Below are 72,089 nucleotides of genomic sequence, written 5' to 3'. Positions count from 1 at the left end.
GGCCACTTCCGCTCCCAGCAGCTCAACAGCTCCCCAGAGCGCGGGCAAGAACGAAAGAGAATACTGGAGATTTCTCCTCCCTGGTTCACTCATCACAGTGTCACGTGCATGGCTTCCCTTTGTACCTCCTCTCCCTGAACATTTAGCTTTTTGAAGTTTTCTGGGTGTTTTGATTACTAGTTAATAAGGAAATACTGTGGGGTTACACAATCACTCCCTTCTAGGCAACAACCCCATGCTTCCCTCCCTCTTTCTCTCTCTCCCTCCTTCTCTCTCTCCTTCCTTCTCTCTCTCCCTCCTTCTCTCTCTCCCTCCCTCTTCTTTTCACTTCTGTGCTTTCCAACCCCCCACCCCACAACGCCCATCCTTAGACAAGACAGGTGACAAAGCTCTTTCTTTTTTTTCATAGAGAAACCAAAGCTCTGCTATTTAGGGGGAAATGGTGACCAGATTCCTGGTCTCTCTATTTCCAGTCATTCTTTTACCCCATTTCACCACCCTGCTTTCTTAAAAGCTAGGATTCTACAGCAAAATATTAACAGTGGTTATCATCAGGTTTAGAATTGCAGGTGCTTATTTTTTCTCTCATTTTTTGCTTACAGATTTTTCCAAATTTTCCTCTAAAGGCTCCATATTAGTTTTGCCTTAGCTCAGGTAAACCAGCTGCTATAACAAACAATGTGAAAACTTTCCATGGCTTAATCAAAAAAGTTTGTTTCTTGACCACATGTAGTCTAAAATGAGTGTTCCTGAACAATGTACAGGCCTCCTAAAAGGTGTAATCCAGGAAATCTTTCCTTTTCATCTTGCAGCTCCTCCATCCTCAGCAACATATGGCTTTCAAGTAAGCTGTGATATTCTGTATAAATCCAGAGGAAAGGAAAATAGCATGGAAGAGTGTGCGAGACAGGATTTTATGGATGTGACCGGAAAGTAATATATGTCGCTTCCATTCACAATCCATTGGCCAGAACCCAGTTGCCAGGCTGCATCCACCTGCAAGGTAGGTGGAAAATGTAGTTTATCAGCATACAGAGGAAAAGGAAATGAATATGGTGAATTGCTGGCCAATCTATGCCACACTTGCACAAGAAAAAGAAAAGAAAGTTGAAGTTAACATGGAATAAGGAAGGTAAGCCCTTCCGTAAAGCAATCTTAAGCTCTCTCTCCCACAGCATTTTCACACTGAAATCCCCACTGTCCCACAGTCAAGAAAATGACCTTCATCCTCAAGGGCATGGACAGATTGGACTTTCTGATATTAAAGAGTTATAGGAAACGGAGAAGCTGAGGGCTGAGACTGAGGGTTCACAGGCAGTGCTGTGACCTGGGTGCAAACTCTCCTCCTCTCCACTAGGGGCGCTGTCAGCACATGAGTGCTGCCTCTCTGCCCCACAGCCTTGCTTACACGGTAAGGACAGATGATTATGCAGAAGACTGTGAGGTCAGCATCATTCATGTTGAATAATGGCCTTCCTCTCCTCTAAGCACTCCTATCCCTCCCTCCCAGAGAAACTTTGGTTCCATGTACCTCTTACAATAAATCCAGAACCACTGGTGTTCCCAGGGCATGTCTCACATTCCCTGTACCTTGTTCTTCACCATCCCCTTTACATGTAGACTCTTGCCTTGAATACAGTCCTGCAAATGCAACTGAAAGTCACCTAGTGCCTAGAACTCTTTCTACCTGTGTATGTTTTATTTTATTTTTTTGCACTCTAATCCTAGGTTTATTCAACACAATTCTTTTCTCTACACAACAAAGTACAAACACAATATTATCTAAAATGCTACAAAGTTACAAAACTGAAAACAGAGAAAATGTATAGTACTGACTGTACAATAAAAGCCAAAAAAGCAATGAACACATTGCCAAGGTAACCGACACGACCACCATGAATACCGACACAACGGGGGGGGGGGGGGGCCGGGGGGGCGGGGGGGGTGAGGGGGCAGTTCTGTGATGACCCGACAGAGCTGGCTCTCAACTTACCAGTTTCAGAGAGAAAGGGAGATGTGCGTGTGTGTGTGTGTGTGTGTGTGTGTGGGTGTACGCACATGAGTACACATGAAAAGAACCATTTCGGGTATTTGGCCCTTGAGGTCAGAAGAGGACTCAAACAGGGGCGCAGGGCCAGGCTAACAGGAACGGCAGTTGCGTGAAAGCACACCCTTTCCTGTGGGACCCTGCAGGCCAGCAGGTTAGGGCACGAGCAGGCCACCAGATCGGCCCCAGGTCATCTGTGGAAGGGGAAAACATGCTCCCAGGCTGGGGCTGTACCACCTCCTGGAGCCCCCTGCTCATCCCTGCTGACTTTGCCACTAAACTGCCTCTCAGGAACTAGAAATGTGGAAGCTTTCTAGCCAGAAAACTGGAGGGCATCTTTATAAGCGTGACCCCCAAACCAACAACGCCCCTGCAGCCGGAAATCTGCCGCCAGGGGAAACGTAGCAATTACTGCCTTCACCTCCGAAGCCTGGCCCTGAATGAGGGATTTCTTTCCTACCGATCCTCCTTCGGCTAGAAAAGTGACAGAAGTGAGTTGGATGGGATACAAGTCACAGGGCAGAGCTTCCGTGGCCCTGCTTATACGGAGGAGTTGAAGCTGGAGCGGCTCCTGTGGCGCCGGCGCCCCGGGGACCTGTGCTGAGGGGAACGCGACCTCCTCCTCATCCGTGGGGGGGACCTGCGCCACATGCGAGGCGGTGGCGGCATTCTCCAGGGACGGCTGAATCGCCGGGGGGCGGGGCGGCCGAGGCCAGGGAGCCACCACAGCGGTGGCAGTGATCTCCTGGCCATCGATGTGTCCTCCCTCCACGTGCTTCAGCGCCTTCTCGGCCTCATCTGGATTCTCAGACTCCACGGGGGTGCATCCTTTCTACAGGCACGTCAATCATTTAAATTTTCCCATAGGTGGAGAATATCTCCAGGATATGATCCTTGGTCACATTCCTGGTGAGCCTTCCAATGTGCCCTGTGGTGGGTTTAGGGGAAGGGCTCCGCCTTTTCCTTTCCTTTTTATATCTTCTGGGTGGTTTGGATTTGGAGCGGGAATGCCGCCGTTGTCCTGCCTGCGCCGAGAAGGACTCGGAGAGCCAGGGGAGCTGCCGGAGCTGGAGCTGCGGGATGTGCTGGAACTTCCTGAGCGGCTCGATGCTGAAGATGAGCTGGAGCCCGTGCTGGTGCTCGAGCCCGAGCTGCAGGTCGAGCTGGACCGAGAGCTGGTGCTGCTGCTATCACTGGAAGCGCTGCGCCTCTTTGGAGTTTCATCCCTGCCACGATTCTTCTCGCTGGACTCCTTGGCGGCCCCCTTATCTTTAGAGCGATCCTTGGACTTCCCATCAGAGAGGTCTTTGCGTTTGGTAGGAGAACCCCAGTGCTGGACTTTGTATTATTTTCTTTGACTCCTAGCAAGCTCTTCTTTTTCACTCCTGATAAATCCATTCTCCCCTTCTGAGGTGTTCAAAGCAGCAATGGCGGCCTCACTTATCTGAACTCTCCCTTCTAACTTGAGTCCGAGAAACGATCCCTAATCGATTGCAATTTACGCCAAAGTGCAGCATCTTCCCGCCGCCGCGACCTCCTCCCCCTTTCCTCAGCCACTGAGGCCCGCGCTGCTCGGGCGTCACGATTAGGGAGCGGGGAGCCCCTATTGTGTGTTAGACACACAGCAGATAATTAGAGAATAAAGTTGATGAGCTAATTCATACTCAATACATATGCAGATATGTTGAATATGTAATATTCAACAACATATCTTGATATTAATAAGAAATGATACCCTGACATCCCAAAATTAATCTCAAAAGCTAGTTTTTCAGGTTCATCTACTGTCCAGTGGAGAGAGATTTAGGGGCAGGTGAGGGGCTTTCTAGGTGCTCCCCCAAATGTGTCTGTTACAGAAAAATGAAGAGGCTGGATAGATGCTCAGTATGTATAATGTGAGCACACTCCCCAATGTTTATACGGTTTCATGCTTTCAATATATGACCAAACATATGAGTAAGGGATCTTAAACGATGTGCAAATGTTTGTGAGGAACCCAGGCCTTTTCTGGATAGTCTCCGTGTTTGTGGACCTGTCCGCCTCTCCTCTAAGCACTGGACAGGAGCAGAAGAAAGCAGGCCATGGGAGAGAGGGACAAGTGTAACCAGAAGCATCTCAAAGGCCCAAACAGACGTCAGGAGTGCACACATTCTCGCAGGTGCACACTGGGAAATGTTTACCTTCCTCCTTTGGCAGAAGGCAGTTAGTTCCCAGTGTGCTAGAATGGAAGGGAACAGTGAGAACCAGTTCACCAGACGTGTAGGCTCGTGTCCACAACTTTCCATTCTGCCCGGGAGCAGTGGCCAGAGGGAGATGATAAAAGTAGGTAGAAGTTAGCTCTGTATATACGGCCCCAAACTTGAGGAGCCCTCAGGGAGAAGGCGGGTGGAGACCTCCTGAGTTTTGCTCTTCTCTCCTTTGTTAGACAGATGGATTCTGCCTTGTCCTGTTTCTCACATTGTTTTTTGGGGGGAGGTTTTGCCTCAGCAACTAAAAGGGAGGCTGCTTAAGAGCAGGGACTTTGTGGGACTTCCCTGGCGGTCCAGTGGTTAAGACTCTGCACTTCCACTGCAGGGGCCATGGGTTCGATCCCTGGTCAGGGAACTCCTGCATGCCACAGGACATGGCCAGAAAAAAAAAAAAAGGGAGCAGAGACTTTGTCATATCCTAGCTACCTAATTTGCTCTGCAAGTTCCAGAAGAATATAATGTCCTCTACACAGTTGATACTTAATAAAGTCTCCTTTGCTTCTAGCGCCTCCCTTTCCTGTCTCTCCTCAATGTAATGTCTGATTGCCCTGTGAACTCTCAGGGAGGCATCAATGGTCTAAAGTCTGAATTATCTAAGCAGCGGGTCCACTCTCTTTCTGTTCTGTGTGTAAAAACACGCCACTGACTTTGAGAGAGTTTCTCTGTATATCGTTGCTTAATATCTCTACGTAAGGTACACCCTCTTGGTTTTCCAGAAATCTCCATAACTGAGACTCCAACAGGTTAATTTGCCCAAAGACTCATGGCTGGTCAGGGATAGGACAGGGATTAAGCTGGTAGGCTTGGCCTCAAGCCCCTGCTTCTGTCATCTGGCTTCCACTGACTTCTCTGCAGAGAACGGGGTGATTAATCAGACAACAAAATGGGTAAAAAGTGGGCAGCAAGGAGACCCAGTGTGCATGAGTAGAACAGTGAGAATATCCCTTATCCTCCTAAACAGTATGTATACATCATACTTTCTGTCTCTATCCCCAGGTTCCCCAGGGTGTGGAGAGGCTGAGAAGCCTCCACGTTCCCGGCTGGAGCTTACCTTTCTCGGTACAGGTCAGAGTGTTTCAAATCCTTCTTGTTTCTCCTGTTACACTTAGTTACTTGGCTCTTTCCTATTATTTTTCTTCTGGGATACCACTTTTTTATCGCCATTTTTTAATACAGCCATGGAAAATGATGAAATAACTCAGAAAACACTTCCTCCTTGCTCTTAGCAAGTTATTTGTGCTCCAGTTCTAAACTGCTAGGCAAATCTCTGATAATTAATGAATTTCTACCAACATAATACCTCATAAAACATATCTTTTGGGTAACATACCTGAATTTATAGAAACATATTTAAATTAAATGCACTCCCAATCCAAAAAAAAAAATTGTCCACATAATTTTAATGGAATTCAGCAAACCCATTCTAAAATATATCTGGGAAAGACATTTAGAGAAGAACCCAGGTCTTTTTCTCTTTTTTTTTCCCAGAAGAAAAAATGAGGAATAAATTGCTTTACCAATTTTCATAATACATTATACATATTCAATAATTAAAACTGTGGTGTAGGAGCAAGCAAGTATCATATGCCCATAAATTAACATAGTATGATGTAATAGAGACTCCAGAAACAGAAACATGCAGTGTGAGAACTAAACACATGTTAAGTAAGACATGACACCATAAAACTCCCAGAAGAGAGCATAGGCAAAACATTCTCTGGCATAAATCATACCAATGTTTTCTTAGGTCAGTCCCCCAAGGCAATAGAAATAAAAATAAACAAATGGGACCTTATCAAACTTATAAGCTTTTGCACAGCAAAGGAAACCATAAAAAAAGAAAAAATGAGAAGACAACTTACAGAATGGGAGAAAATATTTGCAAATGATGTAACATCATTTGAATGATGGGAGAGAGAGAAGGAAGGAGAGAGAGAAGCAGGGAGAGAGAGAAGGAGGGAGAGAGAGAAGGAGGGAGAGAGAGAAGGAGAGAGAGAAGCAGGGAGAGAGAGAAGCAGGGAGAGAGATAAGGAGGGAGAGAGAGAAGCAGGGAGAGAGAAGGAGGGAGAGAGAGAAGGAGGGAGAGAGAGAAGGAGGGAGAGAGAGAAGCAGGGAGGGAGAGAAGGAGGGAGAGAGAGAAGGAGGGAGAGAATGAAGGAGGGAGAGAGAGAAGGAGGGAGGGAAGCATGGGGTTGTTGCCTAGAAGGGAGTGATTGTGTAACCCCACAGTATTTCCTTATTAACTAGTGATCAAAACACCCAGAAAACTTCAAAAAGCTAAATGTTCAGGGAGAGGAGGTACAAAGGGAAGCCATGCACGTGACACTGTGATGAGTGAACCAGGGAGGAGAAATCTCCAGTATTCTCTTTCGTTCTTGCCCGCGCTCTGGGGAGCTGTTGAGCTGCTGGGAGCGGAAGTGGCCCTCTGTGCAGCAAAGGCCATTGCTCCGCTGAGTATTCACCATCAGCACAGAGCCAGTGCACGTTTCTGGGTAGCCCAGTTCTACCTAGATTGGACTGCAGGTGTCAAAAGGCTGTTTTAGGTCGCTCCTAATGATATGTCCAGCACCTCAGAGCTGTAGATCTAAAGGACAGAGTGGACACTGAGGGGCAAGCAGACACTGGTCATCTCCTGACCACCACATTTCTCTCCACCTCTTGGCCATTTCCGGCAGCTGATTGCCAGTGGCCGGAGGAGGAGACAGAACAGCAGCACTGAGCCCACAGCAGTGTGAGGTTGCAAGTGGCATGCATGAGGACAGGGGGCCCCACTTCAGGTCCCGTCCGGGTTGCTCTGGCCCCCACCTTGGCCAGGCACCAAGGCTGCATGGTGTTCATTAAAATAGGAACCTCCTGACCAAGACTTTGAAGATAGGAATCACCCATCCCAAACCAGACACGGCCCACCAGTCACCAGAAGGAAGCCAAAGATGGTGAATGACTAGCAGAGCTGGCAGACAGCTCCAGAGTCTGTGGACACCGAGTGCCTCAAAAGAGTTTCCTGAGGAAAACTCAGCTTGACCACAGGAGCCCACGGACGTCCTTCATGGCCTGGCTGCTCCACGGCGAGACTCCCCCTCAGACCTGTCTCCCTGACCACCACCCCACGTTCTTGAGGGGCCCCAGGCACAGCCACTGCCGCTTGTCTGGCATGAAATGCCAGGATGAGCCAGAATGCCTTCAGGAATTCAGTACATATGAATTCACTAAATGTTGTGAGATAATCTTGCCCTCACAAAGCTGACGATATAGTTAAAGGTGTAGTAGACTCAGACACGCACAGGAAATATTCAAATTACACACTAATGAGAGAATGTCATGCTGAATGATGAGTCGAGTGCAGATTAGAATAGTTCATTGACAGGAGGTGTTCCTGGGGAGGTTCAAGGTTGGTCAGAATCATCCCTGGGTATGTCTTAGAAAACTGCCAGAAACTCAGGGAAGCTTCTAGTGTCAAGTACTTTCAAAAGCCTTTATACTAACTTTAAAGGAATCCGTCCGTTCTTACCGTTGCAGGGCCAACATGGCTAAGGACCCAGTGCTGTACTGGGTGTGTTGTAGAGTGGCAGGGCCAATTAAAGGCCTGCTCCCCCAGTCTCTAACGCTAAGACAAGGGCTCCTGTGGAGGAAGGCATGGGACCTTGAGATCTGGAATGGGGAAACAGGGGAGGCTGAGGTTTGAACTCCCCAATTCCATAGGACCTCTCTTTCTGATGGAGGAAACCTGTCTTCCCACTTGAGAGAAAATGTCTTCCTCTGCATAAACACCTTTCAGTGACTGCACCCGGGATGGTCCCATCACCAGGGGATGCCAGTCTTTGTAGGCCCTACTCCCACCACTCTTAATACCTGCATGTCCCTACCAAGAGTAGATCCCAGCACAGCCCAGACAAGGGGTACAAGACCTGCTCTGAGGTGAGAGAGGGAATCGACCCACCAAAAGTGTAACAAGACCTCACCCATCGGCATTGGCAAGAGTATGGGGAACGTGGGTGTGAATGAATTCTAAAGGTGTTTGACTATGTAGATGCAACTGAAGAGTTGATTGGGCCTCATTTATCCATATGAGTTGACTCTCCTGAGATTCTAGGGTTAATACGTGGCTTGAGCATCTGGGAATGGTATAAATATCGATACTTGGCTAGTTTGGCCAATTGAAACCCGGGCTCAATGGCGGCCTACAGTCGGCAAAGTTGACATACTGGAACTTCCCTGGCAAACTCTGGAGAAGCACGGCCAAGCAGAACATTCTGCAAGGATGAGCAGTTCCTAAAATCTGTGCTGTCCACTATGGTAACTTCTAGCCACTTGTGGCTACTGAGAACTTGAAATGTGGTCAGTGCAACTAGGGAAGCGACTTTTTCATTGTAATAGATTGACATTTAACTAGCCACATGTGGACAGTGGCCACTGCAGCAAATGGTGCAGTGCTGGTGTAAAGAGCCTGAAGGCTCAGGAAATGGCAAGGTGACTTCTTTTGAGCTGAGTCCACTCTCGCTGCATCCCATGGGTTTTGGTACATAGAGCGCTTTCACTGTCATTCACTTCTGAATAATTTTTCCATTTATATTGTCATTATTACTTTATTTATTTTTTATTTAACCCAAAAGTTATCTGGAAAACATTTCTCTTTTTATTTCTATCAGTTTTTATTTTATGCATATAGAGGCCGCAGTGTTAACGCATTACAATTGATAATTGTTCTATCTTCTTTGTGACTTGAACGTAACAGAAAGGACAAAATATATTTGTCCCTTTTAATGTTAGTGATTCTCATCTTTAGTGTTCTTTTGTCTGATGTTAGTATTATAACATCTATTTTCTTTTATTATTTTTCTAGTCTTCTTTAATGCCTATGTTTTCAGCCTTTCTGTGCCCAGTTGTTTAAGCATATGTCTTATAATCAGCATATAGCTTGACTTGGTATTTTGACCTGTTCTGAAAATCTATTACTTTGATGGGAATTTAAGAGACTTACATTTACCGTGATCATTGATATATTTGGATGTAGTTGTAGAAATTTATTTTATGCTTCCATCGTTTCTTATTTTAGTCCTGACCCCAGTTCCACTTTTAAAAATATTTCCATAGGACTGAGTAACTTACATTCACTAGAATTAAAATTTCTTCTAAAGCAAATATATGTCTGTTAGAATCAAAGGCGATGGGCACTTGAGACTGGCGATACTTTACAGTGCTTCTGTGTTCGTCCACTGTCCTCACCCCTCTGGCTCCAGCTTTGTAAACTTTACAGACCATCCCGTTGAATCCTGAAACCTTGACATGCCTTATAGGCATGTCACATAGGCAAAGTCGTCCTTGGGTTCTCACAGCACCAACTGTTTATGCGACAACCTCTGTTCTTTCATTCCTCAAATAAATCAATTTTATAAGTGAAATTTAACAAAAGCCAAGGCCTTGCCCCACTCTTCAGAGCGGCACCTTCTAAGGCAGCAGTTATTGGTTCGTATCTTTTCTACCTGCTAAAAAATACACTTTGAGACATCCTAAGGAACAATAGGATGTGGTGGTTAGTAGTCCAGACCCTGGGCCTATTCTGCCATGGCTGGAATCTCAGCTCTGTCACCTTCCCTGTCGTCCGATAGCTGTAAGATCTCAGTCCAGTAACTGAACTTCTCTAGGCCATGCTTTCCTCATAAGAAATACAAGGTGAATTATAATACCACCTGAAGGATTGCTGGGAGGATTGGAAGAGGTAATCGATGTGAAAACACTCAGCACGATCCTCGCCACACCGGAAGAACTCGGAAGATGGTAACTGATATTCCTTTGCTTCTTTTCCCTTTGGCTGCGCCATGCAGCATGGGGGACCTTAGTTCCCCAACCAGAGATCAAACCTGTGCCCCCTTGCAAGGGAAGTGTGGAGGCTTAACCACTGGACTGCCAGGGAAGCCCAATAACTGATATTCTTAACAATGATCTTCGTCCATACCCAGGACTCAACATAAGGCCATTTTCACACGAATCGACATTTTCTTAATCCCTCCCAGAAGGAGAGCTGTGGAACTTCTTGAAGACTCTTGACATCTCTATGAAGAGACGTAATCTACTTCTGCTATTCTTAGCATCCCAAAGCTGACTGAAGATCTATATCCATGAACAGAGGGTCCAGGGTGTAAACAGGTGCTCCATGCACTGGCCTCGTACTGAAAACCTCTGCCATCTTTGTACGTTTTGTCTGCAGTTGCTGTATTAAGGAGACCTGGCCTGAACGAAGTATTCAGTCCTGGATCTTTTCATGTCCCAAATTAACTTTAATGAGCAAACAGGGAAAGATCAAGAGGGTTGCGACTGGGACTCAGGGGAAACTTTGAAGCAGAAGCCAGGAAGGTGTAGATGCCCTCTGGAATTGGGCCAGCATTTGCTTTTGATGACAGCGAACCCTCAGATCTTCTTCATCTGAGCTGAAAACAAGGGGCTCTGGGACCAGAATACCTGAGATTTCACCTTTTACAATGCCTCTGTGTTCCTCATTCAACAAACACGTGTTGAATACCTACTATGAGCAAGAAACTTGCTCTAATGCTTTTATTATATGCTTTGGGTAATACCAAGGTGAATAAGACACTGTCGCACCCCACAGGCTTTTTTCTTCTAGTAGAGGAACTAAGGTGTACACAAATGGCCACGTTGGGGGCAGGAGTGGGGGACTGTGACATGTAAAACGTACAAAGTTCCATCTGATGGACGAAGAAGCCGTTGCTTCCACCTTGGGAGGAACCAAGACTGCTGTATGCAGGTAATTAGATGGGAGCTGCCCCTTTAAGAAGAGTGGGATCTGGACCAGTAGAGATGAGCAGTGGTCTTTCAGGTGGAGTACACAGGGTGAGCGCCAGCAGGGCAGTCCAGGGAACGTTCTGGGAACAGCAAATTGTACCTCCCCTGTTTCTTCTAGCTGTGTTTTCATGGGACAGTATTCAGCAACTGAGCCTCAGTTTCCCCATGGGGCTACTTCTGTATACTCCTCAGGATAATTGTAAAGATTAAATGGCTTAAAACAGGCAAGTGTGTAGATCGTTATATGTGCCTGAATAATGATAGTAGTGTCCCTCATGCCTGTTTCTGTTTCTCCCCTTCATTGCAGTCCCTAAGCTGGTGAGGAGCAGATTCCCAGGAATTTCTACTGGGACATGGAATTTGGGGGCAAAAAAGGGAGGGATCGGCAGGTCAATACTGAGGGTTAACTGAGGAGGTTTAGGATTTCCACAGGCAGTCCCCAGCAGAGGTAGTTCCTCCCTGTCATCAAAGGGCCCTCGGGTCCAGGACTGAACTGTTCCCATCCTGTTACAAACTGCAGGATGGCATGAGCATCTTTTCCAAGTGTCTTCTCACATGTGCATCACCAAAGAGATCTTCTTTCAAAGACATTTCCTTCACTGCTTTCCCAGTCTTCTGTTTGAAGACATTTCCAGAAAGGAGCTTAACAATTCATCAGCTGCTCTGTTCCTAGCAGAGTAGGTCTTCTGGACTTGTTTCAAGTGTAATACACCTCGTTTGGAGCTATATCTTATCATTTTGAATTTTTGGTATTCAATTCAACAAATGCTTGAAATAAGATCTTCACTGTAACTCACTCTTTTGTCTCTAAGTTTCGGCAGAGGCTTGAATGATTAGTAATACAACCGTTGATGGGAAATCCTGCTGTCATTCCAAGGGGAGGTGCTGGAGCCCCTATGCAAGACTTTCTAAGGGAGGCTTGGAGTCACGCTGCTGGCTTTTTCCATCACGCAGCCCATGTAAGAAGTTGAGGTTGACAAGAGATTGGAAAGTGGTGATTTCTTTACAGAGGATGTCAGTGAGAAATCATAAATTGCTTCCAGCTTGCTCCCTGACATGTTGAGCTCATTCAGCCAAGTAGAGGCTGTGCTATAACCACACGTGTTAGGAGTCGGGGAGTCACAAAGGTGAATAGGCCCAATACCTGCAACCTAGGAGCTGCTAAGGAGCAGTAACACCTTTAATAACACTCACACCCTGAGAAGCCTGACAGTACCATTCCAAAGCAGTATAGGGATGGGAAAGACATTCCATCATAGGACCTGGAGTCTCTGTAGCAGGAAATCTGGGTCAGGGCAAATGGCAAGGGTGGGGCAAAGGCATGTAAAACAGACAGAACTGCTTGAGACAATCCAGGTGTACAACAAAGCACAGGAATGCTTGCCGATCGAGATCATACAGGCTGTAACTGTGACAATGGGAATGAAAAATGTGGTATGTTTTAAAGATAAACAGCAAGAAACACATCCTACAGTCCTTTACAGTTTGCAGAGCTTTGGGGGATAACTTACTAAGTTTGACAATCACCGCAACCCATGGGATCAGCAGGGAATGTACTTGTTCGACAAATGAAATAACTGTAGGTCAGTGTTCTTATCTTACCCAGTAGTACAGAGCTAGCCACCGAAATAACTAGGATCTGACCCTAGGCTTCCTGGTTCCAGGTTTTGTTTGTCAGTTGTTTCATGGCATTTCATCCTCTCCCTCCATACAGGTTATGAGCAGTTCAGTTGTAGCAACTATTGCAAATTTTACTTTTGGAATTCTAGGGGTGTGCTGTGAAGATGGTATCGATCGATTCACCCATTCAACAGACAATTACATTTTAATGGGAGGAGATAGATCATAAAAGATAAGCAAGCAATGTATGTATATATGAGATGCTATAAAGTCTAGAGAGAAAAATAAAGCAGAGAAAGGGAATAGGATTCACCAGGCCTGCAAGGGGATGCTATTTCAAATAGGGTCATACGTGAAAACCTGTGCGATAATGGTGACATTTGAGCAGAGACCTAAAAGAAGTGACATGAGCTAGTGAGTCATGCACTGTCTGGGGAAGGGACCAGTTAAGACGATGGCAGTTATCCAGATCGCAGGTGATGGTGGTGTGGACCAGGGTGAGAGAGGTGAAGACGGTGAGAAGTGATCAGAGTCTGTGTGGTTTTTGAAGGTAGCATCAAGAGGACTAAGAGACTGACTAGATGTGTGATACAAGAGAAAGGAAAGCACCTCCCCAAACGCCAACGCCAAGATTTTCAGCCTGAGGCAAGAAAAGATGAATTTGCTTTCCGTTGAGATGATAAAGGCTTCAGGAAGGAAAGGATTCGGGGGAAAGTTAAGGAGTGTATTGGGGGGCACTTTAAGTTTGAGATGCCTGTTGGACGTTCAAGTGTTGATGGTAATTGGTTATAAGCGTCTGGAGTTCAGGAAGGGGTCAGGACTAGTATATAGAAATGGGAGTTAGTGTAGAGTTCTACTGATTTTCAGTGGAGTGATTGTCAGGAACTGTGAAGGATCTGAGTTTGACCCTATTTAAGGTCAGCTTACCCCAGCCTCACGGATGCTGGCAGAAAACACGAGTTCCTGGGGTCACAGACAAAAGACATTATTACTCTCAGCAATAGCAGTAGCCAGAGTACCCGCCCTTCCCTGCCCTGTTCCCTGGGTTTCAGTTGCCTAAGGCAATGTGGAGAGGGCCAGAGGTGCCTGCATACACACAGTGGGTTGCATGACAGGAAAGGAACCCCAGGCTGAGGGAGCCTGAAGCTTTTGTAACAGGCAGTAGGCACGCCTATCCTTTGCTCTGAGACGGACACTATCTGTATGTTCCAAGCTGTTTGCTACACAAAGATCCTTGGAAAGACAGTCCGGAATAAAGCCAGTCGGCTTCTCTGCTCATGAGCTGTTCAGGAGTGCAGGACAATTGTCTCCCCACATGGTGTCACCCCTGAAGCAGCATTGTGGAATTCTTAAGGGGCACTGTTGGCTTTTGCAATGCCTGGGGGTGCTACTGGCATTTCATAGGCAGGAGCCAGGGCTATTCGATATCCTGCAATGTGAGAGACGAGTATCACACAAAGAGAACGATCTCATGTCCCACACCACTTTGAATGTCTTGCTAGGCATTCACTGAAGTGAAAAAAATTATAATTATTGGAATTATTTGAACCTCGACTCTCTTTCCACTTTACAAAATATTCTTTTTAGTATGGCAACATACGCTTAATATTTAATCATTTAAATCAAAGGAACATTGTACTTTGCTTTGTTCAGAATATTATCGAAAGTTACCATTTGGGGGAAAAAATACATTGTTAGCAGCAAGACCCATTATTTGAGTAGTCACACCTCATACGACATTACAGTTGCAGCTGAAACAATTATAGTAATTGTAGGGGTGTGTGTGTATTTATATTCAGCCTTTATTTCTTAAGGTCAAATAGGAAGAAATAGACAATTTTGGTGGGGTATTATCTAACTTCTCTTTAGTAAAACTTACTCAACATGAGAAGGTATGATAGAGTCCGATGCTTGCATCACATCCTGTTGAAACGAGGAAGAGGATTGGAAAGTGATCATTGGATTTAGCAGTGTAGAAATCATCAGTGACCTTGAAAAGAACAATTCCAGCAGAGAGGTGGGGACAAGGGTCTGTTTGAAGATGGTTCAAAAGAGCATGAGAGGACAGGAATTGAGACACGAGTATAAACAACTTCTTTGAGGAGGTTTCCTGTAAAGGGGAGCAGAGCAAGAGGATCATATGCAAAGCACTTATCCCCGTGCCTAGCACACAGAAAGGGCTCAGAAAATGTTGGCCAAAGAAGGGCTTGATGACCCATGGGAGGTCTACTGAGTAAGGACTAATGGAAAGAAATGCAGACATAGGGGCTGGTCAGGAAGAGCTTCCTGGAGCCTTGTGAGTCTTAAAAGGAATGATGGGCTTAGAGGGGTAGGATGGAGATGAGAGGGTGTTTCAGGCGTAAGCCAAGGCGCCAAGATGGGGAGGAGCTGGGGGCAGCTGCCTGCCAAGCCGGGGAGCTTTGGGCGGAGCAGCCAGGGTTGACTAGGGAGCCCTGGAGACAGCGGACAGAAGACCTTGAATGCCAGACTGTGGCATTTATTTTGGGCCTGATGAACCAGTAGGGAGCCAGAGATCCCGAACAGTCAGGGGCGTAGTGGGAATCTAGCACTGACTGTATTTCTCAGACTGTGAGCTATGCTTCTATTCCAAGTGTTGAAGTTGGGCAGGTTACAACTCATGCTGCCTGCCGCCAATCTAATGAAAGGCACATATTTTTATGCTAATCCAACCTTCAGTTTCCTTCCTGAGTTAGGGCCATCCTGGGAATACAATTCTTGGGATAAAGATTAATGGGGAATAGAAACTCACCAGGGATCTAAGGAGGGGTGGGAAGAAGGGGTCCTCCTGAATGAGTGCATTTGATGCTGGCTTTAAAACAGCCTGTGTCTGCAGAAAGCCAGGCACTACTGTCAGCTGCCTGTTAGCAGCAGGCTCTGGGTTCTCAGGCAGGGGCCTAATATATGCTTTAACAATGCCTCTTCATTTCAGTGAATCAGGGCGAGAAAACTGCTAGCCGGCTGGGTATTTTAGAGGTAGGATTATTCATCTTATCACGTATGGTATTGAGATTCTGACCAGACATGGCTGGCACAGTCCAGTTTCCCAGGGAATGAGTGGTGACGGTCAGTCCAAGAGGCATGTGGTCCAGGGGCAAGCACCAGGCTTTGGTCCCAGCTGAACCTGGGTTTGAATCCCAGTCTTTCACCTCCTGCCTATGTGACCTCTGACAAGTCCTTAAACCTCAAATACTTTATCTGTCAAATAGGGTGACGCTTATTGTAAGGATCTGCTACCCACAGAGCGTGTTGCATAAGAAGGGTTATGCCATTAGTTTATGTTTAAATGCCATCCAGTTGTGAGGAGTCAATAAATGATGGGGTAAATGGAGAACCACGGGAGAGACGCGCCAGTACTTTTTGGCCAGAACGTGACAGTTCCACCTAGTTAAACCCCACTTAGCCCCAGATTATAGTCCCCTCTTTGGTAATCCTACTTTGTTTCCATGGTCCAAGTTGCAAGGAAAGCTCTCACAGGAGATTGCAGTCATTGCTGAATTCTTTAGATTGTTAGATTATTAGGTAATGACTCAATATCCTTTTTCATCCTGGGGCTTTTCACATAGAGAGATTAGGCGGGTGCATAGCCAGAGGGAAAGAGCAGGCAAAGAAAGTGCTTGTAAACCAGTGACTATGGGCTCCATCAGCAGCTTGGAGATATATAGAACTCTATAGAACTATAGCTTTCTCTTAGATCAGCAAGTGCTAGCTGGCATGATGGAGACACAGATGTGTTTCCATGGGTGTTAGGGCCTTGCTTGCCCCATTTCACCATGGAAAAGTTGCAATGCCAGCTACATACAGGAATCCATAGAAATTCAGCATGGCCTGTGAGGGAGGTGGTCCGACCTCTACCTGGAAGGGAGTTTGAATCATTCTTGAAGTGGGACTCTGAAAGCTGTCGTGGGAATGCGGGGCCAGGGCTGCCCTGGGCCTGAATGGAGCATGATGGAGAGACAGCCACCGGTGGGGCTGTGGTCTGAGGGGCCTTTGCTAATCTGCTCCCCTAATTCACCCCTCCTCTTTCCCTGATCCCCCCACCAGACATGATATCTGAATTCTGCCATCGTATGGGGACTCAGATTTGGGGTCTGGTGTCCTCCTGCCTGAGCTTAAACCTTAACTCTAACACTTATCACCTGCATCAACCTGGGTTAATTAGCCTTTCTAAGCATCAGTTTCCTCTTTCTCAAAATGAGGATAAAATTAGCATTATTGCAGCATAAATTAGGATTTTTTGGTGAAGATTAAATGAGAAAAATCTATGAAGCCTAATTCAGTGTCTGTCACAGAATAATTGTCAATAATTGTTAGCAAGGACATGTCAGAAGGTTACACTGTTGAATGACAATACTTTTAGGAAATGCTTTCACAGCATTACCACCTTCAGTTTTCCCATCTAAGAAGAATTATCACTCTTTTTAATGAGGTGATTGAGGTTCAGAGCAGCCATTTGACGTTCCAAATTAACATCCTAAGAAAAATTAGGAATTCGACTGAGTGGTGCAAATTCAGAGGCCAATTTTATTTCCTGACAATATGCTGCCGGCATGAATGCTTAGAGAGAAGGGAACAGGGCAATATTAGCTGGGAGAGGGAGGGAACACAGAAAGGAAAAATGAAAGAGTGCTCAAATCCACACTTTTACACATGGAGTTAGGTGTTAAAGAGTGGAATCTCTGAGAATAATGTCCATCCTTATACTTGACTCACTTGTGGAAGATTATAGATCGGAAACCTCAAGTATCCAGAATACAGAGAAGGTCCAAGAGAAAAGAGCCCCCTTAAACACTTCAGCTGGAATCAACGTTCTAAAGTTCAAGCAGTGGCAATCACGCAGAGAGGCACCTGGAAACCTCACTCAGCACCAACTCGCTCTTCTTTTATATGCAATGTTAATAAGTGTTATCTTCCTGATTCATTTATTAGGTCATAAGTTAGAAACAGTATGTTAATTGAAGAGAAAATTGACATATTGACAGCAAAGAAGAACTAGCTGGTAGCCTAAGAGAAGAAACTCTGACAAGCATAACAAAACTTAAACGATCTTGCCAGTTTGGGGTTAAGTGTAGATAATCACAGCGCTCCCTCTGTATCCCCCCCACCTCATGGTGTTCCTTCCTATATGATGGTACAACAAGATAACTAACTGAGCCATAAAAAATAAAACTTCAGTTGTTTTCACCATCCCTTATTAAAGGCAGCAGAGAAGTTTCAACATGTTTTAGCCATATTCATGTCTAAAATTATTTTAAAAACTGAAACTAAACGCCGAATTTAATTCCAGTTTCCTAGACAACTTGATGGCAAATAAACAGGTTTTATTGTCACTAAAAAGTAATTCATTTGCATAAATGAATTAGAAAATGAGCTTATCTTGAACAGCTAGTCCAAGGACTTCCTTTGTTTGGCAACATAGCAGAAGGGTTTAATCCCCACATCCCACTTCCCAGCCGGGAAGATCCCACATGCCAGGGAGCAACTAAGCTCGTGCGCCACAACTACTGAGCCTCCATTCTAGAGCCCGCAAGTCATAGCTACTGACCCCGCGTGCCACCACTACTGAGCCCACGTGCCTATAGCCCGTGCCCCACAACAAGAGAAGCTACCGCAGTGAGAAGCCCGTGCACCGCAATGAAGAGTAGCCCCCGCTCGCCACAATTAGACAAAATCCACACGCAGCAACGAAGAACCAATGCAGCCAAAAATAAATTAATTAATTAATTTAAAAAAAAAAAAGAAACTAAGCGTGGTGTTAGAGGGTGGGGATAAAAGAGAAATAAAAAGATGGATGAAATCTAGTCCCTGCCCTGGAGAAGGCTGGGAGAGCAAATAACATCTGTGCATTGTGACCTTGACGGGGCAAGAAGCCTCTGACCCCAGAGTGAGTAACTGCCTGGGGGCTGAGGTCAGGAATGCAGAGGAGGCTGCAGCGGGCAGGTGACTTTGACCTGATTTAGAATGTGTCAGGGTATGGGCTCTGTTTTGAATCCCAACTCTGCTGCTTGCAAGTTGCATGCCTTTGAACAAGTTACTTAATTCTCGAAACTTCCATTTCTTATACTATAAAATGATATTTTTTCTTTTTTTGCCTTAAAACCACTTGCCTTTCTTTTTTCCTATAGAACACCCCCTCCTTTTCTTTTCACTAGCTCCCCTCCCTCTCTGAGGAAGGTGGGCCTGCGTGCCCTCCACAGGCAAGGAGTAAAACAACAGCAAAGCAGGCTGAGCCCCGCAGTGATTCCCTCGCTGGTGGTGGGTTTAGGGGTGGGCGTGAAATGCAAGCCCAGGCAGGGAGATGCGAGGGGAAGCCTGCTCTGGTTCTTCTGGTAAAGTGCTCCCCCATCATAAAGGAATATTTTATGTATATGATAGAGCTGTCTTTTCTGCCTCTAGACATTCTATGAGAATATGGCATCTTTAAGTGTGACAGCATCTTGGAACGATTACGGTCGCTAATCTGAGGACAAGGCCAATGAGAATGGCAGAGAGAAAAACTAGAAATAACCTGGACCCTTGACGATTTCATTCAGTCACTGTATTAACCAGCTCTGGAGGTACACTACCTCTGGAGTTCTTGTTAAGTGAGAGAATAAATTCCTTAATGCTTAGGCCAGCATCATCAGGGTTTTCTATGATTTACAGGCAAAAACATATTACATGATTTATTACCTTATAGATTTGAGGGAGATAAATGAGGAAATTCCTATAAAGTGTTTAGCACTGTAAAATGTTAACAATTATCATTAACAGAACACTTTATTATGAAATTATATAGTGCTTTCTTCTTTGTTAATATGTGTCATATTTCTCCAAATATATATGACAACATTTTGGCCAGAATCAAAGGTTTTGCATTTTGGGTGCTGAACTCAATTGCCAAACACAACCCATGGTAGAGGTTTAATGTCAGTTTCATAATTTATCTATCTGCCAATCTGTCTGTGTGTCATCTATCTATCTATCTATCTATCTAGTCCTCTAAATGTAACCCAATGGACAATATAATCCAGATGCCCTTGTTAGTTGGATGGAGATCCTGTCCTCAGGATGTTTTATTTTGCCACTCAGCAGTAAATTCCACAAGAATCCAAGTAGTCTGAAAAAGGGGAACATGGCAGACCTTCCTAAAACTGGAAGGTTCCAGAATCACAGACTATCAGGGCTGGAAAGGACCTGGGAATCACCTTGTCCATCTTCTTCATTTTACAGCTGAGACCCAGAGACTTCCTTATGGTTATACAGCTAGAGGCCAGGTCAGAACTGGAACCCAGCCTCCAGACTCTGACCCATTCCCCTTCCATAACATGTCATTACTTTCTCAACTTTCTCCAGAGTCAGCTTCTCTTACAAGCTGAATAAGGGGGAAGCCCTCTCCTCGGAGGCTGTTTGGGCTGCCAGTAATCCGTGGGATCCGTGGGAATCTGTGCGTCCACTTCCTACCAAGGTCGTTCTGCAGAGTTGTTGCCAGGGACCAGGTGTCCTGGCGTGAGATCTGAGACTCGGCATCCTTTGCTGTCTGCAAACATCAGCCCCTCATCCCCAAGGGGTCACTGAGGGCCAGGAGTTGGGAAGAGGCCTCTCCCTGTCCATGCACTGGTCAGATCCTAGCATGGAGGGCTGGTAACAAGGGCAGTGCAAAGAACACAGCACCTATAGGCTGGGCAGCCATCCATGCTGGGGTGAGATTTAGGAGCCCTTGAAAGACCTTTCTTCCAGTCTGTCCCAATCTGGCTCTGCACATGGCCTACCCTCACCCTCACACCCCCCATCACCCACACAACATGCACATTCACAGCTTTGCTCATGCCCTTTTGCACAGGTGAATGCTCCTACTTAATCTCAGTTGCCCCCAGCCCCAACTTGTTGGCCAGTTCAATTTCAGTGCAAATGGCTACTTCTCCCTCAGAATTAACCAAACCCTTCTCGATGTTCCCACCATACTTAGTTTACTTCATCATCATGAAGTTTAATTCAACATGGCTTTAGTTGAATCTTTGCCACTAGATCAGCGCTTCTCAAACTTTATATGCATACAAATCACCTGGAGATCTTAGTGAAATACAGATTCAGAATCAGTAGGTCTGGCCTAGAGCCTCGGAATCTACATTTCTAACGAGCTCTGCGGCGATGCTGACACTGGTGGCCTATGGACCACACTTGCAGTGGGAAGGTCCTGCCTCTGAGTTCCCTGAAGGCAGGTGCCATGTCTTATTCACCGTTGTAATACCGGCTTTTAGTGTAGTGTCTGGCTGATCATAGCTGGTTAATACATTTGTTGAAGGGAAATGGGTTAAGGCACTGGTGTTTCTGGGGTGTTTCTCTTAAATGTAAGTGTGTGATCTGGGCAGTATTAGAGTATTGTTGTAGCTGAGATGGTGGCAAGTAGGGTGGGGCAGGGCTTGGGACTCGCAGCAAGGCAGGATAAATCCTCAGTAGGACCAAGACCTCAGCTTTACAGATGCAGAAACTCATGTTTGTCAGTCTGTTTAGGTTCCGAAGGACTGACCGATGCTTATAAACCAGAAGCCCCGTGTATTCATTAACATTAAAGGATATGTCTCTGCAGTGACTGAATTACTTGTGCCTGCTTATGAGATGCTCCCCGCCCCCACCCATCCACGCTCCGCCCCCCACCCTGCCCCTCACCTGAGATCAAAGTAGCAAGGGATAGCTTAGCTCAGAACATTGACTCAGAACATACATAACTAAATGTACTCGTGGGAAAAATAAAGCAGGTAAAGGAAAAGCTTGACAAGTTGCCCCTTCTCCAAAAGGATTTCATTTCTGTAATACTTATTTCCTCCCCAGTACAGTCTTTCTCCTTGGTTAGCACTGGATGAAGACGATAAATTCTTGCTTCTAACTATATGTGTTTCTGGCTCCATATTGACCAGCCACTCCCCTTCAGCCAACACATCCTTCTACCACGAAGCCCAGCCTCAAAATAACTGATTTTATTCTTGCTTTTTCCAGCTGCATTCCAGTCTTGAGGGTACATTCAAGTGAGCATTTTAATGGTGGACATGTGTGTGGTGCCCAGTACCTCTTAGGGTGGGGTGCTCCTGCAGGGACAATTCTGCTTGTTTGATGCTGACTCTCCTCGTCCCCCAATTCTGGGGATGCCTCCTTTGGCCTCTCCTCTTGACAAGACCGCGAGGGGGTGGGCAGGGTGGGACAGACCAAGATCCAGCTCGCGGGCTGGCTCGAGTGCTGTGCTCTCCTGTGGCCTGGGGGCCGTCAGCCGAGGGGGCTGATTGGGAAAGAGGACTCACAGCCTTCGTCCACTTACCTCCCCTTTTGCCTGAGGGTGGGCTGGAGTTCTCTCGTACTTCTTGACAGCTGGTGACTGAATATCTCAGCATATACTTTGTCACTGACGCACCGCTCACCATGTGACACCCTGTGGGTCACTTGTCTCTGGGCTTCGGTTTCTTCTTCTGTGAAAAGAGGGATTTGGAGGAAATAGACCCAGTGGTCTCATCCAGCCCTAAGATTAACAACTTAAAGTGCTTTATATTGATAACCTGCTTTAAGATGCACTATTCATGGAGTCCTCACGATTACAATTCCACACTTACCTGTGAGGAGGATGAATGTTAGGAAGGTAAGTACCTTGTCTTAGAACACCCGCCTAGCAATTGGCCAAACACACATTTTCTTAATCACCAACGGGTACTATCTCCTGGGCCTGGACATGAGGACTTTTTACTTCTCTCCCACCTTCAGAGAGAAAGCACAGGCCTCTGGCTCCCTTGTTTCCTCCTTTCCTCCCCTCTCCTTTCCAGGGTCTGGTCTGCGTTCACCCTCGTTGTCTTCTTTCTGCGGAATTCTCCACGTTCTCCCTCAGCCTTCTCCATCTCTCTTTCTCTCCTCCACCCTCCCTTTCTTCTCCCTTCCCTCTCCATCCCCCTCTTAGCCACCTCCCTCCCCCTCCCTCCGTTTCCTCCTGCATGCCAGCCTTTCTTGGGAAATCCTTTTCGGTTCTGCTTTTACAAAGATGTTGCCCCACACTCCTGTGTGAGTCTGTGGGTCAGTGGCGGCAGGAAGATAGCTTCCAGGTGAGACCTGATGACCAGGGTGGTGCTTTCCAGTCGAATGCAATGGTCTCCAAACATCAGGTGAAAGATGCCCTTGCACTGGGATCACCAGTGGTGGGAGAGGGGGGGATGATACAAACTGCAGATTCCTGGGCCCCAACCCAGAGCCTTTATTTAGTAGGGTCACACAAAACTTAGTACTCTGTATTTTAGAACAGCTCTCCTGAGATGAATCTGATGTGCAGCAAGACGCATACTTTACTGTTGAGACAAGTGCCCATCAGACCCTGTCCCTGAGGGTAAGCCAGTGCGTGGCCAAGTGTCCACCACAGTACCAGGAGTGCTGCCTCCGGAGGAGGCCTTACTTGCAGGTCACAGAGCGTCAGGTAGTGAGTTTGGCAGCTGCTCCTCCCCCGTCCTAGCTGGATGCCCCATCGGTGCCATGTGTGGCTGAATAGAAGGGAGCTCCTTGCTTCCACCACATTTGGGTAAGCTCAGTCTCCTGATTTGCATTTCATCTATTTTGGGCTACAAGTCCCTAAACCAGAGGTATGCTTATCCCTTTCATCCTTTTAGATAACACTTTCCTCTCTCCTATAGTTGTCACCCTGGTTATTGACTGGAGAAGAGTAAGAGGAAAGCAATTTTCATTCAAGTCCCTGTAATAGAACATGAATTTCCTAATTACTTTCTTTCCAAATTAAATTAGTTTTCTAATTAAATACCAGGACATTCCCCCTGAGATCTCTGGGTTCTGACAGCTCCATATGTAGAATTTGGAAGTGCCTCTGAGGCCATCTAGTCTGCCTCTCACTAAAGAACCCTCACTGCCTATTGCTAAAAATACATTTATTGAAGACCAGTGTTTTGGAAGATGAGCTCTGTGCTGCATCACCAAGCTCTTTGCTGGGATCACACTCTGCCTTTGGTTTACACCATGTGCTCTCAAAGCGGGCATTATGACCCCCAAGGAAGTACAATTTGTGATTTTAGATATTACAATGATGTGTGGCTTTCCAAAGGGCTATAGGACATAAAACAGATAGACAGTATATTTCGTTATTAAATTTTCATGCGGCGGGGGGGACGAGATAAGGGAACATATGTTGAAAAGCTTCCTTAAGGAGGACAAAAATGAAAAAAGGGTTGAAAAACACTGATTTACGCAAAAGGGGTCTAAGTCTCTGGGAAATTATAATTATGCCAAGTCATCCATACCCTTTCATTCGGCCTCTTCTGTGTTTAATTGAGGAGAAAGGAGTCAAGATAAACTTTGAACACACCTATGTCAGTCTCTCCAGCTGTTCTTTGGGAATGATCCAATTTGCCCTGCCTTCAACAGCTGGGGTGAATTCTCCCTTGTAATTGCATAGCTCTGGTCATTTGTCCCACTCATTTGGTATTTCACTCTTAGCATTAGTGACTTGCATCATTTGTATGTATCTGTTCTGTCTTTATAACTATAACATAAGCATTTTATGGTGGAGCTCATGTGTTTATGTGTTCATGTCTTCATTCATCCAACAAACATCCATTGAGCACCTCCAGGCATAGGGCTAGATTCTAAAGAGACAAGACAGGACATGGTTTCCTACTTCAAAGACTTCCCAGTAAAAAAGACTGGTGAAACAGGGTGACAATTGTACCGATAGAGATGACTAGAAGTTGCATGGAGAGATATCCTTCCCAGTTGAGAGGAGGCAGTGCTTGAGCTAAGCCTTGAAGGAAAGGCAGAGTTTCTCAGATAGAGAAAAAATGTGTAATAGGAAGCCCATTTCAGACCGAGCTGGAAGCTTCTGATATGCCTGGAGAGAATGTGGGAAGGGAGTGGAAATGAGGCCAGGGCAAAACACGAGGGGACTTGAAGCTCATTCTAAGGACATGGATTTTATCCACAAGTCAAGGGGATGCCACTAGAGAATTCAGATTAGCCAGTGGCATGATTATATCTTCATTCCCAAGATTAGGTCTTCATTCACTGTGGTTGCAATGTGCATAGGAATCAATGAAGACTGGAACCTCATTAAGAGATATTGCAACAATGCAGGGTTGGTGATGCCTGAACAAGGGCGGTGGGTAGGGATGGAGTGAAAGGAACTGACCAGAAAAGTTACTTAGGAAGGAGAATCTGAGAACTTGTTGATTAATGGGCTGTGAGGTTGAGTGAAAATTAGTACCACCACTTTGATGGGACATTTATCAGTATCTATTACAACTGAAAAAGGGAATACTTTTTCTGTTTCTGAAACTGAAAACAAGAAAAATCTCAAATAAACAATCTAACCTTACACATAAAGCAACTAGAAAGAGAACAAAGAAAAGCCAAAGTTAGTAGAAGAGAAGAAATCATAAAGGTCACAGCAGAAATAAATGAAATAGAAAAAGAAGAAAACAATAGCAAAGATGAATAAAATTAAAAGTTGGTTCTTAGAGAAGATAAACAAAATTGATAAACCTTTAGCCAGACTCATTAACAAAAAAAGGGAGAGGCCTCAAATCAATAAAATTAGAAATGAAAAAGGAGAAGTTACAACAGACACCACAGAAATACAAAGCATCCTAAGAGACTACTACAAGCAAATTCCTAGTTTAGTCTTGGTACAACTTTCCAAGACTGAACCAGGAAGAATTAGAAAATATAAACAGACCAATCACAAGAACTGAATTTGAGACTGTGATTAAAAATCTTACAACAACAAAAGTCCAGGATCAGATGGCTTCACAGGCGAATTCTATCAAACATTTAGAGAAGAGCTAACACCCATCCTTCTCAAAGTCTTCCAAAAACTTGCAGAGGGAGGAACACACTCCCAAACTCATTCTATGAGCCACCATCACCCTGATAGCAAAACCAGACAAAGATATCACAAAAAAAGAAAATTACAGACCAATACCACTGATGAACATAGACACAGCAATCCTCAACAAAATAGTAGCAAAGAGAATCCAACAACACATTAAAAGGATCACACACCATGATCAAGTGAGATTTATCCCAGGGATGCAAGCATTCCTCAATATACACAAATCAATCAATGTGATACACCATATTAACAAATTAAAGGATAAAAAGCCATGTGATCATGTCAATAGATGCAGAATAGCTTTTGACAAAATTTAACAACAATTTATGATAAAAACTCTCCAGAAAGTGGGCATAGAGGGAACCTACCTCAACGTAATAAAGGCCATAAATGACAAACTCACAGCAAATATCATTCTCAATGGTGAAAAACTGAAAGCATTTCCTCTAAGATCAGGAACAAGACAAGGATATCCACTCTTGCCACTATTATTCGACATAGTTCTTCAACTCCTAGCCATGGCAATCAGAGAAGGAAAAGAAATAGAAGGAATACAAATTGGAAAAGAAAAAGTAAAACTGTCACTGCTGGGCTTCCCTGGTGGCGCAGTGGTTGAGAGTCTGCCTGCCGATGCGGGGGACACGGGTTCGTGTCCCGGTCCGGGAAGATCCCACATGCCGCAGAGCGCCTGGGCCCGTGAGCCATGGCCGCTGGGCCTGCGCATCTGGAGCCTGTGCTCTGCAACGGGAGAGGCCACAACAGTGAGAGGCCCGCGAACCGCAAAAAAAAAAAAAAAAAAAAAACTGTCACTGCTTGCAGATGACATGACACTATATGTAAAAAATCCTAAAGATGCCACCAGAAAACTACTAGAACTAATCCATGAATCTGGAAAATTTGCAGGATACAACATTGATGCACAAAAATCTCTTGAATTCCTATTCACTAACATTGAAAGATCAGAAAGAAAAATTAAGGAACCAATCCCATTTACCATTGCAACAAAAAGAATAAAACACCTAGGAATAAATCTACCTAAGGAGGCAAAAGACCTGTATTCAGAAAACTATAAAACACTGATAAGGAAATGAAAGATGACGCAAACAGATGAAGAGGTATACCATGTTCTTGGATTGGAAGAATAAATATTGTGAATATGACTAAACCACCTAAAGCAATTTACATGTTCAATTCAATCCGTATCAAATTACCACGGGCATTTTTCAAAGAACTAGAACAAAAAATTTTACAATTTGTATGGAAACAAAAAAGACCCCAACTAGCCAAAGCAATCTTGAGAAAGAAAAATGGAGCCAAAGGAATCAGGTTCCCTGACTTCAGACTATTCTAGAAAGCTACAGTAATCAAGACAGTATGGTACTGGCACAAAAATAGAAATATAGATCAATGGTACAGGATAGAAAGCCTAGAGATAAACCCATGCACCTATGGTCACTTAATCTATGACAAAGGAGGTAAGAATATACCATGGAGAAAAGACAGCCCCTTCAATAAGTGGTGCTGTGAAAACTGGGTAGCTGCATGCAAAAGAATGAAATTAGAACACTCCCTAACACCATACACAAAAATAAACTCAAAATGGATTAAAGACCTAAATGTAAGACCAGACACTGTAAAACTTTTAGAGGAAAACATAGGAAAAACACTCTGGCATAAATGACAGCAAGATCTTTTATAACCTACCTCCTAGAGTAACGGAAATAAAAACAAAAATAAGCAAATGGGACCTAATGAAACTTACAAGCTTTTGCACAGCAAAGGAAACCATAAACAAGATGAAAAGATAACCCTCAGAATGGAAGAAAAGATTTGTAAATGAAACAATGGACAAAGGATTAATCTCCAAAATATACAAACAGCTTATGCAGCTCAATATCAAAAAACAAACAGCCCAATCCAAAAATGGGAGGAAGGCCAAAATAGACATTTCACCAAAGAGGACATACAGATGGCCAAGAGGCACATGAAAAGATGCTCAACATCACTAATCATTAGAGAAATGCAAATCAAAACCACAGTGAGGTATCACCTCACACCAGTCAGGATGGCCATCATCAAACTAAATGCCGAGAGGGTGTGGAGAAAAGGGAACCTTCTTGCACTGTTGGTGGGAATGTAAATTGATACAGCTACTGTGGAGAACAGTAGTGAGGTTACTAAAAAAACTAAAAATAGAACTACCATATGACCCAAAATCCCACTACTTGGCATATACCCTGAGAAAACCATAATGCAAAAAGTCACATGTACCCCGATGTTCATTGCAGCACTATTTACAGTACCTGGGTCATGGAAGCAACTCAAATGCCCATCGATAAACAAATGGATAAAGAAGATGTGGTCCATATATATAATGGACTATTACTCAGCCATAAAAGGAAAGGAAATTGGGTCATTTGTAGAGATGTGGGTGGACATTGTCTTACAGAGTGAAGTAAGCCAGAAAGAGAAAAACATATATCGTATATTAATGCATATATGTGGAATCTAGAAAAGTGGTACAGATGAACCTATTTGCAGTGCAGGAATAGAAATGTAGACGTAGAGAACGGACATGTAGACACAGGGTAGGGGAAGGAGAGGGTGGGATGAATTGGGACATTAGGTTTGACATAAATACAGTACCATGTGTAAAATAGATAGCTAGTGGGAAAATGCTGTATAGCACAGGGAACTCAGCTCAGTGCGCTGTGATGACCTAGATGGGTGGGATGGGAGGGGAGGGAGGTCCAAAAGGGAAGGGATATATATATATATGTGGCTGATATAGTTCATTGTACAGCAGAAACTAACACAACATTATAAAGCAATTATACTCCAATACAAAATCCAATGGCTTGTTTATTCTGCATATTTTTCTTTTTAATCCTCACTACTATTCTATGAAGTAGAGTTATAGATGATAACCTAAAACTCCAAAGTTGTAACAAAGTGGCTTAATGTAGGTAGACATTTAGCCATGTCACATAATGCTATATAGCTGCGAGTCAAAGGGAATGGAATTCTGTGCGGGTAGAGTTCAAGTATTGAGATCTTGCAAAAGAATGTCTTTATGCCACCCGTTCTGCCTTTCTCCTTGCTGTCCCCAGGATGTGGAGAATCTAAGCTTCCCTACTTGTGGTCACGGCTAAAATATTTATGCTTAGAACAGTGTGAGGCTGGCACAAGGATTCTAGAGAGCCATTATCCTTCTAGTTTCCCCCTTGCTTCTAGTTCCTAGGAAAACAAGATGTAACCCTTTTCCTTTGGTTCTGGCGTTATTCTTCCGTGTTAATTTTCTTGTTCAAAAGTTAAGGTGTAGCAGGGGTAAATTGTTGTCTGGCTGTTAAGAGCCTCTACTCTCTGGTTTTGGGGATCTGTGAGCATTCTGACGATTGCAAAGGAGGGAGGTACTACCCAGTGTTATTTACAGGGGGCTCAGCAGTGTCTCAGGATGCAGGCTGGCATGCATGTGCTGAACGTCCAGTGTGTGAGCAGCGGGCAGCTCTCCACGGGAGGCTTACACCTTGCACCAGTGGGATGATCAGGTAATGATGCTGTCCACAGGAGATGAGCCATGGTCCCCGGGGTGGAAATAAAATATTCCCTAGACAGTAGTTTAGCTTCTGTGCTTCTCCTTGCTCCTGGTGACTGTGGAGCTCTGCACTTGCCCCTGGAGGTTCTTCTCTGTTTCTGGTTGTCACCTCTGGGTCCCATCACCCTGTTTCTTACCCGCAACCTTAGGTACCTTTTCAGGCCTTGCCCAGCCTTGCAGCTCCTCCTTCCTGTGGCCTCGTTCGAACTCCTCTAGTGCCTTGAGTTTGGGGTGGCAGGGAGTCTGGTTTTCCTCTATATTCGTTCCTAGTGATTTGACAAAACTCTGTTTTCTACTTCATGCAGGCCTCCTCTTCTTCGTATTAAAAGCATATTTTCGATTTATTTTAACCTAAAAATTGACTTTATTTTTTGGTATTACAATCTGACCTCATCTTGAGGCAATTCCTTTCACTAATGGGAGAAAAGTTATATACAAGGGCAGAAACGAACAGACAGAATATTACTATTTTAAGGTATTTTCTCTCTACAAAGGTAGAAGAGATACCTAAGCCACTTTTTGACAGATCTGTCTTGCTTCTGAGTACTTTTGAGATCAGATACTGATGAGCTCATCTCTTGTAGTAAATTAATGCCTCAAAATATTATTATGTCTCACAATGTGTACCTTTGAGGTAAAATAATAAATAGCAGCAGGGACCTTCAAAGCCACAAAGGATCATTACTGAGGCCTGATAGAATGGTGGAATGGGCAGGGCTGCTGTTTGGGTGATAAGGAACTTTCTGCATTCCTCATATCACAGTAGGTATGAGCACTCTGACAGTAATCCTAATGACGCTGGAATGTAAAATCAACTGAAGATAAATCTGGGAAAAAAAGAAAAATAAAAAACCCAAACAGAATTCTGGAGAGAATGGTGTAATTTTTACCACCATCCACCAGAGGGCACCATCTTTGCATGAGCTAGGAAGGGGCCCTTGCTCTCCATTTGTGCTGAGGTATCAATTTTAAAAGAAATGAGGGAAGGATGAAGAGGAAGGTAGAAAAATACATAAGCCAGTGTTTTCCAAGCATCTAGTAAGCATAATGAAGGTCTGTTTGTTTCCTATTAAACTTAGATGTGTGGACATGAATAAGCATAAAATTCAATTGATATAGAGTATATATGTACAGATCTACATACACAGATACAAAGATGGATATATAGATAGATATATAGATACAGATAGCTGTATATACATAAATATATAGATATATATGTTTGTGTGTCTCAAAAACACAGCAGTGTCAAAACGCTTGAGTTAAAATGGCTGTTTTTTAGCAACTCTATAAAAATCATCAAAATGTTCATTTAGCTCATCCCATACGCATACAATAAATAGTTGGTGAATGAGTAAATAAAGCATCTAGTACAGGTGTAACATGGATGAAATGTCAATTTAATTCTGATCTGGGTTTTGAGGGATACACAGGAGTTTGTTAGAGGATTTCAGGGCAGGCATTCTGAGGTCATACATTCCTGTACTCATAAGCCCAGCACTGCAGTTCCAGTGATGGAATTTCATGGCTCGATGGTACCAGAGAAAACTCTTGAGTTCCTGCCCCCTAGGAAGGGTGGCTAAGGAAAAACCACACAAATTGTTTTATGGAAAGTTCGTTAATTTGCATTTCAGGTGAAAGGTAGAAGATTATTAATGGGCTCTTCCAATGGAGCAAGGTGCCAACCACAAAATACTGGCAATTGCTGTGTTATAATCAATATTCAATATATTATGGTACATTTATATAAACTAATTGTTAAGCTTTTAAACTTGGCATATAGAATTACTTTTAAATGTAATTTTATTTTAAATTGCTTTCACTTTTTCCTTATTTTTCAATAAAATCATACATTTGATAAATCAAATTTTCCTAAACAGATACCACTTCTATATTTTGTTAACTAAAATTCCTTAGGCATTTCATATTATGGGCTGAAAATATGATTTTAAAAAATACTTTACATACCTAACAAGGCAGATTTACAAACCTAACAAAGAAGTTTCTCCTAAGAACTTAAAAAGGCTCTTGTAAATTTAATGTCAGATTTTAAAATGCAAAACAAAATTTAAGCATTTTATTGTACAAAAAACAACATACACAAAATAGCACACACTTTTTTAAAAGTACAATATACTTGCATGTGTGTCTTGATGTTTCATGTGTTCCAAGATGAGTTTGTAGCCTACCATGCTTCTTCAATCATCAATTACCTCATTCATTAATCAGGGTAACACACACACATGCACACACCTTAAGACAATTCAGGGTGAAGCTCTGAATAGTTTAATAATCACCTTTTATTCCTTAGATTATCACTTCCTTTGGAAAATAGAGATCATAACAAAGGAAATTCTTTTAGTTCTCTTCCTAGAAGAGTGGTCTATACAGCACTCATATATACCCACATTCCTTAAGACACTATGCTTTTATTTTTATTTTTTTAACATCTTTATTGGAGTATAATTGCTTTACAATGGTGTGTTAGTTTCTGCTTTATAACAAAGTGAATCAGTTATACATATACATATATCCCCATACCTCCTCCCTCTTTTATCTCCCTCCCACCCTCCCTATCCCACCCCTCTTGGTGGTCACAAAGCAGTGAGCTGATCTCCCTGTGCTATGTGGCTGCTTCCCACTAACTAGCTATTTTACATTTGGTACTGTGTATATGCCCATGCCATTCTCTTACTTCGTCCCAGCTTACCCTTCCCCCTTCTCGTGTCCTCAAGTCCATTCTCTACATCTGCATCTTTATTCCTGTCCTGCCCCTAGGTTCTTCAGAACCTTTTTTTTTTTCCTTAGGTTCCATTTTTTATATATGTTAGCATATGGTATTTGTTTTTCTCTTTCTGACTTACTTTACTCTGTAGGACTGACTCTAGGTCCATCCACCTCACTACAAATAACTCAATTTCGTTTCTTTTTATGGCTGAGTAATATTCCATTGTATATATGTGCCACATCTTCTTTATCCATTCATCTGTCGATGGACACTTAGGTTGCTTCCATGCCCTGGGTATTGTAAATAAAGCTGCAATGAACATTGTGGTACCTGAATCTTTTTGAAATATGGTTTTCTCAGGGTATATGCCCAGTAGTGGGATTGCTGGGTCATCTGGTAGTTCTATTTTTAGTTTCTTAAGGAACCTCCATACTGTTCTCCATAGTGGCTATATCAATTTACATTCCCACCAACAGTGCAAGAGGGTTTCCTTTTCTCCACACCCTCTCCAGCATTTATTGTTTGTAGATTTTTGTTGATGGCCATTCTGACAGGTAGTTTTGATTTGCATTTCTCTAATTAGTGATTAGTGATGTTGAGCATCCTTTCATGTGTTTGTTGGCAGTCTGTATATCTTCTTTGGAGAAATGTCTGTTTAGGTCTTCTGCCCATTTTTGGATTGGTTTGTTTATTTTTTTGATATTGAGCTTCATGAGCAGCTTGTAAATTTTGGAAATTAACCCTTTGTCAGTTGCTTCATTTGCAAATATTTTCTCCCATTCAAAGGGTTGTCTTTTTATCTTGTTTATGGTTTCCTTTGCTGTGCAAAAGCTTTTAAGTTTCATTAGGTCCCATTTGTTTATTTTTGTTTCTATTTCCACCTAAACTTACAGCTAAAGCAATTAGAGAAAGAAAAACAGAAAAACCCCACAGTTAGCAGAAGGAAAGAAATCATAAAGATCAGATCCAAAATAAATGAAAAAGAAATGAAGGAAACACAGCAAAGATCAATAAAACTAAAAGCTGGTACTTTGCAAAGATAAACAAAATTGATAAACCATTAGCCAGACTCATCTAGAATAAAAGGGAGAAGACTCAAATCAATACAATTAGAAATGAAAAAGGAGAAGTAACAACTGACACTGCAGAAATAACAAAGGATCATGAGAGATGACTACAAGCAACTATATGCCAATAATATGGACTACCTGGAAGAAATGGACAAATTCTTAGAAATGCACAACCTTCCAAGACTGAACCAGGAAGCAATAGAAAACATGAACAGACCAATCACAGGCACTGAAATTGAAACTGTGATTAAAAATCTTCCAACAAACAAAAGCCCAGGACCAGATGCCTTCACAGGCGAATTCTATCAAACATTTAGAGAAGAGCTAACACCTATCCTTCTCAAACTCTTCCAAAATATAGCAGAGGGAAGAACACTCCCGAACTCATTCTATGAGGCCACCATCACCCTGATACCAAAACCAGACAAAGATGTCACTAAGAAAGAAAACTACAGGCCAATATCGCTGATGAACATAGATGCAAAAATCCTCAACAAAATACTAGCAAACAGAATCCAATGGCACTTTAAAAGGATCATACACCATGACCACGTGGGGATTATTACAGGAATGCAAGGATTCTTCAATATATGCAGATCAATCAATGTGATAAGCCATATTAACAAATTGAAGGAGAAAAGCCATATGATCATCTCAATAGATGCAGAGAAAGCTTTCGACAAAATTCAACACCCATTTATGATAAAAACCCTCCAGAAAGTGGCATAAAGGGAACTTTCCTCAACATAATAAAGGCCATATATGACAAACCAATAGCCAACATCGTCCTCAATGGTGAAAAATTGAAACCATTCCCACTAAGATCAGGAACAAGACAAGCTTGCCCACTCTCGCCACTATTATTCAACATAGTTTTGGAAGTTTTAACCACAGCAATCAGTGAAGAAAAAGAAATAAAAGGAATCCAAATCGGAAAAGAAGTAAAGCTGTCACTGCTTGCAGATGACATGATACTATACATAGAGAATTCTAAAGCTGATACCAGAAAACTACTAGAGCTAATCAATGAATTTGGTAAAGTAGCAGAATACAAAATTAATGCACAGAAATCTCTTACATTCCTATACACTAACGACGAAAAATCTGAAAGTGAAATTAAGAAAACACTCACATTTACCATTGCAACAAAAAGAATAAAATATCTAGGAATAAACCTACCTAAGGAGACAAAAGACCTGTATGCAGAAAATTAAAGATGATACAAATAGATGCAGAGATATACCATGTTCTTGGATTGGAAGAATCAACATTGTGAAAATGACTACCCAAAACAATCTACAGATTCAATGCAATCCCTGTCAAACTACCACTGGCATTTTTTACAAAACTAGAACAAAAAATTTCACAATTTGTATGGAAACGCAAAAGACTCCAAAGAGCCAAAGCAATCTTGAGAACGAAAAACAGAGCTGGAGGAATCAGGCGCCCTGATTTCAGACTATACTACAAAGCTACAATAATCAAGACAGTATGGTACTGGCACAAAAACAGAAATATAGTTCGATGGAACAGGATAGAAAGCCCAGAGATAAACCCACGCACATATGGTCACCTTATCTTTGATAAAGGAGGCAAGAGTATACAGCGGAGAAAAGACAGCCTGTTCAATAAGTGGTGCTGGGGAAGCTGGATAGCTACATGTAAAAGAATGAAATTGGAGCACTCCCTAACACCGTATACAAAAATAAACTCAAAATGGATTAAAGACCTAAATGTAAGGCCAGACACTATCAAACTCTTAGAGGAAAACATAGGCAAAACACTCTGTGACATAAATCACAGCAAGATGCTTTTTGACCCACCTCCTGGAGAAATGGAAATAAAAACAAAAACAAACAAATGGGACCTAATGAAACTTGAAATCTTTTGCACAACAAAGGAAACCATATACAAGATGAAAAGACAACCCTCAGAATGGGAGAAAATATTTGCAAATGAAGCAACTGACAAAGAATTAATCTCCAAAATTTACAAGCAGCTCATGCAGCTCAATATCAAAAAAGCAAACAAACCAATCCAAAAATGGGCAGAAGACCTAAATAGACATTTCTCCAAAGAAGATATAAAGATTGCCAACAAGCACATGAAAGAATGCTCAACATCATTAATCATTAGAGAAATGCAAATGAAAACTACAATGAGATATCATCTCACACCAGTCAGAATGGCCATCATCAAAAAATCTATAAACAATAAATGCTGGAGAGGCTGTTAAGAAAACAGAACCCTCTTGCACTGTTGGTGGGAATGTAAATTGATACAGCCACTATGGAGAACAGTATGGAGGTTCCTTAAAAAACTAAAAATAGAATTACCATATGATCCAGCAATCCCACTACTGGGTATATACCCAGAGAAAACCATAACTCAAAAAGACACATGCACCCCAATATTCATTGCAGCACTATTTACAATAGCCAGGTCATGAAAGCAACCTAAATGCCCATCGACAGACAAATGGATAAAGAAGTTTTGATACATATATACAATGGAATATTACTCAGTGATGAAAAGAAATGAAACTGGGTCATTTGTTGAGACGTGGTTGGATCTAGAGACTGTCATACAGAGTGAAGTCAGTAAGAAAGAGAAAAACAAATACCATATGCTAACACATATATATAGAATCTAAAAAAAAAAAAGGAAAAAATATGGTCATGAAGAACCTAGGGGCAAGACGGGAATAAAGATGCAGACCTACTAGAGAACAGACTTGAGGATATGGGCAGGGGGAAGGGTAAGCTGGGACAAAGTGGCATGGACATATATACACTACCAAATGTAAAATAGATAGCTAGCGGGAAGCAGCCGCATAGCACAGGGAGATCAGTTTGGTGTTTTGTGACCACCTAGAAGGGTGGAATAGGGAGGGTGGGAGGGAGGGAGATGCAAGAGGAAAGAGATATGGGGACATATGTACATGTATAACTGATTCGCTTTGTTATGAAGCAGAAACTGACACATCATTGTAAAGCAACTATACTCCAATAAAGATGTTAAAAAAAAAGAATCAGGGAATTCTCATAAAAAGATGAGCAGAAGGCTGAGGAGGAAGACAGAAAAAAACACATAAATGTTTACAACACTAGGTACCGAAAAAAAAAGACATCTATGGAGCAGAGGGCAGGAACTGGCATCAGTTCTGTTGTAATAGTGTTTGATTGTCTGGGTTTCTATTTCTGTTTCTATTATAAGAAGACAATAACCACCAAAGTGTCATTAGGAAAAATAATGAAAGGGATTGTTTAGTTTTCTTTTGTTATTACTTCACCCTAGAGGAGTGGCACATACTCTTCTCACCAGACATTTAGCTGGACTGAGAGATAGGACTAGTGTATAATATTTAGGTTTCTCATTTTATAAGTGTTTTGGGGTTTTTTAAATAAATTTATTTATTTATTTTGGGCTGTGTTGGGTCTTTGTTGCTGTGCAGGCTTTCTCTAGTTGTGGCGAGCACGGGCTACTCTTTGTTGCAGTGTGTGGGCTTCTCAGTACAGTGGTTTGTCTTGTTGCAGAGCACGGGCTCTAGGCGCACGGGCTTCAGTAGTTGTGGCACGCAGGCTCAGTAGTTGTGGCTCACAGGCTCTAGAGCACAGGCTCAGCAGTTGTGGTGCACAGGCTTAGTTGTTCCACGGCATGTGGCATCTTCCCGGACCAGGGCTCAAACCCATGTCCCCTGCATTGACAGGCAGATTCTTAACCACTGTGCCACCATGGAAGCCCTGTAAGTCTTTCATTATACACTTTAGGTATGATGGGAAAATGCTGGGCCCTTGATAGAACAATTAAATTACTATTCAAGAGTTGACATTATACACTAAAAAGCAGATACAGTGAATTAGAGTAAACTTAGAGAGACCAGCTGGTCCACCTGTGGTCTCTATGCTTGACTTTGAGACAGTCAACACTTATTTCCTGAGATTAACTTGGGCAGCACAATGATCAAGCTTGAGAGAAATAATAAATATGTTCCATTACCGATATATTCAAAAAACCTCTTTTGGGGCTTTAATGTTGGGCCCAAACCTACAAGATGAAATTTGACTTGGTTTCTGAAAAGTGACTGCATATATTAAAGATGGTGGAGTTAATAGTGTAACGTGAGAAAAGCTAACCCCGTTTCCGACCATGCTAATATAACATAGAACATGGGTAATGGTTGTCTTATGCTCCTCCCTGAGAAGGATGTGGAATGCTTGAGTTGTGGGTGCCCCTCTAGCCAAGGAGAAGAGAACCAGATGGAAAGGAGGTCATGTGATGAATAATTGAAGAAATGCTTAGTGACTAGCCAGAGGGGGTGGAGGTAGGCAGAAGGTTGTAATGACTTTGTAAATATGGGATCTCTGTCCATTAAAAGAGGACTTAGATGAATTCAATCAAGCTTCAGAGGGCAGAGTTTCAACAAACAGAAAGAAGATAAAGGAAGGCAGTTCACAGTAGGAAAGATCTTATGAAACTATTTTCTCTCTGCATAAATGGAATGGGCAGTCCTGTGAGGTGGGGAGCTCCCCACAGCTGGGAGTGTTTAAGCAGAGCGATGTTGCAGACGAGGGTCCTGGAGAGGGGAGAAATTGAGTTAGATGACCCTAAAAGCCATCGTCATGCTGAGATTTACCCTTGTAAAATGATCTGTTCTATTGCTTAATATTCCCATCCTAAATGCAATCCTGCTTATGAGAGGTTTTTTTTCTCCCCATATAGAGATAATTGGTTCTACAAGTCTTATAATTCTGCTAGAGGATGAAACCTTTGCTGATTTTTTCAACACATTTCTTTCTCTCCCAGTAAGCATTCTCAGACTTAAATCCAAATGTTTCAACAACAGCTGAATAGTGACTCTTACTGAGCTAAGTGCCTTTTTCTAAAATTTTATTTATTTTTTATACAGCAGGTTATTATTAGTTTTCCATTTTATACACATCAGTCTATATATGTCAATCCCAATCTCCCAATTCATCCCACCACCACCACCACCACCCCCAGCCAACTTTTCCCCCTTGGTGTCTATACGTTTGTTCTCTACATCTGTGTCTCTATTTCTGCCCTGCAAACAGGTTCATCTGTACCATTTTTCTAGGTTCCATATATATGCGTTACTATATGATATTTTTTTTTCTATTTCTGACTTACTTCACTCTGTATGACAGTCTCTAGATTCATCCACGTCTCTACAAATGACCCAAAATTGCATTCCTTTTTATGGCTGAGTAATATTCCATTGTATATATGTACCACATCTATTTTATGCATTTGTCTGTCAATGGGCATTTAGGTTGCTTCCATGACCTGGCTATTGTAAATAGTGCTACAATGAACATGGGGTGCATGTGTCTTTTTGAATTATGGTTTCCTCTGAGTATATGCCCAGTAGTGGGATTGCTGTGTTATATGGTAATTCTATTTTTAGTTTTTTAAGGAACCTCCATACTGTTCCTCATAATGGCTATATCAATTTACATTCCAACCAACAGTGCAAGAGGGTTCCCTTTTCTCCACACCCTCTCCAGCATTTTTTAAAAAATAAACTTCTTACCAAATCAAAACTATTTCAATTTGAGCAAATAAATATGAAGTAGAAAATCCTCTAAAATCTCCAGGAGTTCCAGTTACTGATATAATGAAATCCTAAATCCCCAGCCTCCTTGATCACCTTTGCCTGTACACAGTTATCTTTCATCACACCCTTTGCTGGTACCCAGTGCTGCAGTGATGGCCGCTCTACCCTTGCAAAGCACACCTGGCATTCTCCCACCTCTATGCTTCTCCTTGGCTGTGTTCTTAGTTTCCATAGTTTCACCCACCAAACTCTTAACCATTTTTCAGATCTCTAGTTAAATCCTGCTCTGCTTAAGGAGTTCCTAGGTCCTCCCAATAGGAACTTATTTCCCCCTGCCTCTGTGCCCCTTGGCACTTTGCAACTTTCTTGTGTTATATGTGTGTATCTGCCCCACTGGATTGTGAAGTTGTGAATTCCTCCAGAAGGACAATGGATTATTCATTCTGCTCTACTCCCTTCACCCGGTGTTTGGCAGATAGCAATTGCTGAGTTGTTAACTGAAACCAAATTTATATATCTTCTCAATCTATGCAACTAAAACAAACCTCAAATATCAAAATATTCTTCAAAGCAAACCTACACTAATCCTGCTTCTTTTTTGGTTTAAATATTTGGTTGCATCTGAGCGCTGGTGCCTTATAAATAGTTGCTCATCTCAGTGCACCTTTTTCCATGGATGCTGCCTGTGAAAAGGTGAAATTTCACAAAACTAGGAAAAACACTATTATTCCACAAACACCTATTGGGTGGCACTTTGTGCTAGACGCTGAGCTTAGTCCTGGGGACACAGATATTAATGATACCATCTGTGTCTTCAAGGAATTCCAGTCTAACGTGAGAGACCAGTGTTTAAGGCCAGTGCGCAAATGGTTGTGAGTGACATGACTGAAGTCTCTAGGAGGCAGTGGGGTATATTGGAGGAAGAGGCCACTCCTACCTGGAAGAGTCAGAAAGGTGCCAGTGAAGAGGTCACACAAGCCAAGCCTGGAAAGAAGACTAGTTATTTGACAATGGTCTGGGGACGAAGATGGGGAGGGAAGGGTGGATAAAGAAGCAAGAGGAAAAGACTGGGGGGTTGAGTATCAAGAGAAGCAGAGGCCTTAGGGACAGGACAGAGTAAGTAAAGGCACCACGGAATACAGTCCTATGGCACCTTGGGGGAACCTCTAAGGCTGAAGAAAAAGTTGTGAGAGGCAGACATAGCAAGAGATGAGGCTGCACAGCCAGGCCTCCGAGAGTGCGTAGGCCGAGCTTAGGAGTTTGGACATCATTCTGAGGGCAACAGAAAATCATCAGAGGTTTAGGTAAAGGAGTGACATGATCAGACTTTCATCTAGGAAAATTATTTCTGCAGAAGTCTGGCCATGGATAGCGCTGTCAGGGGGCCACAGTGGAGACAGGGAAACTAGTCAGGAGATTGTTTCAAGAGCCTAGGTGAGAGGCGATGAGAGTCTAAAGGCAAAATGATGAAGAGGATGGATAAATAGGAGAGATTTTTCACAAAGCGAAACGCAGGACCTATCACTCTGAATGTCAGAGAGAAGTGGTAACAAGAAGAGAGGGATCAGGGTAGCAGGCGTGGGTGCCTGGGAGGATGGTGGTACCAGCGACATGGTAAAAAAGGGAAGGAGGAAAAGGCCTCGAAGAGCAGGTGTTTGGGGGTGATCCGCACTCATACTCTAGCATCTGCCACTGTCTTAATGAAAGGTTTCAGAAGTAACCTTAAGGCATTTTAGCTAATCAGTTTGTCAACTTAATTATGCAGCCCGCAATAATGTTATAGAAATGGCGAACGCAATGTGGGAAGTAGAATCCTGAGAATGTCCTGGCCATTTAGGTCGCTGTGGTCTATTTAGGAAGAAAGTGGTATTTCATGTTGAGTGCTGCTGTCAATTTACAAATTTCTACCATTTAATGTCCATAATCACCCTGTCAGGTCGACATCACTCCCTCCTTACAGATGGGTCTCAGAAGTTAAATGACTTGCCTAAGATCACTTGGCAAATCTGGGGCAGTCCTAGAGTGACCAGGTCCTGTGGCTCCAGGCCTGGTGTGTTTTCCACATCAGCCTCCAGCCCTGAATGGCACAAATGTCACATGGTGAAAATGCTCCCACGCACTACTCCCACAAAATCTCACGATTTCACAGTCCCACCGCACATCCCATAAAGGTAACTTCACACGCCAGGCAGGGCGTGTCTTGTCCAACACCGAGTGCAGAGCAGGGAGGGGTCACTAAGGATTGAGTCTCCTTCATAGACCGATATTTGCGAAGTGTAGGCAACACCATCACCTTCCATCGATACAGCCAAGGACAAAGGGAAGAGATGGAGGGGGCCGCAGACTGACAAAAGTTTGGGGCTGCCGGTCTCGGGGAGATGGTCAGAATGACGTGATGTGCTGAGAGTTCACTTTAGCCCCTCTGGTTTATCACAAATACTTTGGGGGCACTTTGAGATATTTTGATGCCTACAGTGAGACTGCTAAGCATAGCTACCTGTAAACATAGAAGCCCTTTCACATTAGTCTCAAAACTGCCTAGGTCACAGACCCTTCTCCTTGACAAAAGAGGACAGTAGCCCAGAATTTTCTATCAATTTTGGACACTCTTAATGCCCCCCTAAGTAGTTTGTACCTTTAATCCTCACATCCTCTGTTCTCTCTACTTTCTCCAGTTAAAGAATTTAGGCAAATCCAAAGGTATTTCTCTTTATGAAGAGGCTTTAAGCCTTTGCTCTTTCTAAGTCCTGTAGAAATGAATAATGCAATACACAAAATAAATACCTTTTAATGTCATGAGCTTTGGCCTTTGCACACAGGCAAGATAACTCCCAGGTCGGGGCAGGATGGAGCCAAAAGGTAAATGAATCTTGCAGTTTAATCTTTCTTGGTTGTTTTGCACAAAGCAAGTTGATTCAGTGCAATAAAGTTAAGAATTAATGTCCCTTGATATAGGAAAGCAATGGAACCTCTCTTCGCCTGTGGCTGCAGATGGACTGTGACATTTTCATGAAGAGAAACTCTAGACCCCTTTGGCTGTTTCTTAGCTTTCTTTTGCAGGTCTTTGGTCAGACACCATTTTACACTCTTGAAAATTCATAGTGGAGCTTGTGGCCAGAAATACCCCATGACTTGGTGAGTGTGATTCTTGAATGGTGTATGGTCTGGGATGGGGGAAGAGGCAGCTGAATTTGATGTGTGGATTCGGACAGGGAGAGGGATAGGAGCTCCTGAGGGTGACTATGGAAGAAACTGTAAAGCAGGTAAGTAGGACAAACAGCATCAAGCCAGGTAGACATTTCTGCTTTTTGCATTTTTACCACTTGGGCAAGCAATTGCTGGTGAGTTCTTTCCTCTATATTTTAGTCCATGGTTAGCAAAAGGGATTAACCTCTCATGTCCACTGTGGTCGTTGGGTAGGAGATGCTTGGAGGACTGTGTTGAGAAGAACTCTGAGGCCACACCTAAGCCAGAAAGAGTCTGGGAATTGGTTTGCGATGCTTGCCATGGGTGTGAGATAGGCAGTGCAGCCCATGGGCCACATAGCAATTATTCGCATTGTAAGGTGTAGCTCAAGTCAAGATGACACTCGAAAGTTCCTAGTGACTGCTTGACCATGAGACCTATCTTTCTCCCAATCTTTTTTTCTCTTTATATGTTTTTTCCTTGTCCTTGTTCACTGTCTTTCTTTTCTCCTTTTCCCCCCTTCCTGTTCTCCTTTTCCACTCTGTAGACCTTGGACTCACCAATGGCTTCCTCATGCCCTACCTGTGACATGTGGCATCAGAAAGATCACTCAGCCATGCTCACAACAAGGTTTTATTATTCTCTGGGATCTGGAGAGCTGAGAAAGACACTCCACTTGATTCTTATATTTGGTTTCCTTAGGAGAACCCCAAGACTTAAAATTTTCTTTTCTTTTCTTTTCTCTGGTAGTTACATCCTTCAGGGATCCATCCCGTATTCTAAATGATGTTATGTGTGAGTGTTTGTGTGTTTTTGTACACGTTGTGCTGGTGATATGGGTTGAGAGCTTGTGAGAAATTGTAAGTGTGCTTACAAAGAAGCAAGTTGAGTAGAGTTATGACTTGACACAACAGACCAAAATCTCTCCTGCTTCTCTTCTCTCAAGCAAAACTTAGATTTTTTTTTTTTTACTTTGACCTTTTCTTAAACAACCTCACCCAGGAATAAGAAAGATTTTTCTGATGAGAAAACAAGCCTTTCCTTTCCTACCAATCAGTCCTTTGAGAACCTCAACCCCAGTCTCTGCTTCCCTTAGATACTATTTTTAATCAACACACCTCTCCTCTGGGCCAAATACTACAAGCATGAGGTTATTTATTGCCCTTGCTAAGCTGCATTTCTTAGCGATTCAGTTCCATTTCTCTTTTCTGTTCCTTGTTTGTTTGGACTCTAGATTGTAAAGTACAAAGGATTATTGACCTGGTTGGAAAAATACCAGTTACCTTTCTTCTGTAAAACCAACTTGTGTTTCCATTACATTCTCTGTCAGGAGTTCATCAGTTTCGTTCAGTCCCCAGAAGGAGGTAAGCCGGCGGGTGTGTGTGGGGAGAAACCTGGGCAGCTAGGTTGCACAGCATCCCGTGCCTGTCAGTCCTACAGTAAGGCTGCCTTCATAGCCTTAGATGTACAGTTGGCTCAGGCTGTGTTGCGGCGAAATCTTAGGCTGAAAAATCGGAACCAAGAGCAACAAGCAGGAGTCTGATGGGCTGGGCTGTTTGTCTCACTGCAGCCAGACATGAGAGAGTTAATGATGGCCAAATTGCCCACAATATGTTCAGAATCAAAGGGAGCACCACCTTCACTGTTATCACCTGGCCTAAGCCACCATCATTTCTCACCTGGCTATTGAAATCATCTCTGAATCAGTCTCCTCACTGCTGCTCTTGTTCTCTGCTCCCAGCAGCCAGGGTGAGCTTTTTAAAACATCCGTTAGTTCATGTCACTCCTCTGCTCGCTGACCCTCCCCACCACCACCACCAATGGCTCCCATCTCAGTGTGAAATCCAGAGCCCCTAAAATGCCTTTCCAGGTCCTAGAGACCTGGCGCCATTGCCTTTCTGACCTCATCTCCTGCTTCTCTCTTCCTCCCTCATTGCAGCCAGATTGGCCTCCCTGCTGTTCCTCAGACATAGTGGACACATTCCCAGTTCAAGGCTTTGCACTGGCTGTTCACGCTGCCTGGAAGGCTCCTCCTCCATGTATTCACATGGACCTCCCTTCACCTCAAGTCTCTGGGCAGTTCTGACCTCCTCATTGAAGGCTACCCTGATGGCCCAATGCCCACTCATCCACCCCTGCCCTAGCTCTCCCTACATCCTCCTTTCCTTTTTCATTTTTTCCTGTAATGCTTATAACTTTCATTCTCACTAGAGGATGTATTTATTATGCTATTGTGTATTGTCTCTCTCCTCTGCTAGAGTATAAGCTCCTTGAGGGCGGGGATTTTTGTTCTGTTTGTGGATGTATCCCAAACACCTAGAATGGTACTCGGCATTTAGTAGGCACATAATAAATATCTGTTGAAAGAATGAATGAATAAGATTTCCATCTAGGGTTGATTTGACAACTTGATTCTCAGCTCAACTAGCCAAAGGAGAAAGGAAACCAGGGAACGTTAAGATTCCGGAGATCCCACTGAGTAAAATGTTGTAACAAATCGCCCATTGTACTCACCTCCCTCCTTCAATACATTGATATGTATTGGGAACATCGCTGTCAGCTAGGGACCATAGAAGGCAAGGGACCTTCGATGGAGGGTAATTTTGATCTGTGGATTGTACACATGCTTCTGTGTCCATCCCATGTCACTTGATGAATGTCCCTAGAGGGTCTGGTGCCTAGCTTCAAAAGCACCGCATAATCAGGGCCCAACTCATCTCACTGGTCACCATCTTTCCTCACTCACACTGAGCTAGTGGGGGTCTGGCCATGTGCAAGGCTGAAAGAGGGACCGGGGGAAGAGCTCGTTTCAGTTTCTCACCATGGGCTATTTTTTCAAGATCACTTTGTGGAGAAAAGATGGGGCATGGGGATGAAAGCTCAAGGCTCATGCTTCATTCCAAATGAGAAATGACGGTAGCTTGAGCACAGCAGACACAGAAGGTTGTGAACAGATTTAGAATTTATTTTGGTGAGAGAACCAACTGGACTTATTAATAGATTGGATGTAGGGCATATGGGAAAAAAGAAGCAAACAAGACTGATAATTCGTAGGCAATTATGTGGATAAATTTCAGAACATGGATATCATCTGTCTATTTATGACGATACTTGTCACGGCACTTGAAAAGTTCATCCACGGAGAAAAGAGGAAAAGTGAATTGCTTGAGGATTAACTCGGGGGCACTCAAGGTTTAGGGGTTGAGCAGAGAAGCAGCTGGCAAAGGACACTGTGGAGGAGCAACCACTGGGGAGGAGAAGCAATAAGTGTGGTGCTGCAGGTGCTAAAGAAGACAGGTGCAAGAGCGAAAGGGTAGTCAGCTGAATCAACTGTGGTGTGAGGTTGATGAAGACAGCGAAGGACCATTGGATTTGGTTGCTATGGGTAACCTTGACCTCCTAGGCTTTAATAGGAAGGAATGGATGAAAGCCCCGATACACATTCTCACAAAGACCATCCAGCCTACCTGAACTCCCCATCTTTGGCTCTCCAGAAAGATGGAGACTTGCAGACCTGGGTTTGCACCCTGGCTCTTCCACTTACTACCCATACGAACTTGGGCGACTTAGCAATCCTTTCTGAGCGTTAGTTGCCTCTTCTGTAAAATGGAAATAATTACATCTTATGGCATTGTCATGTTTGTTATGGGATGTCATATATAAAAGCATTAGGCTCTGGAAAGCGGTAGGTGCTCAAGAGGTGGTAACTATTATTCTTACCATAATTTTCCTCTCCTGTGTTGCTTGTTCAGTGCATTCTAGGCAGGCAAGCTCCCCTCGTCTCTGTGTAACCGGCGCTTCTGCTTGACAAGCCCAAGCACAGAATCACTTTGCCTAACACAGTACCTAACATGAACTACAAGCTCAATTAAATGTTTGTGATAATGGCAACTGAATAAGAAATATTTGCAGCATGTCCACAGAAACGCTTAGAGGATTAAAGTAGAGAGTACAATGATCAGACCTTTCCTTTTCTACAAGGACCCCCAAGGTGTGTATTGTTCCCGAATTAATGGAGGGCTGAAATTAGGCTCCTTTTCCCATTTTTAAAGAGCAGGATGCCTTTCTTAAAGCTTACCCAGGAATTAATCACTGAGCATTTTCTATTGTAGATATCACTACTCTCTAAAGTAGAAATGTCACTCAGAGAAAATCAGACATTCAGGTAATTCAAAGTTTTATTGAATATGCTTTATAAATGGGCATTTGATTGTCATATCCAAGTACTCACTACAAATCAGAAAAACAAATCTTACTTTTAAAACTTAAAGCAACCTTGCTGCTCCTAAAACCTTAAAGAAAAGTCTTAAGTTTTTTTCTTCCAGTACTTGTTAATTTCATTCAGTGACACCCTTTTTAGACCACCTCCTTTTTAAATTCTATTTATTTATTTATTTTTGGCCATGCCCTGTGGCATATGGTATCTTAGTCCCCAACCAGGGATCGAACCCGCACCCCCTGTGCTGGAAGTGCAGAGCCTTAACCACGGGACCACCAGGGAAGTCAAGACCATCTCCTTTTCAGAAAGAACCTAAGACACTTTTTTCTCACAGCTCCTCTCATTACAAAGTTTCATCTTCACCACCACAGTGAGGATAAATGGAAAGAACATCAGACTTCATGCCAGAAAATCTTTTCAAATTCAGACAGTGACACTTCCTATGCGTTAGAGTAAATCAACACGTCTCTAACCTTAGTTTCCTCATCTGCAAAATGAGGATCGCAACACGTATCTTACAGGATTATTTTGAAAACGAAAAGAAGTAAAATATGCAGGTGTAATTTATAACTTATAAAACACCATCAAAATATGTCCTAGCATTATTACTCATGTATGAAGAGGGATCGTTCATTTTTCAATGCATATTTATTGGTCATTACCATGTGGCAGACATTTTGCTAGGCTGTATGATACACATCAAAAAATATATCTATCATGGGCCCTAAGGAGCCAATGATATATATATCATTCCAGTGGGGAAGAATCATGCTCTGGGTGGAGAGAAACATGCTCTTGTGTGGCCATGGGTACTAGGAAGCCAGAGAGGACACTCAGACAGGGGTGTGGAAAGTGAGGGCATTCAGAGGACTTCCTGAGGGGGTGACACTGGAACTGTCTCACTGCAGATCGAAAAGCAAGACATCACACTCAAGTCAGTCCTCTGTGAGGTGAGCCACACAGTCCACAGTCCTGGGCTCCCAGCCAGTTCAAAGGTAGCACAGCCCGCTAAGGCAGAAGTTCTCAACCTCAGTGTCACTGATAATTCTGTTCTTCCGGATAATTCTGTGTTTCGGGGGTGCTATCCTGTGCACATCATAGAATGTTCAGCAGCATCCTTGACCTCTATCTACTAGATGCCAGTACAACCCCCCACCCTCAGCTTTGACGGACATTTTAACTGCCCAATGGCCCCTGAAGGGCAAGATTGCCTACAGTTGAGAAATACAGCCTTGACATAATAGAAAACCAACACAGGTGATTCTAGAAGGAACGCATTTCATACAGTTGGTGCTTAGACTTATACTAGTTAGTGCTCAACAAATATTGAATGAATGAATGAGCCACCCAGAGCCCATTTGACCTTTTGGGTCTCATGTAGAAGAGCTCTGAGCTAGTAATTAAGTTCTAAGGTGCCGAGTGAGAGGTAACAATAACACCACGTCCATTTATACTGCGCTCTGTGCAAGTTGTATAATCTGGGGCAAGTAGTTCAATTTCCCTGAGTCTCTCAGGCTCTTCAGTTCCTAAAAGGGGATATTAATCTTATCTTGCAAGGTTGTTGGGAGAATTACATGAGACAATTGATGTAAAACATAAAACATTAGAGGTTTAGGAACTCACTCCTTTGGTGCAGTTGACAAGAGGAATCTTAGCAGGATGCTCTCCCAGCTCCTGCCACTAAGCTTTACCCTTAAAAAGGACTAGAGTGGTTTGAGCATATGCTTGTTTTTGTTATAAACGTGGAGAATGCTGAGCACGGCACCAGGAACTGACACATCAGCTATCCAATTCATTGCTCACAAGCAACCAGGTTAGTCAAAAGGCTCAGGGAATTCCCTGGTGGTCCAGTGGTTAGGACTCCGTGCTTCCGCTACAGGGGGCATGGCTTCAGTCCCTGGTGGGGGAACTAAGATCCCACATGCCACGTGGTGCGGCCAAAAAAAAAAAAAAATGTCAAGAGGCCCAGAGAGTTGTGACTCGCCCAGGATTACACAGCAAAAAAATACTTCCCTGAATTCAAAAGGCACTAGGGCTGGCCAGCCTGCTCACCACCACCACCTCCATCACACCTAGGCTTATTTAGCTGTGAGTTTTTGGAAAATGCTTTGTGTATTCTGTGTTCTGTAGTTTCCTATAGACATACATGACCAGATCGGGAAATTTCTCCTGAAAATACTGGGAAGGTTCTCCAATTTTTGACTTCATCCTGAAATGAAACATAAATATTTTGATATGCTTGCCCCAAACTCTGCATCCCCCCTTTATAGCATATGGCCCTGGAAACCTTTTTTGCTCCCCTGGTTTCTATAGCAGAATAAATGAGGACTTTGGAATCTGACAGAGCAAGATTCATCCCCTGACTCTTCAACTAATGGACTAAACTTTGGCAACTTAAGTTTTATGAACCTCAGTTTTATTATCCATAAAATGAACATAATACTATCCCACAATCCCTTATCTACAATGCTGAAATCCAAAAAAGCCCTCAAAACTGCAAGCTTTTTGTGAGTTTACAGCTAAGAATTTTGGCAGCGAAAGCTAATTGGATTAACACGGGGCTACTCTTCCAATGCTACATTCGCTTTACCCAGCCACGCAGTCCCCTGTGTTTCTTCACACAAGAATCGCTAGCCTACTGTTAAAGGGGGCTCAGCAAAAAATGAAAAGGAAGAGGAGAACCTGCAGGGCATGTCCACTGTTGACTGTAAGACCCTTGTCATGGCCCTTTTCCACACAGAAGGAGGAATGACTTTCATCAAAATAAATATTCTTCTTTCTATCAAATTAGCAGATATAAATTTAGAACTGGAATTTTTCAATTATTCTCATCTCAAACATGACTTCTCATACATGACTTACTCTCGATTCTTTTTTTCATTGATGTGCTCTCCCAAATTCCGGATGAACCTCAGCAGGTCACCCACGGTGTCCCGATAAAAGTTGCCTTTTTTACAACGCTGATTCATTTCTTTCATCACAAATTTGTCAATCTAAAAAAAATTACACAAAAATGTGGTGGCAACACAAAATAAATCCTGAATGTTAGTACAAAAAGGCAGAGTACAAATCTGAATATTTGTCAAAATTTCCACTAATTGATAAAGCAAATTAATACAAAGAAAAGAATGGACATAAGCACCGTACACCACAACGCTAACTGTAGTTGTGTTTGGATGTGGAATTATAAATAACTTTAAATTCGTGTATCTATTTTCCAAGAGAATTGTTTTCATAGAAATTAACTACATTAAAACACGGTTTAGGAAATCGTTGGCTACTATACGAGGAAATTTGCTCACTATACTCTACAGTAGCACTGTCCTTGTGGCCACCCTTCCAATTTCATACTTGATTACATCTCCTCCTTCAAGAGGGTTGTCCTGACTGAAACCAGGCGTTGCAGCCATTGCCATAGTGAGTGTAGTTGTTCTTTGTTTTGTTTTGTTTGTAATTATGTTTCCAAAGGTTACATGTTTCTCCTTGTCCCTAGGTGTCCCAGGGCAGCTGCTGTCATATTAATAATGCCTTCCTGGGCTTCCCTGGTGGCGCAGTGGTTGAGAGTCCGCCTGCCGGTGCAGGGGACACGGGTTTGTGCCCCGGTCCAGGAGGATCCCACATGCCGCGGAGCGGCTGGACCCGTGAGCCATGGCCACTGAGCCTGCGCATCCGGAGCCTGTGCTCCGCAATGGGAGAGGCCACAACAGTGAGAGGCCCGCATACCGCAAAAAAATAAAATAATAATAATAATAATAATAATGCCTTCCTCTTGTAGATGGCTCTGATAGGTAGAAAGAGTCTGGAGTAAGAGAATAAGATGCAACAACCATGAAGCCAGAGGGTCCCTTAGGAAGAGTAACTGGTGACTAGAAGCCTGCCTGGGGGTACTATGTGTGGAGCACATGTGAGAAATGCTGAGCATGTATGTGTGCGAGAAGAGGCAGCCATGTGAAGAAGGTGGAGTCCACACTGGAAAACTGGTTGCATGCCCAGGAAAATGGGCAAGTCACCAAAATCAACAGGACAACAAAGCTGAAAATAAAAATGAAAAGATAAGACTTGAAGTCAATCAAAATTCAACATATGTCAATGAAATTTAAGGGAAAGAACCAATGAACTGGGAGACAAAAGAACAGAATTCTCTTTCCAGCTCTGCCAACCTCTGGCTTTCCAGCCCTGTGTATTTGGGGTTCCACCTCTGAGCCTCAACTTCCTTGGCAATTAAATGATTTGGTGGACTTGATGGCATCATAACATTGTGCAGTGAGCCGCTTTAGCGCGTGGCCTTTTTTTTTTTTATTTCCCATTTTTTTATTGAAATATAGTTGATTTACAATGTTGTACTTTCTGGTACAGCAAAGTGATTCAGTTATACATATATATACATATTCTTTTTCACATTCTTTTCCATTATGGTTTATTAGAGGGTATTGAATATAGTTCCCTGTGTTATGCAGTAGGACCTTGTTGATTAAATACGTTTTTATATTTTTATTTTTAATCAGTTTTAAATGTTTCTCTAGGGGAATTGGCACATTTAATATTTGGTCTCATTTGTATTATCTTTTTTTCTGTATCTCTATTTTCCTATTCGCTTTTCAATTCTGTACCTTCTATTACAGTAGATTGGGTATCCTTTTGTCATTTGTAGTACAATCAGAATAAAATCTTATGTAAATTATCTGAGGATAAAAAAGTAGTTCTACCATAATTTTTCATGTTTATAAATAGAACTGAGGCTCCTTTCTCTGGATGATAGAGTCTTGCGTCTTTGGGTTCAGCCCCATTTTCTCCAACCCCCTTGTCTCCCAGGTTCCTCGTTGTTGTATCTTGTTCTCTGGGAACACTTTTTTTTTTTAATTATTTATTTTTTGTGTGGTACACGGGCCTCTCACTGTTGTGGCCTCTCCTGTTGCGGAGCACAGGCTCCAGACGCGCAGGCTCAGCGGCCATGGCTCACGGGGCCAGCCGCTCCACGGCATGTGGGATCTTCCCAGACCAGAGCACGAACCCGTGTCCCCTGCATCGGCAGGCGGACTCTCAACCACTGTGCCACCAGGGAAGCCCCTGGACACGCTTTTTAAAATTACATTTTTGCACCTTAGAACCCACCTGTATCATCACATCTGATGACTGATAACGTTCCATTACCTCCATAACCTTTATCTCTCTAGTGATATTTAGCACCTTATTTGTACTTTCCTCTTCATTTCAATTCTGTCCTTCCTTCTTGTGCCTCTGGACCTTTGGGCTTTGATTGACAATTTACCCAACACCACTGCATTTTCTCAAACCTTGCTTCTGCTTTCAAACAGAAAGTAAAGGCCAGATAATTAACCTTCAAGAGAATGACTTTCCTATATGGTCTGAAAATAATGCTCCATTTAACACTGAGTGGAGAGTGAGAAAAGAAGGGAAACAATAGCTTTCATCACCTGCTTCTTCTGTGCTTTGTGCTCTATACTTCTCTTATTTCTACTTTTGCAACCACTTTTACTAGCACTTCAGTCTTGAGGTTGGATTTCTCCTTTCTATTGCCTGTAGTACTGTTTCTCTGTCTCAGACATTAAAAAGAAAAAGAAAATGACAATCTCTATCAGCTACAGGTTAGCACATGGCCTTTAAGCCAGAGTGCCCAGCTTCAAATCCTGCTGCACCCTTTACTGATTCTGTGCCTTTGAAACAAATCACTTGTCTGTGCCTCAGTTTACCCACCTGCAAGATGGAGCTAATTGCCTCAGAGGCTGTTGTAAAGATTAACTGTGGTTACTCATGGAAAGTCCTGAGAACTACAGCTGCCATGTAGTTAGCACTACGTGATCGTTAGCTATTACTATCATCTGCTCTGGTTTCAAATGTCTTTGTTTCTACAAGTTTAATTTTTAGCTGAACTTTTATAGACATTCATTTAGCAAAGAGTCATGGCACACCTACTCCATGCCAAGAATACAATGACAGACAAGACAGCGGATGGTCTCTGCCCTCGTGGAACTTACTGTGTAGCAAGAAAGAGAGACGTTAAGCCAGCAATTATGAGTGTGATATGTGGTCTAGAGGCAAGCAAGGGAAGGAAAGAAAAATGAGACGCAGAAATGAAGAGGTTTGAAAGAACTCTTCAGCTCTTAAGATAACAGAAGCTGCTGGTCTCACTCAAAGACTTGAGAGCTATGGATTTTCCCATAATGCTTTGCCCATGTCTCTGGGGTACCCAGCATGTATCCCACAGCCATCATTCTGTGGGTCTCTCCGCCCCACATGGATGCTGTACTATGTTTTGTATATCTCTGACCTTGCATGGGCCTAACACATACTGGTACTTGATAGATGTCTGCTCATTAATAATAACGAAAGTTCTGGTAGTACTGACTAGACTGAAATGGTGATTAATTTTTATGTTCCACTATATTGAGTGGACCTTCTCTGGAAGAGGAGGAATTTGAAAGATCATGTTTTTTTCTTTTCTTTTTTTTTTCATTTTCTGTTCTCTCATACAGAAAATAGGTGTGTCTATGTACACGGATGCTCAGGCAGGGCTGTTCACTGACAGCAGAGGGAGCCAGTCTCCCTGGATGGAAATGCCCCATGGGGGAGTCCCTCCTTTGGGCTAAACTCTATTTCATCAGCTGCTCTTGTCACAGTGGAAATAGAACTATTAGTCAGACCTCGCTCAGAAAACAAGGCTTGAGAGAAAGAGTCACAGAAAAGAAAAAGGCTCTTGGGCTGTGACAAGGCCATCCTAAAGAGGAGCCTGGATGAGACTCTCAGGAGGGCCTGGCCTGGAGCAGAGACCCAAAGGGCAGAGGGGACCTGGGATGGGAGGAGGGAGAGGAAAATCCCCTTTCTCACCACTTGGTTGGGCCAGGCCCGTAGTATAAAAAAGTTAGGAAAACCAACATAACACATGACACAGATTCTTATTCCTGGAATAACTCCCAGACCATAGGAGTTGTTCGCACCTTAGTTGTCCACTGGGCAAAACTTGTGGAAAGTTCAGATGTTCCAGGTTGCAGAAGCTGGAGGATCTTGCTCTCAGCATTTCTCGTTTTGATGTCAGATTCATTTCCCACATCCCTAAGGGTCCTGTAGCGGCTGAGAATGACAGAATCATCACGGTTGTTCCATCCTAATTCCATCTAATCTTTACAGAACTATTAGATTTTGGCTTTTGATAGGAGTAGTAAAAGCATGTCTCTAAAATCTGCGTAAGGGGAGAGCGCTCTCTCTCTCTGTTTTCCCTCATCCTTTTTCTATTCTTCAATGGAGAAAACCAGATCCAGAGAAGTTCAGTCACTGCTCCAATGACACCCAGCCAGGAAATGCCAAGCTGAGAGAAAAGCCTGGGTCTGCTGACTCCCAGCCTGACTCCTGCCCACCTCACCATGATGGTTAATTTTATGTGTTAATGTCACTGACCACACAGGGCCCAGGTTAAATATTATTCTGGGTGTGTCTGTGAGGATGTTTCCGAGGAGATTAGCATTTGAACCAGTGGACTCAGTAAAGCAGATGGCCCTCCCCAATGTGAGTGGGCATCATTGAATCTATGGAGGGCCTGCCTAGAACGAAAGGGGAAATTCGCCCCTCTCTGCCTGGTTGCTTCAGCTGGGACATGGCTCTTCTCTTGCCCTCAGCTGTCCCAGTTCTCGGGCTTTCAGACCCTTACTGGAATCTCCATCTTCAGCTCCCCTGGTTCCCAGACCTTTGGATTCAGATTAAATTACACCATTGGCTTTCCTGGGTCACCAGCTTGAAGATGGCAAATAGTGGAACTTCTCAGCCCCAATATTGCATGAGGTATTTCCTTATTTTGTACATATATAAAGAGCCCTGACTAATACACTCACTGTCTCTGTCCTGGAGGCCTGTAATATACACTCAGTTTTCCTTACCTCGCCCAACTCCAAAAGAAGGGATGACCCAGCAGGCCACTCAGATGGTCCTTCACATTGTCCCCAGGGGAGAACAGGTGACGAATGAGGTCCCGAGTTTCCTTATCTGGAGAAAGTTGAATCAACTCTCCATGTCTTAGATCCTTCAGCCTCTCAAAAGAAATGTCTCCCTGGTTTACCACGTACAGGACCAGCAGTCCCAGGGCCTACACAAAAGCCATAAATCAAACCAAAAGCGCTTATGAATTTTCGCTCTATTTGGGGAACTTTGGAGGGTGTGGCACAGGCTATGAGCAAATGGAAAACGGGTAGAATCTCGAGGGGATTCCACAGCCTGGTCAGGGAGAGAAGGCATGGGCTTGTGCACAGAGAACTCTTCAAGGTAGTGTAGTCTAGGATACTACCCCTTCAAGGTAGTATAGTTTATAGGTTTAGGTTTATAAGGAACAAAAGATAATCCCAGGCCAGAGTTGTCAGGGCAGACTGCTTAGAGGAAGAGGAATTTGAGCTAGACCTCCAAGTACGGATAGAATTTAGATAAACAGGGGAAAGGGAGAAGGTTTTTTTTTTTTTTTTTTTTTTTTTTTTGTCTTTGAACAATAAAAAAGTTTATGCTTTCAAATTAAAAAACATATATCGCAAACATTATGTAATAAGAAAATTATAGCAAACGAAATATTCAGACTGACCCGACGGCATTCACACCACACCAGAATTTTGCCTGAAACAAAACAGTAAATTTTATCCGCCAAAGTAGGTAAGTCCATGCTGGCTGAAAACTTCAGTCCTAGACCCCACGAATGAGGTACATAGTTCATGCTTAACAGATAAATACATTAACCAGTCTTAGCCACCCCTCACCAGGGCCCTGAGGGGTAGAAAGGATGAAATGTGGACACAAGCACTCCCATAGACAGAATTCTCCAATTATAAAAATTCATAATGTGACCTTTACCACATCTTGGAAGATAGCTGAGATTTTAATCTGTGAACCCACCTCTGAAAACCACAACAAAAATCAGTAAGAAATAATCTAATGTAAAATATACAAATTTCTCAGTATGAGAACTTCCACAAAACAGGGAGAATGACAACTAAAACAATTTTTCTTAAAAAAGAACACTCCCCTTACCTTGTCCTTGCTACCCAACACTCAAAAACAAATCTGTACAAAACCACAAACACAGAAAAGGACCTTAGAGGATGTTACGACGCAAAGCCTTCAGACCTAATCTAAACTGCTCTCCTCACTGAGACCCTCCCCCGATAGAGCTGAGGGTTCCCAGGTCCACTGGGGAAAGTGAGTGGTCTCAGATCATCACCCCTGCTGTGCTACAGATGGTCCACGGTCACTCGCTGTCAAACTTAACAGAATTGACTTGGACAGAGATGGAGCCTCCCCGGTAACTGCCCCGCTTCTTCTTGGTTTTCTCATGCCGGAAGGATTTGCCTTTGGTGAACTTCAGAACTTGATTGGCTCGCTCCCCCCAGTCTCCGGTTGCACCCCGCTTGGCGTCAAAGGAATTGTCTGCCACTCGAGCATCCAACTCAATCTCCTCCTCCCTGATCCTTCGGAATGGGGAGGATCCCCTTCGTTCTCCTTTCTTCCTTTTAGGAAACGTGTTGGGGGTCTGGGGCTTTATCTTCTTGGCTAGAGGAGTCTCTGCCTCCTTAGCAGCCTCATTCTGCTTCCGCTTCTTTCCTGAACCTGGCTTAGCAACTGCCACTGCTGCCTTTTTCTTGCCCCGCTCCTCCTCGTTGCTGTCCTTGTCTGCTTTTCCATTCTGGGCAGTCAGTGCAGAGGTGCCATTGGCCTTGGCGGTTTGTGGTCTTGGAGTGCCCTTGGCCTTGGGCTTCTCCTCTTCCTCCTGCTCACTGGAGTCCTCAGAGGAAGAAGTGCTGCTGCTCTCGGCCTTTGCTTTCTTCACAGAGGCTGGTTTGGAAGGGGCTACAGTTCCCCCTGCCTTCTGTGGCTTCTTTTTGGCTGGGGGTTTAGGCGTCTTCTCTTGCTCGTCTTCCTCGCTGCTGGAGCTGTCTGAATCAGAGCTGCTGTCCCCACCACCCTGAGAGGCCTGCCTGGCAGGCAACGACGGAGCTGCTTTGGCCATCAGCTTGGACTCAGGGGTGGCTACAGTCCTCTTCGTCTTCTCCTCCTCACTAGCACTGCTCTCCTCCTCGCTGGAGGAGCTATCAGCCTTTCTGGTCAGAGGCTTCTGGCCAGTGGCTGCAGGCTGCTTGGGAGTTGTAGCTGGCTTAACCGCAGACTGCTTGGGAGTGGCAGCTGGCTTACCTGAGGAATTCTTGGTGGTACTGGCTGGCTTAGCAGGAGCTTCATCAGAACTGTCGGAGTCTGAGCTGTCTGAAGAGCTCTCTGCTGCCTTCTTTGCTGGAGCTGGTTTAGTAGTTGCTTTGGAGATGACTGCCTTAGCTGGGGGTCTCTTTTCTTCCTCAGAACTTGAATCAGACTCGTCGCTGCTGTCCTCACTGCTCTCCACAGGCTGCTGCTTCTCTGCAGCTTTCTTGGGAGCCTGAATTCCCAGGGACTTCTTGGGTGGGGGAACAGAAGGCGGGGGAACTGAACTATAGGGACCTGGTTTTTTCTTCATGGGTTTTTTCTTCTGCTCTTCCTCCTCCTCCTCCTCACTGGAGGAGTCCTCACTGCTGGAACTCTTTTGGGCAGGAGTGACAGCTGCTTCCACTGGGGCCTTGGCCACAGCTTGCTTTTTAGGTACAGTCTTCTTAGATACAGCTGCTGCTTTCCCCTCCTCTGAGTCATCATCACTGCTGCTGCTGCTACTGCTGCTGCTGCTGTTACTACCAGCTGCTTTGCCATTGACTACTTTAGGTGCTGGACGAACTGGTATACCTGGTTTGGCTAGGGCTTTAGCCTGAGCTTTAGCTGCCACGGGTGTTGTCTTTGGTTTCTGGTTCTTTGGCACCTCATCTTCTGAGCTTGAGTCAGAATCAGAATCAGAGCTCTTGGCCTTCTTAGGAGGAGCTTTGACTGTCTTGGCTTGGGGCTTAACTCCCTTCTGGACAGGCTTTTTCTTTTTGTCCTCCTCCTCCTCATCACTGGATTCTTCACTGCTGCTGCTGCTCTCTGATGCCTTGACTGCAGCCTTTCCAGGATGCTGAAGCAGACTGGCCCGCTTGGCAGGTACAGCAGCTTTCTTAGCGGGAGGCCCTTGAGTTTTTTCCTCCTCACTGCTGTCCTCACTGCTGTCACTGGATGAAGTCTTCTTCTTAGCCTTCTTAGTCACTGGTCCATTTGCCTGTAACTTCCGCTTTGGGGCCTTGGTGGACTTGAGCCAGAAACTATAGAGGTCCAAGAGGGAAGAGGCATTGGCATCCTGCTGGGTAGCGCCTGTTGCCTTGGCGAACTTGTTGGCCACGTCCGAGAGCTGGTTATCGCGCAGAAAGCCGAGCACGAGGGGATACAGGTCGCTGGGAACCACGCGGCGTAAGCCGGCGTCCGCCATCCTCTCGGCAATACGCGTCACTCAGGGAGAAGGTTTTAAACAAGGGGGATGCTCAGAGTCTGGGTGGGAACTGGGACTTTGGGTCGGGCCTATGTCAGGCCACAGATAAAGGAGCCAGACCAGGTCCCGCAGAATAGAGGGAAGGCCCCAGGAGTCAGGGCACAGCAAGGGAGGAAGGACCAGGAAGGAGGCCAGCATAGAAACTGCACTGGGAAGGACACCAGTCAGTGAAGGAGCTAAAATCTGGAGCCGCTGAACCAGAAAGGCCAGGCATGGATGGAGAGTTCTCGTCTATTGGGTTGGAAGTTCAGCGCCCTGGAAAACTCCAGGCGAGAGCTGCGCTGACAAGCTCAGAATCTATCTGGGAGCCGTGGTCTGCAGAGGCTACGTCTCTGTTCTGTCTCCTCTCTGGAGAAACAGTTCTTTCAGGATCTCAATCTTTGGGGCCAAGTTTAGTCTCTTTTGAGGTGCGGATCGATCCCATCCCTCCGCTGTGCTTGAGAGGGCCTTAGTCGCTGGCCCTCCTAGGAGTTTGGCACACGTGTTTGAATAGAGTGGGAAAAGAAATCTCATTTACTTTGTCTTTAGGCAGAAAATACCTCCTACAGGAATTGTGGAATTATTTTGGAGAAAATCTCCTGGCGGTAATTCTGGAAGAACTGTGGCGTGTTCAGTGTATTTACTATTCAGCCTGTGGGGTCAGAGAGAGATCTAAAGACATAGAGAAAGGGGCCACGGCGATGGTCAACCCCACACCCACTTGGCTGTCTGCAAGGGAGTGAAGGCAGTGAGTACCAGGGAAATGCCGTGAAATGTCTTTCCTTCTGGTTGAAATAGGAACATCCTCTAACTGGCCACAGGGAGTAAAGTAATGAATAAAGAAGGAAGCAGAAAGATGGAAAAGTAAATTGTTTGTAGAAATTACCTTTAGATCTCTCTTGATTTCCTGTGGATCTCCGGTCCACTTGATGCTTTTATCGAAATCTGCCAGGTAAGCGCCATTCTTGTAATCTAAGGGAGAGTTTGTAGAGATGCATTGAAAATCCTCATTCTCCACATGCTGTAATTAATTTAAATAAGTCTGTAACACAATGTACAACCTATCATCTCTGAGGAAGACAATGATAAGCTCATATCTGCTTTGTTGTTTGCTTCTCAAAACACTGTCATGTGCACTGTGTCGTTTGATCTCTCAGGTATCTGCCAAGAGCAGGACTTACATTTTATTTGTTCCAAGCCAAGGGGTGGGGAAGCATGAGGATAAGTATAACCAGCTCCCCAGTCATGCAACTCCTGGGGTCAAAGAGCACAGATCTGTAAAGAAGCTGCTGGCAGGAGTTAAGGTTACATCCTATAGCTAAAGAACAACTAAACAAGGCTCCGAATCCAAGACCACCTTAAGCATAGCATTCCACCAAATCAAGCCCACTGGTCACTGCCCACTAAGACGTTGAAATCTGTTACCACGAATAAACCATGTGCTGGTAATGAGTCACTGCCTCCTTGCCCCCTTCAGAATCTTCCTCCCTTAAAGGAAGCCACTAAGTCCTCAGAAAGAGGGATGCCTGGAAGAGAGGGGTCAGGAACAAAATGAAAGGTGGGTGAGTCAGTAATTTGTCCTCGAAGAGGTGGCTTCAAGGAGTCTGAGAGGAAGGCTGGGTAACCCCACACAGGATGATGGCCAGTACAACTGTGTGCTTCTCAAACTCCTTTCATTATGAACTTAGACATCACAGTTGTGAGGAAACTCAGAGTCTAACAAAAAGGAACCCACTAAATCATTCAACAAGTGTTTAGTGAGGGGAAAAAAATGATGGCGAGGAAGGAGAACACAGTCCTGGCCCTACAGAGTTTAGAGTCTCTGGGCAAGGGGACCAATACTAAAGGAGGATAAACATTAAATGAATTGCAATTTTGAAAATGCTAGCCAAAAGTGCAGGATGCCCTAAAAGTGGATCACGAGAAGAGCTACATGGCTGGGGTGGGGGTGCGGGGAGGGTGGAGAAGTTTTCTTTAAGGAAGAGACACCTAGGGAATCCCCTGCTGGTTCAGTGGTTAGGACTCCAAACTTCCACTGCAGGGGGCATGGGATCAATCTAGTTGAGGAAATAAGATCCCACATGCTGCATGGTGCGGCCAAAAAAAAAAAAAAAAAAAAATGCAAGAGACGCCTAGACAGAAAAGATCAGAAAGTAGAATTTGGGTAGGTGAGTGGAATGGGGAACAGAGGGAAGAGAGGATTCCAGCTAGGAATGCGTGGCGAAGTCCACTCTGGCAGAAGGAAGGCCCAAGTGTGCACTTGGGGAGGAGGGACAGAGTCAGAAAGTTGCTTGTGATGAGGGTGAAGGGGCAGATGGGGTGCAGATCATAAACCACAGACCACTTTCGATTATTTGAAGTGATAAATTCCCTTCACTTATTTAAGCCACTTGGAGTCGAGTTTTCTGCTACTGACATTTGAAAGTACCTAATGGAATACCTCACATCTCTTCTAACATTTGATTTGTTTTTTACACGCCCCAATTTTTTATTTTCAGTTTCAACAGATATTGTTAAAGTGCTATAAAAAGTTTTAATGCTTATGCCCAGTTTCTGCACTACAGTGTAGAGAGGGAATTTGGCCCTGCTGGCACCTGATTTGGTGCCAGTGGAACTGGTTTCATACTTCTGGCCTCCAGAACTGTGGGAGATTAAATTCCTGTTGTTTTAAGCCACCAGATTTGTGACAATTTCTTTTAACAGTCATGGAAACGTACACATTTGGTTAGCTATGTTTCTTTGGGTGTAAATTCTTCTGTTTCATGCCTCTCTTTCATGGTATTGGCACCTCTTGCATATCCTAAGTGATTTTCGACTGTAAGCCTTACTTTGCAGTCGAGACTCCCTGATGTCCTGTGAGTTGTTTCTGTTAATGCCACCCAACAGAGTGGAGGAATGGAGGCAGTCGTCAGAGCTTCTGCTTTGCATTTTATTCAGTGAAGCTCGGGGGTAAGCAGGACATGCCACTTAGTAGCTGCTTTGGCAGAAATCTTGCATGTTTAACTGCTCTTTGTTTCTCTTGATATCACCAATGACCCAGTGTCTCAAGCAGTCCCCCTGTCTGTAGAAGAAAGGTCTGTCATAGATGCTTGGTCCCTGGGGAAGAGGGGAAGCCCAGGGTTTGATCTTCCTAGTGTCGACTGTCGCAGCAATCTGCCTGCTAGCTGGTCCTTGGTCCTCTCCTGCTTCTGGCTTCCATCACTTTGGAGTGGCACTTTTCTACACTGTTCCTACGTTCATAAGTAATGTTTATCTGTGGCTTCCTGCATTTGTCCTGGACTCCTATATTATTCTTCAATCCCATCCTATCTATGTTTAGTCTCTCCATGATTCTTCAAGGATTTTGTCCTCTAGGAATTCTTTTTTTAATGTTGATCTCAGTTATGAATTCATTTAAAAATCTTTTCCCATCATTGGAGGGATTTAATACAGGGAAGAGTCTGCAGTACGTGCTAGGTTCGCCACCTTGAGGCAGAAATATAATCAGTTCTTTACTGTTCAAGCTTAAGAATGGAAGAAGTGGTGCTAGAAATTTCAAAGAATAGGTAGTCACAACTTATTTTTCTTTAGAACGTGATATGTGATCCTTTTGCATCAAGATCAGCAGGTAAACTTGGGAAGGACCTCACCTTTGGCTGAACCTCAAAGACTTCCTTACTGGGTAGAGTTGCACATATTTCTGGCCCTTGTCAGTCTCCCCAGCGAAGTTGCTTAAAACCAGGAAGGAGTGCCACAAACACCTGTCCTCACACTAAAACCAGATCTTACGTCTACCTATTTCTCTCTTCCAGGACCTTAAGTACCGTTCTCTGACTCTCAGTACCCACATCTTCTTTTTGCCCTGGTCCCTTACACCAAGCTGAAATGTCAGTGCATGTCGGTAGGTTAGGTATCTGCTTCTGCTTAGCCCTCTAGACAAGCACCTGGCCTTTGTTGGGCACTTACAATGTACAGATGACTTGTCCATTTGACATACTGCACTTAGACCTCATAACAACCTTATGAGGGAGGTATTATCAGTCTCAAGTGAGGAAACCAATGCTCACAGAATTAAGCGACTTGCTTGAGGTTACAAAGCTACAAAGTGGTGGGACAAGGCTGCAAGGCTCCTTAAATATGGCTGAAGCCAAGGCTATTTTTACTGTCCCACCTTGCCCCCTGGGACTTTACACTCAGCTCTGCTTGTTTTTTTTTTGGCGGGGGGGGGGAAGTTTTGAATTTTATTTTATTTATTTATTTTTCATACCGCAGGTTCTTATTAGTTCTCTATTTTATACATATTAGTGTATATATGTCAATCCCAGTCTCCCAATGCATCTTGCTGCCCCCCCCACTTCCCCCCCTTGGGGTCCATACGTTTGTTCCCTACTCTGCTTCGTTTGTTTGTTTGTTTGTTTGTTTGGCTGTGTTGGGTCTTCGTTGCTGTGCAGGTTTTCTCTAGTTGCGGCGAGCAGGGGCTACTCTTCGTTGCCATGTGCAGGCTTCTCATTGTGGTGGCTTCTCTTGTTGTGGAGCATGGGCTCTAGGTGCGTAGTTGTGGCTCACGGGCTCAGTAGTTGTGGCTCACAGGCTCAGTAGCTGTGGCGCACAGGATTAGTTGTTCTGCGGCATGTGGGATCTTCCCGGACCAGGGCTCGAACCCATGTCCCCTGCATTGGCAGGCGGATTCTTAACCACTGCGCCACCAGCAAAGCCCTCAGCTCTGCTTGTATCCTTGAATGTTGCTTTAGTTTATTTTGGTTTGGGTTTGCAGCAGTGGACACTGACTTGTTCAGTCTACTTGCAGTATGTTTCACCGTGTCACATCTTAACCTGGATCCCAATTTTAACCTCAGCTTTGCCATTAAGTTTCACTGTAACTGCCACCTTCTCTGAAGGAACACACTTTCTAGGTTTCCTGACTTGCAGACTACTCTAAGAATTCAAACTTCTGGAGCTGGCTCCATCCAAGACCTACAAATCTGTATTTGCCAAGGGCAATATAAGGTTAGCCTGCTATTCCATTGGCATCCTCGACCTCCACGTGGAATACGGGTTATACCTGGTAGCAGGAGAGGTTGCACTGTCACCATCGATTTGTTACATTAATCCTCAAACTGAACAATCCACACTGACTCTAGTTTTTCCCTGTTCTGCCATGAAAATCCTTTCCCCTCGTAACAAAAGGCCCTACGTTTCTAAGAGAACACTGGGAACTTACCTATTAACATGTTTTGTGGCTGCAGATCCTGGTGAGTGTATCCAGACAGGTGTAGTTCCTCAACAGCCTTAAATAGAGATGAGAGGACATTTCGAGCAAACTCATCTTCCTTATTTCGCACAGCCTCCCCTCTGTGGTTGGCCAAGTGCTCCTCCAGTGTGTGTTCACACAGGGCGAGGCACACATACAGAGAGCCCTTGTAGTTCTCACTGCCATAGAATGTCACCACATTACTGTTGATTCGGTTGCTCTGCAACGAGGAGACTTCATTTTGTCCATGTGTGCTCCCTTCATAGAATAGCTTCACAGCTACCTCTTGGTCTTCATAGAACCCCAGGTAGATGCCCCCTTCAGAAGTGTCAGCAATTTTATATTCTTCATCAATAAAGATCTTAAGTTTGCCAATCATAGGGCGGTATATCCCGTGGAGATGTTTCAGGGCTTCCCCCCAGCGTGAGCTCTGTGGCTTCCAGTCTTGAGCAGGAGCGTGAAAATCTTCTACGGCTCCATGCTGGCGAAGAAACTTTGCAAGGTCATGGTCATAATTGCGCCTTGCTATGGCAAGAAGGTCTCCACAATCTGTTCTGGCTCCTTTGCGGCACAGCAACTGGGCAATTTCCTTCAGCTTGAGTTCAACAGCAAGATGCAGTGCTGTTTTGCCCTCATTGTCTGTGTCATTGATCTCTATATGTTTTTGTTCCAGAAGCATCTGTAACAAACCCAGGTTCTTCTTTTCCACTGCCAGGATCAGGGGCGTCTTCTTTCCTTCCCCCCTCACACTGACATCAACCTTACAGTCCAGCAGAAGGCGAGTAATGGCCTTCACCTTCTCATTGTCAGAGTGCAGAAGAGCATAGGTCAAAGCATTTCTACCCATATTGTCTCGGGCATTGACATCTGCCCCCATCTCGTGAAGGAGGATCCTCACGACATCTACATGCCCTTCTTCAGCAGCATCCATGAGAGCAGTGGCCCCTCCTTTCCTAATCTTCTCTTGATCCTGCTTTGTCTTTCGATGCAAATTCACCTTGGCTCCATTGTTATACAGGAACCTTAAGGCTTCGACTCTACCATACGCAGAGGCTTCCATGAAAGCTGTGAAGCCATGAACATCGCACTCGTTGACATCTGCTACTTTCGGAAGTAAAAGTTTGAGCACCTTCACATTTCCAGTGATGCCAGCAACTATGAAGGGAGTGGCCCCATTCCTCTTCCGCAGACAAGGCTCAGCACCGTAGTTAAGCAGAAGATCCACAATGTCCTCGTTGCCACTTTGTACTGCATTATGCAAAGGTGACCAGCCCCATTCTTCGTCCTGGAAATTGACATCAGCCCCTTTTTTTAGCAATTGCTGGACCAGCTCAATGTCATCTTCTTTAGTAGCTTTAATCAACAAATGATTGTCTTCCTCTGAAACCCTCCCATTAGTAGAGGGTGTGGGTCTTTCCTGAGGATTGTTAGGGCTCTTGGTCTCCATGATGGTAAATACCACTGGTTACAAATTTTTTGCCGTTTTTTCAAGAAAATGAAAAACTTATCTCCTTGGGATTTGATCAAAGAGACGTGGAACTCTTAGAAAATCCTGTCAGGGTAAACAGAATTATCTGGCTACAGACCACCAGTATCAGGAAGGACAATACTCTTGAAGTCTTCCGACTTTCCACCTGGAGATGAGAGAGGAACTTCATAATTTTATAATAGTGAGAAAACATTTAGACTTCCCTGGTGGTGCAGTGGTTAAGAATCTGCCTGCCAATGCAGGGGACACGGGTTCAAGCCCTGGTCCGGGAAGATACCACATGCCGTGGAGCAACTAAGCTCGTGAGCCACAACTACTGAAGCCCACGCGCCTAGAGCCCATGCTCCACAACAAGAGAAGCCACCGCAATGAGGAGCCTGTGCACCGCAACGAAGAGTAGCCCCCGCTCGCAGCAACTAGAGAAAGCCTGAATGCAGCAACGAAGACCCAATGCAGCCAAAAATAAATAAATTTATAAAAAAACGAAAACATTTGAATTTGAGAAGTTAATTTTACTAGCAACTTTTTCAAAATACATCTATTATAGAAATTTTTATTATAGAATATTATAAATATATATAAATTTTAAACAAGAAAATTATTACTTTATTCTCCCATTGCCCAGGAACAGGTATTGTTAATATTTTAGTATATTTCTATAGATTTTTAAAAAAATAGTTGGGCTCATGCTCTGTAAGTAACTTTGTATCCTGCCTCCTTTCATTTAATGCCTTATTATAAATAATGTCCTATGTTATTGCAAGTGGGATTTTTTTTGGTTGTTTTTGCAGTACGCGGGCCTCTCACTGCTGTGGCCTCTCCCGTTGCGGAGCACAGGCTCCGGACGCGCAGGCTCAGCGGCCATGGCTCACGGGCCCAGCCGCTCCGCGGCATGTGGGATCTTCCCGGACCGGGGCACGAACCCGTGTCCCCTGCATCGGCAGGCGGACTCTCAACCACTGCGCCACCAGGGAAGCCCTACAAGTGTTTTAAAACATTTTGATGGCTATGCAATATGCCATCAGAGAGGTTTTTCAGTTCTCTACTATGGAGCAAATTTTTAAAATAACTTTTAAAACAGAGTTTCAAAATGATTATTTTTTTCACAATTCGAAATAATGTTAGAGCAAATTTAGCTTACTTTAGCTTGTTTTCTTATGATAGATCTTATAATAGATTTCTTATGATAGATTTCAAAGAACTGAATGCCGAGTCAAAGGCTATGATTGTTTTTAGGATTCTCAACCTATATTAATACATTTTTTCCCAATGCCATATAAACATACTCTTACTAGGAATAGATGGCCTTTTAAAAAAAACAGAACCCTCATTTAATAAGAAAATATGTGTTTTTCATCAGTTTGTGTTTCTGGTTGAACACGCTCAGCACATTCCTGGTTCTTTGCATGTGTGCAGTCCTATTCAAACTAGTGTAGAGTATGGTTAAGAACTTGGACTCCCAACTCAGCAAGATCGAAGTTTGAGCCCCTGGTCGTGTAATTCTAGACTCTTACTTCCTAATCGTGTAACCTTAGATTATTAAGTCTCGATTTTCTGTTCCCTCAAATGGGGGCAACAATAAATACAGTCCCCCGTATAAAGTGCATTGAAGTAGGGAGAGGGGGAAATATTAAGCCTTCAATAAATGGTAGAGCTAATTACGTCCGTTTATGAAAACAAAAGTTAACAAATCCCAGTCTCCCCACCCATGTGCATATACATACTACACAAATAGGGAACCTGGGGTGTCAGTTTAATCCAACTGCCCTTGATCAGCTCTGAGCAATTTAGACCCAATTCAAACAGCAGATGGCAGCAAACTGTTACCTGAATATTTACGTAACTACGTCTGCTGCAAAATTCACAGAGCAACCATTTTTCAGCAATCTCACCCCCTCCGACAGTGTCAAAGCCCTTACCTCAGAGGTCTAATCAAATGTGCAGCGGAAGCACAATCACCCGGTAATGAACTCTCTGGACCCAATGTTTGTGTAAACACTTCCGGTGACAGTGAGTGTGAGGTGGGCTGGAATAAAGGACCAGAGAAGGAAAGAATCTCGAAGAAACCTGGAAGACTCAGGGTTTCTTCGAACTTCTTTCCTCCTCCGGTCTTTTATTTATTCCAGCCCACCTCCAACTGCTAACTTCAGTGTAATACAGTCGTTTAAGAATACCACATCTTGGACTCCTTTTGAGGAAATGCAAATAAAAATGACGATAATAATAATAATAAAAGAACCCCCAAGTGAAATATCAGAGTAGAAAATGAAAATAACCCATCAAAAACACTGCAAGGGAAGAGTCCTGCTTTCAGTTTCATTTTCTCCACATGACAAGATGTGCCTGATAAACTGAGATGACTTGCATAAATAATGTGTGGATTGTGACAGAACCCTGGGAATCTCAGGTGGGCTCAGGCCCAAAGGGCCCCCTGGGGCTGACCAGCTGGCTCTGTGAGCTCTCTCCTCTCCTCCAGTTCTACACCCACTGTCATCTCCAGTCCCCAAAGCCCAAGGAATCCTTCAAAGAAAACAACTTCTCAAGCTTTCCCAGCTCTCCTCCTTCTGCCCACCTTACCTTCTAAACAGAGACGCCTCTTCCTTGGTTATTTCTCTGGCAGCACCTAACCCTCAAACACTGTAGCCAACAAGGAAACAGTTCTTTCTGGGGCTGGAGCATCGAGAAGCGAGCCAGCCGGGCGGAGCCTAGAAAGGAGAGTGAAAGGAGGAGGGAGGGGACACTGACCACGCCTACACTCAGCAGAGGTGGCCTGAGCTAGTAGCACCTTTAAACCTCCTAGAGGAAAGCAGTGGCTCTTTTGTTTTCTAACCTTTTATTTTCTATTGGAGTATAGTGGATTAACAATATGTTAATTTCAGGTGTACAGCAAAGGGATTCAGTTATACATATACATGTATTTATTCGGTGGCTCTTAACTGATTGCTGAGGGCTGATTTGATGTCCAAGATCGTGCTGCTCAGCCTTCAGGCTTTCAGGTCACAGCTCCAACCTGACCACGTTGTTCCAAACCCCCTATCTTCTTGAGGGAAATGAATGGTAAATAAACATGTATTGGGCACCGACAGGGTGCCTGGCACTATGTTCATTGCATCACAAGAGACTCGGACCCGATCAACCCCTAACAATCCTGATGATGATGACACGGAGGCTGCAGGAAGCTAGATCAGCCCAAAGCCCAAGCTCCTTCGCTCACCTGGGTGCTGTCAACTCACCACCCTGAGGCGATGTGGCCTCCTGGAAAGGGCACAAGGCTGGCAGTCTTAAGACCTGGTCCTGCAGCCAGAGCTGTGGCTGTTTTGCTGAGTGACCACAGGCAAGTGGTTGAACAATGTTGGGCCTCATTCTCTCATGTTAATATGGTTTTTAAGATTCCTTTCTGCTCTAGAAGTTCCGTTCCTGACCATTTTCCTAGCATGGAGATGCACGCTGTATACTGAAGGCTACCATGGGAAGTATTCCTGTCCTCAAAGAACATCCAGTCTTGCCGGGAGACAAACTTCCTAGAGGGTCATGAACAGCGAGCAAGGTGTGGTGACATGTTGGTCACCAGCGGCACGCCATCCAGACTCTCGACCTCTGTTGCCCCTTACACCCCAGTGACTCCCAAGCCTCTCTCTCTAGCCCCAGCCTCTCTGCTGAACTTCAGACCCACAAATCTAGAACGTGTCCCAAACAGAGATTCTCATCTCTCCCTAAACCTGCTCCTTTCCTTTTTCTCCATCCCCATGAATGGTACCAGCCCCTGAATGCCACTCCCCATTCTCATTCCAATCCCAAGTCTCCTACTTTCATCTGCAAGGGGATGACTACCTCAGCCCTTCCTATCGCTTACTGGAAGAAACTGATGACTTGCTTCTCAGCCTCTAAACTAGTATTACCTGCTTCACTGACTCGCCATAGTGTGCAGGACAAAGTTCAAAATCCTTAACCCATCATTCGCTCAATTAATATTTATTGAGCACTGACAGTGTTGCCAGTGACTATTCTAAATGCTCAGGATACAGTGATTTATCACACAAGTGCCTCGTGGGGGTCTTCCTGGAGCTTGCATCTTAGTAGACAGAAATAGATCATAAATAATGGAGAAATGCAATATGTAACATGATTTCAGGTCCTGATATGGTCCCTGACTGTCCTGATTCCTCATGGGCATCACCACTACTACCATCCAGTTCCCCATCACATCACACTGCTTCCCACCACCATGTCTCTGCACATGCCGCTTTTGCTACCTGAACTAATAATAATGATAAGAAGAAGAAGAATGATGATGGTAGCAAGCATTTATGTAGCTCTTTAGTATGCTCTAGGAACTGTTCTGAGCCCTTTATATATATATATATATATATAAAATTTTATAATCTAATCTTTATGAGGTAGGTACTGTTTTTTTTAAATATTTATTTATTTATTTGGCTGTGCCAGGTCTTAGTTGCGGCATGCAGGATCTTTGTTGCCCCATGTGGGCTCCTTTAGTTGCAGCATGCGAGATCTAGTTCCCTGACCAGGGATCGAACCTGCGTCCCCGGCATTGGGAGCTCGGAGTCTTAACCGCTGGACCGCCAGGGAATTCCCTCTAGGTTTATTGAGAAACAATTGACATACATCACTCTAGAAGTTTAAGTTATATAGTATGATGGCTTGATTCACATATACTCTGAAATGATTACCACAATAGGTTTAGTTAACGTCCGTTATCTCATATAGCTACAATAAAAAAAAAAAGAAGTAGAATTGCTGGATCATGTGGCAGTTCTAGATTTAAGTTTTTGAGGAAGCTCCATACTGTTTTCCATCCTGGCTGCACCAACTTACAATCCCACGAACTGCGCACAAGTTCTCCCTTCTCTCTACATCCACGCCAAGAGCTTCAGTTTTTAAAGGTGATTTCAGCCCTGTTGGCTAAAGAAATCTAATTTTAACCCCTGTACCCCCTGAGGTACCTTAGCAATTATGCTAATAATTTTCAGTTCTATTGAAATGTCACATCTTTATTAAACTGCATTAATAAACAAAACTAAAAGTTATACCTCTTGGATACAATTCCAAAGGAAGGAGCCAACTCCTTTGCTTAGAGCCAACTCCAAGCAAAGTTAAGCAGTTCCAAGGGAAAAGTTTGTATAGCCTGACCTGACATGGCCACAGGGAGGCAGCAGAGGGTGAGGGATAGGCCAGAGCCCTCCACAGCCAACACGGAAGCAACAGCACTGATGCGGAAATACACGAGCCTGGGTTGAGTGAGTACTGTCTGGATTTAATGGCTCAGTCCTTGATTTCCTCATCTGGAATTCTGGAATGCTCTTCATATCAGATAAAATACAGTATGGAAACAGCTGTACTACACTTGGGAAAGTAGACTTGGAATCCTGGCTTTGAATTGTGACTCTTCCATTCTTTTCAAAAAGTCAATAAATAATTATTGACTGTATACAAGGTACTGTGCTGAGTACCTGGAATCAGATAACAATCATAGTTAATACTCGTGGGATATCAGCACTGTGCCACTTTTCTTTCATTCCGTGTTCCCTCTGAGGGGTGCACTCTTACTGCACTCGTTTACAGATGAGCGAAGTAAGCCTTGGAGAGGCTTAGTAGCTTCCCAAGGTCATACAGCGAAGGGGCCAGTTCCAGCCCCAACATTCCAACCCCACGAGCTGGGCTGTGTATCACTCAGCCGTGGTCTGTTCTGCCCCATCTTATCAAATAATGTGGCTCCCCATCTTGAAGAGAGTGGTTTAGTGAAAGAAAAAGAGCTGTGAAGAGGCAAGTGACAGTGGCATGTCACACATGAGGCGATCAAGGTTAGGACAGGGTGTCCTAGAATCATGCAAGTGGCAGAGATGAACTCTGGGCAGTGGAGGTCTGGGAAGGAAGGCTTCACTTGAGGAGGTGATGTTTTTGCTAGATTTTCAGGAGGCCTTTTGAGGAGGGCATTCTCCTCCTCAGCCCCCAACCCCTAATTAAAAGAAAGACAAAGAGGGCATTATAAGCAGAGAGAACAGCATGTGTGTAAGGGCCATCTAGGCAGGGACGAAGTCAGGAGAGGGACTTGGGTCAGGTCAGCACGAACCTCGTATGTCATTGTAAGAGCTGGACTTTCTCTCATACTCAAAGGGGAGCCACTGAAGGGCTTAAATGCAGCCATGGCGTGCTCAGATCCGTGCTTTATGGATAAAGACTGACACGGCATGGAAAATGAACTGGAGGGGGAGAGCACTGGGGAGGGGCACCAGGTGGGAAGTCGTTTTTATAGCCTAAGTTGAAGAGGATGAAAGGTTCCTCTAAGAAATCTCAGTGAGGGTTTCCCTGGTGGCGCGGTGGTTAAGGATCCACCTACCAATGCAGGGGACACAGGTTTGAGCCCTTGTCCGGGAAGATCCCACATGCCATGGAGCAACTAAGCCCGTGAGCCACAACTACTGAAGCCCACGTGCCACAACTACTGAAGCCCACGTGCCTAGAGCCCGTGCTCCACAACAAGAGAAGCCACCGCAATGAGAAGCCCACGCACCGTAATGAAGAGTAGGCCCCGCTCGCTGCAGCTAGAGAAAGCCCATGTCCAGCAACAAAGACCCAACACAGCCAAAAATATAAATAAATAAATAAATTTATTTAAAAAAAAAAAAAAACTATAAAGACGTCTCGGTGAGCCGGGAGGAGAAGCAGCGTCTCTCCTTATCAGGGTTACAGGACCAGAAGGCTGTGGATATCTGAAGGGGATGATGATGACCTTGGTTTTGAATGTGCTACATACAATGAGCCTGTGGGACGTCCAGGGAGAGGAGTCTGGTAGGAAGTTGGAAATGGTCATCTAAACGTTTCTCCTGCTGGATTTAAAATTAATCATTAACGTAAGAGCCGTCTGCTAAACATGTATATGCTAGGCCCTGGGTGTAGAAAATTGGAGAGGGGGACATGCCTAAACCCCAGGAGTTTGCCGTCTGGTAAAGGGAGACAGAACGGAGGGATGTAAGTGCTCCGATGAGGGTTAGCAGCAGTGGGGGCACATGAAGCACAGGCCTCAGGGGTCAGACCCAAAGGCTCAGGGAAGGCGCCGCAGAAAGACCCTTGAGCCGGCTTTTGAAAGATGCGTCCCCAGGCTGATGAAGGAGTGATGGGAGTAGGGGACACAGCAGGGAGGTGGTCCAGGAGGCAAAAGCAAGGAGGCTTGAACAGTAGGGTGAATCTGGGAACCGTGAAAAGTTTGTTTTCAAGGGGCAGGTGAGCGATTGGGAGCAGAGGCCGGAAAGGCATAAGCAGGCCGCTTTGCCTGGAAGCAGGAAGTACTTTGCCTGGAAGCAGGAAGTGCTTTGCCTGCTAAGCCAAAGCCTGAAGTGCGCTGGGGGAGGACCAGAGCCAGTGAGTTTGAAGGTATTGGCGACCTCTTGCCGGCTGAGTGATTTTCAGGAAATCCCTTAAACACTCTGAGAACCAATACAGTAGAGGTCCTGTGTTGGTTTGAGCCTGACACCTGGGAGACGTATAGGTCAGCCAAGAGTCGTTCTTCTTTATCTCTAATGAGTATCTACCACCTTCAGGCCACGCCATGGGCTCCAAGACCACCCTGTATGTGAGAAGAAGGGCTAGGAGAGGGGAACAAGCCTTGAGGATGGTCTTGCTGGATTGGGGAGCCTGCCAGCACCCACCCCAGTCACTGGATGTCCGTCACCCCCATTCATTTCTCCATTACTAGCTGATTACACCCACGTTTTCCTACGGGCACCCATACTGCTTCAGAAAATACACATTTGTGCCCTTGTCTAAAGTTACCCAGAATCCCCACCCACCATAAAGTGAGGCTACCTGCAGCTGATGGTACGGCTACTAGTTTGGTCTTCTGCCAGGCACATAGAATGCACTAGATGCAATAAATGCATGTAAAAAAGGCAAAAAGATGGAAGGAAAGTAATGAGAAGAGGACAAGGTTCCTACCTCCCCACCTCTCTGGGTACCATCTTTCTTCTTCCCTCATCCATCGTATCCCTCGACC

General features: G+C 44.1%; 2 protein-coding genes and 1 pseudogene across 3 annotated transcripts; all 3 read right to left on the bottom strand.

The window, feature by feature from the left end:
* Window positions 1–2,476: 2,476 nt before the first annotated feature.
* LOC307192236 lies at window positions 2,477–4,007 on the bottom strand (annotated as a pseudogene). The gene has a single exon. The product of its transcript is annotated as an uncharacterized misc_RNA (transcript).
* A 41,930-nt stretch (window positions 4,008–45,937) lies between these two features.
* On the bottom strand, window positions 45,938–66,845 carry RNASEL (ribonuclease L). The gene is given in 8 exon segments (XM_079920406.1): window positions 45,938–48,037; window positions 48,040–48,161; window positions 48,815–48,945; window positions 52,909–53,041; window positions 53,842–54,047; window positions 58,246–58,331; window positions 62,560–64,223; window positions 66,656–66,845. Coding segments are annotated over 7 exon segments (2,211 nt in total). The 5' UTR covers window positions 64,037–64,223; window positions 66,656–66,845; the 3' UTR covers window positions 45,938–47,981.
* On the bottom strand, window positions 54,342–57,336 carry LOC307185855 (nucleolar and coiled-body phosphoprotein 1-like). Its single transcript, XM_079920414.1, has one exon. It carries the CDS (start codon window positions 57,318–57,320, stop codon window positions 55,191–55,193), a length of 2,130 nt encoding a protein of 709 aa, XP_079776540.1. The 5' UTR covers window positions 57,321–57,336; the 3' UTR covers window positions 54,342–55,190.
* Window positions 66,846–72,089: the final 5,244 nt, after the last annotated feature.

The sequence above is a fragment of the Stenella coeruleoalba genome, assembly GCF_951394435.1.
Source record: "Stenella coeruleoalba genome assembly, chromosome: 1".
Classification (NCBI taxonomy): Eukaryota; Metazoa; Chordata; class Mammalia; order Artiodactyla; family Delphinidae; genus Stenella; species Stenella coeruleoalba.
The sequence above is the reverse complement of the archived record's forward strand: the minus strand, read 5'-3'. Positions and strand labels throughout refer to the sequence as shown.

Coding starts and splice junctions, on each gene's coding strand:
- LOC307185855 (XM_079920414.1), bottom strand. CDS start 57,320: ATGGCGGACGCCGGCTTACGCCGCGTGGTTCCCAGCGACCTGTATCCC.